Source organism: Jatropha curcas, chromosome 8 (genome assembly GCF_041381405.1).
Source record: "Jatropha curcas cultivar XTBG-Jc1 chromosome 8, XTBG_Jcur_1.0, whole genome shotgun sequence".
In the NCBI taxonomy this organism is placed as follows: Eukaryota; Viridiplantae; Streptophyta; class Magnoliopsida; order Malpighiales; family Euphorbiaceae; genus Jatropha; species Jatropha curcas.
The window spans coordinates 23,073,949-23,146,037 of NC_143158.1; the positions used below are offsets into that span (position 1 = coordinate 23,073,949).

Sequence of the window (72,089 nt, forward strand, 5' to 3'; positions counted from 1 at the left end):
AGACACATGAGTAGTTGCACCAGAATCTAACCACCAGGTATTATTAGGCACTTCAATAAGATTTGATTCAAAACATACTGAAACATAAAGTATACCTTTCTTTTCAAACCAAATCTTCCATTTAGGACAATCCTTCTTGAAGTGACCATTCTTCCTACAGAAGTAACACTTCAATTCCTTACGGATTTGGCCCTCATTAACCTTCATTAGGGCACTGTCCCTTTTCTTGCCTTTCTTCCCTGATTTGTTGTTGCTGCTACTAGCTCCATTATGAAATGTGAGATTGATGGAGTGTTCCTTCAATTTCTTTAATATCCCTTCCTCTTGTATCAACATGGCCTTGATTTCCTGAATGTTCCATTTTTCCTTAAGGGTGTTGTAATTCACCTGGAACTGACCAAACTCAAGAGGAAGTGAGTTAATAATAAATTGAACTAAAAAGGATTCACTCACATCCATTCCCATTGATTTCAGTTTGGCTGCCAAATTCTGCATGCCAGTCACATGATCATGAATGGATTGTGACCAATCAAACTTCTTGGTCGTTAGCTCACTCATCAAGGATCCTACGATGGACTTGTCAACTATGTCCGATTGGGAGTATTCCTTAATTTTCAGCATGTACTCTCTAGCATTGTCTGTTCTGGGCATTGATGGCTTAACATTTTCAGCCATTGTCATCCTCATTAAGTTCAAGCTCAGCCTGTTAGACCGCTCCCAAGCCTCATAATGAGACTTGTCAGCTTCAGTGCTGGTCTCTGTAATGGCTGCTGGCTTTTCAGAGACTAATGCCAAATCCAAGTCCAGAACTCCTAACTGATAATGGATTTATTCGGACCAATCAGCATAGTTCAATCCATTGAACTTAATCAACCCAGTGCCCATAGCAAACATGTTAAAAGAAGCTGCAACATTACACATATACTCATACGTTAATGCTTTGAGTAAACATAAAATGGATTCAAACTAATAACAACTTTAATTATGCATGTAGATTCACCTTTGGGTAATATTTAAATGCATAGCTTTAATCAATAATGATGCCAAGAAGAAAAATACTTTAATAGACTTTCATTGTGGAGCAACTTGCGAGCCTTTATGCAAGTCAGAGAAAAGCACGCCCGTGTTTCATTACAGCACGCCCGTGCTCCTTTCTGGAATCCAATTACTTTTTTTTTTTATTCCATTCAACTATTCAATAATGCTCCATACAATATGCATGTTATCTTTGGATATACATTCATATTAATTAGTACAATGATAAGTCTCTTTAATGCCATTGATTATAATTAATGGTCTACCTTTGGGTAACCTAACAAATTATAATCAACGAATTCAATTGTTCAATTTTAACTTTCATGTCATATAACGGCATCACACAAATATGAACAATTGAAAAACTGCATAATCAATGTCTAAAACAATCCAAACAAGGCCACTTTGGTGACTAACAAGTTTTCCATTCATTAAACATTGATTTATGCAAAACTTTTATGAGATTAAATTAAGATCTCAAAACTTTAACGACATAATCCAATAATATGTCATAACCATTCTCTATAAATAACAACAAAATAATTTATAAAGCATAAAGAAAATAAACAGTTTTCAAATTTCTATAATTTTGGCTTCGCTTATACCATATAAATCAATTTCACAATACGAAATTAATTTTCATTAATTAAGCCAAACAAAACGCTATCAAACAAATCTAGAACAGGTACAGGCTCTGATACCACATGTTAAATAATCTTTAATATAGTCCAGATTTATTGTTCATAGAATTTGTTTGACAAGAATATACAATAATCGGAAGCGTACCTTGATCCATAACGGCAGATCTATGTTATGGGTTACCTCGTTGAGGCAATTCGATTGTCACCATAACAGCATATCTACGTTTCTTCACTCTGGCCTTTTGTCCGTAAGTGCTCTCTTAATGGTCAGAGAATAATCAACAGCTGCGGGAGTTTCTTTTATGAGCTCTCTCAAACAAACTATCTCCGTATGTGTTTGAGGTAGCCGTCACACTCTCTTGTTTCTGTGTTAACCCTAATCTGTTGATTCCTTTATCTTTTATAAGGCAGAGGAAGGGTATTAAAACCCTAACTGGCTCTTATCCATTAAGCCCAATAATCATCATCTTGGGCCAACTTAATTAGAACCAGCCCTTTAATCACATGGGCTACATATAGATTATTAAATAATCTAACACTTCTCTCATAATATAGAGATCATTAGAATTTGAAAATTTTGGTAGTTTACGCACATACACATTATTATTAACATTAAATACCATCAATATTTGCATTTATAATAAATAATTATTTATAAAATATTAATTATTAAATGTTGATAATAATTATTTTCAAGCAAATTAAAGATTAGTATTATAAACTTATATAAAAGCTATCAATAATATTTTTAAAATCATGTTTATTTTTTTTTATTAGTCCAATCAATAAAAATAATAATATTTGATATCTTATTTAAACCCAAGAATAATATCTATGTAAATTTATTTTTTTATTTATTTTTTTTGTCTAAATCGACTCAAATTAAAATTTCAAAGATAAAAAAATAATAAAAATTAGTTTTAATTTAATTTATACAAATTGCCCATTTTCATTTGAGAAATATTATATATCTAATAGATTCACATTAAAAAAAATCTTATTTTGCAAATATTCACATTAAAAAACTTTATAAATGGATAAAATATTAAATTTTATTTAGTATAAATGTAACTTATTGTATATAGTATTTCATATATTTATTTTTCAACTAATCACAAATATAAATTACCTTTGGTGATTATTTAAATAATAAATTAATGATGAAATTAATTTCATTAATAATTTTATTAATTATTATTTTTATTTTTAAAAAAATATTTTAAAATTATTATAGGTTGACAATAAAATTGTATTGTTGAAAAATTTAAAATAAAGTTGTGTGAACTAAGACAAAAATGAACATATTTGAATTTTTAACCTTATTTGATTAAGATCTATGTATTTGTGTGATAACAAATATTTTGATAAAACTCTACTAGAAATAGCATTATTAAACTGCACATATACTATTATAGTTTATTACATAATTACATGTATATGCTAATGTCAATCTTGTATTTATATTGTTGTTTATAAGTTAAATTATTATGTATGAAGGCAACAAATATGAAGTATCATACATAAACTTTTATTATAAAATGTCAAATTTTATTATATCAAGATACAACTTTAAATTACATTTATAATTAACCGGCGTATCGCTCCAAGGTTATGTGCTCATTTGATCTAATCAAATATAATTAAAAAAATAATCAAACAAAATCATTTTTTCTTTTCATTTTGATAAATCAAAAATTATATTATAAATTTATTAAACAATTTTATAAATATTACATTCAATGCGGTCAGTAATCCAAGTCGTTGCATTATTGGATGTCAATTGTTGGGGGACTCTAACACGTTTCACGCATAAATTATACTCTCTCCGTCCTATTTTATTTACATGATTTGACAAAACACGCATATTAAGAATTTAGTCAATAAAAATTATTTTTCTCTTTTTTACCCTTAACTCATTAAGATATTAATAAAAGTCTTTCATTTAATGAAGGATCATAAAGGTTATCATGGAAAAAATAATTATTTACATATATAAATTTAAAAACCTTGCAAACATTTTGAAATATATAAAAAAAAAAGAATAACAAGCAAACAAAATGAGACTGATGGAATAATTTATCTATGTTCTAAGTCAAGCAATCACATTATTTGGTTTATGGACTTATTGTTGTAACAAAAGTGTACTTTTCTAACAAAAAAGAAGTCTTCCTTTCACATTAAGTCTGGCATTCACATTATTTCTATAGAAAACATGTAACACCCATCGCCCAGCCCCGAGAGACCCGACGGCCAATGCCACATTCGGTGCCGGAGACACCGTCCTAACATAACATATAAATCATAAAATCAGATTATGAATTAGAAGTGATTAAGTATTGACAAGTTTAGCGAGTAATTTTTTTTTATTTGTTATTCAAATATATATATATATATATATAACTTATGAAAACAATTTAGGAAAAATCCTACAGCAAAACTGCAAGAGTTTCCCTTTAAAAATCGAGCTCGCCAAACATGTGAATATAAAACACTCCCAATTTTAAACTCTAAACCCCCAGCAAACTCCAGTAATCATCATAGCAACACAACAACACTTCTATACCGTCATAACTATAGAAACCCTCAATAACATTTTAATGATCATCAATTAAATGCATTCATTATATATATATATATATATATATATATATATATATATATATATATATATATATATATATATATATATATCAAGTCCTTATGTTCTTAATCATACCAACTATCTTAAACATATTTTATATCCAAACATTAAATAAAATCTCATGCTTATCTCCAAATATTTACACCAAACTAATTTATCATTACATGTTTAAGTTATAATTCAAATAACATAATCTCCGAAAATGTAATAATTATACATGCCATGATTCTTAAGTACATCAAACTAATTCTACCACTACTAAAATAGTCTCTTCTGTTCTGAAGCTACTCTTTTGATCTTCAAGTAGCAACCACGGACTTCAACCCTGCGCGTGATAAAAATCGACGCGCTGAGTATAAAACTCAGTGGTGCTCATAAATGACAAACTTACCAATGTTGCACTGGCAACACACTTAAAATATAAATTTTCATCAAAAGAACATACATTTACATTTATAGCAAAAGAAATATCAAATAAACTTATAATTAATAACATAAATAATTTAATTCTTCCAAATCATAAATTCATTACTTGGACATTTATTATACCAATACACATATTATTTATTTTAAAACCATGTACCGAAATATCATGCTTTGAAAATTCATTTGATAACATAATCATATATTTCCAAACTAAGGTTTACTGAAATAGTATAATCTCATTCATTTAAGTGCCTTAAAAATATTTTCCAAGGGCTCGCATACACTTAGGAGAAAGAGAAGCAGATAGGTTTTCATAATGGCCTTAGGTCGCCAACCTTTTCATAACATATAGAGCGCGTCCGCCCTAACATAAGACACCCACGTGCCTAGCATATGATCATAGCTTCTTATCATATTGGCATCAAATGCCGAACATGCTCATCATACATAAAATCAAATCACGCATCAAATTCACACCAAGTATATTAGAGCCCAAAATCCTTGTTTTAATTCTTAATTCATAACACTTCTCATAAAACTTGTCTTATTCTTTAGTCTTCTTAAATTCATAATGTAAGCTTACTTTAGAATGTAAGTAACTCATGAAAAATTCATACATAAACATAATTACTTAACTTAGAAAATTTCTTATCATATGAAATCATACATGTAAGCTTACTTTTGGAACTTAAGTGACTTATGAAAACATGATTACTCAATATAGGAAGTTTCTCATAAATTCCTTTTCTTTTAAATTTTTTTTTTAAAGTCATAATGAAATTTATCATAAGTAATTTCTTATCATATAAAATCATACTTTCCTTATTCAAAATTAAAGCACGTACACCTTAAATATCCATTTTTTTTAAACTCTAAACATACGAAAGTTATCAAAATAATCATACTTATGTCATATATATATAGCATAACATAAAAAAAAAAAACAAATAAGTAAACCTTACTACCCTAAGGTGGTTCGACCTCTTAATGAAAACCAAGGGGAGGAATTTCCATCTCCAATCAAGTATGCTAACATAACTCTTATGCACCAAAGTATCCATGTAAACATATCCATAACAACACTTTTCAAACTTATGTCTTATTTTCATCAAATAAATCCTAAAATATACACATAATCAAGAGAACCTCGTCACACCTGATTCATACATACATTTATCCAAATAAACCTATGATTCAAGGCATAGGAGATTTCCAGCATTGAAATAGCCTTGACCTTTGCTGGGTTTTTAAGACATAACTTGTGAGTTATAGATCTCCAAATTGAATGAAATTAGATTTATTAGAAAGCTAAGACAACATGCTACAAATATTATGAAGGAATCATAGCCCAGATTAATCTATAAGATAGCAAACAAAAGCTAGGAACACAGACCAGCAGACCAGACTTGATTCAGCAGAACCAAGTCCAATGTTTATTGAATTCCTACTTAACCAAACACTCAAATTCAACCAATCTAGAACCAGGGAAGTCTCAAGACACAAGGCAACAACTTTCATGAAGAACTCAGAACCTAATCTTGTCATTATAGTGGTCAAAATGGGCACTCAATTCAGTGATGCATATGGCCCGACATAACAGAGTCAGTTTGGGTGTTTCAATCATAAGTTGAGCTATATATCTCCAATTGGACATAAGAGGATGGGTTGGAAAGCTGAGAAGTAGATCTACAACTTTTATGAAGGACTCAAACACAAATGAAAACTAGAAAGTATCGAAAAATGGTCCTTAATCTCACTCAATAACCTGTTTTTCCCAAATTCAGCTTTCTTCAACCATGAAAAGAACATGAAAGACATAGATTCAAGGTAGAGGTTCTACCACATACTAAATACTCATCAAACATCACCCAAGAGCATGTTATTGCAACCAAAGTTCAACAAATCAATCATTTCATACAAAATCCCAAAATATACACATAATAGCATAAATGCACAAAATCAAAAATTAGAGTAAGGTAAGTGTGTTTATGAACTCTAACCTTAAAAATAAGCTTTAGCAAGCTTAAATTAAAGCTTTCTAAGCTCTAACTTTGCCTTTACTCCATGGTAGAGGTTTCCCCAACCTTTGGCTCAAGTAGAGAATCTCCAAATTTCTTGAAATTAGTCACCAAAAACCACTTCTCAACCTTAATTCTCTAGGATTACTTACTTAAATCAAGTTTAATGATGTAAATTTGGTGGATTTAGTGAGTAGAAGTGAAGAAAAAATAAAGAACAGAAGAAGAGAGAAAGTTGGCGTTGGAAATGGAGGAGGAGAAGAAGAAGAAAAGAAAAAGTGTTGCTCAATAATTGGAGTTGACCTTATAAAGTGATCAAAGGGTATTTAGATCATTTTCCACATTTGGATGGCTAAGATTAAGTCAATAGTAATCTCATCTAATGGCTAAAAATATTCTCCAATTAAATTCCTTCAAAATATTATTTTTCTCCATAAAATTCTCAAATTTACTCTATAAAAATAATTCCTCAAATTTCCTTAATTAATATAACACCATAATTTACTATTCACTAATTATCTAAATTCTCCAAAAATATTCATTACTTACTTTCTACCCATAAAAATCATGTATGCATACTCCAAAAATATTAAATAAAATATGACACATAGATAGTAATTTTTCTAGACCAAAATAATACTGAGTCCCGGACCGGTGGTACTATTCACAGACCGGTAAAACTACTATTTCAGGCATAGAAAAATCAGGGCGTTACAAAACATGTAATACCTAATAATACCTAATGATACATTTATTTTGATTTTCCAGAAGCTGGTAGTAGCAAAAGTAAATACCTAATAATAGGTTTTAAATGAAAAGGAATATCAAGGCTATGGTTGTTTTTTGAAAGTAACTACTTAAAAAATATTTTTTAAATTTTTCGACATTTGGAGTGTTCAGGAAAATCAATCAATAGAAAATATTTTCCTGGTGAAAGAAAAACTATATAAATTTTTAAGAAAATGAAATTTTATTTTTAAGAGAGGAAAACATTTTCCGGATATTAGTAATGGCGGTATGTTTGGTGGTGGTAGTGTTTTGATTATATTACATTACATATTTACAAAAAAACATAAAAATGGAATGGTGATTACATTTCATAAATTTTCTCAATTTCATTACCAAACATAGTAACAGAATCTTAATTACATTACATTCCATTACATTTTTTATTGCATTACATCTTTGATTAAATTGCATTGCATTACATCCAACAAAACATAGCTCTAGAGTTTTTATTAATTATAAATTTGAGTCTCACTTGGAATAAATAGATGTATGATCTAATTAATTAACCATAGTCCACATTTAATCCATTTTTAAGGTCGCAATTACATTAATATACTTAATTGTACAAATGTCACATGTCCATAATTTAGATGGTAACATTTTTAATTAAATCCTTTATTTACATGATTAAATCCTTAACAGCCCATTAATTAGTCAAATTGTGCAATAATCCTCCAATTATAGGTAAAGTGTAATTTAATTCAATAATCCAAATTGTGCAATGTCCTTGGAAATGTTCTAGATAACCTACAAAGTCTTGTAAAATTTCATTTTACTCCTCATATGGTTGGCCGATTAGCATAAAACTAACATTTTAACCATCAAAATACAAATATAAATACACATATACAACAATTAAAAATAAAATCACAATAAATCTCCAAGTAGATAGTTTGGCTAACTCAAAAATTATATCATATATACTCCAAATTCACCAGACTTGAAACATAGTATAATCAACTCATGTATTCAAAGATTATAAGCTTAATAACTGAAAAATCAACATAAATGAAAGAGGGACAACAACTATGGTTTGACAAAATTAGCATAAAAATCATATAACTTCACAATAATGCAAAAATAAGTAAGCTTAAGCATGGATATACACATACATGGCATAAAAATAAGAACCTGAACCATATTTCACAGAAATCAAACAGTTATAACCTAAAAATCTCTAAAACGTTGAAAATGTACAAACCTTAACAAATCAACCCTCCAAAATTTCCTTTCCTTTACTTTTTGGAGGATTCACCTCTTATAATCAAGAAAAAAGGAGATTTTTACCAGCTAAATCATTAACATGAATTTTATTGTAAAATATAGTGAATGTGACATATTATGCATGATTTTAGCCTTAGATTTAAAAGAAAAATAAAAGAAAGAGGAAAGAGAAAGAGGTAGAGTGTTAAGTGAGGGTTTCACCTTGATTTACTTGGAATCTTGCAATAAAATATACATCAACTTAAAGATCTTCTGGAGGATAATAACAAATCCAAATTTCATGAGAAGATAACAAGTCTAGATGGGTGAAAATGGGAGAAAAATGGTTGGGCCAAGGTGTTTGTTTTGAGAGAAAGTTGAGAGAAAATAAGAGAGATGAGAGGAGAGAGGAGGTAGTGTTTGGGTACAAGTTTAATGGTGTGTAGAAATATTTTCTTAGGGTTTTTTCCCTCATCACATGCCAAGTTTTAGGAGATTTTACCATGTGATATTATTTTTCACATGCTTGGAGCATGTGTGTGCATGAGGTGTAATCCCATGCATTTAGGTGTAGAGTTGTAGTGTGCAACCTTTGATTCAGGATGCTTGTACATAGGATAAAGGGTGTTACACTTTTAGTAGTGTGAGATTACATAAGGATAAGGTGTGAGACTATATTTTTATTTTGTAGTGGCAAGTGACTTTTGTTCGTATTTTAACCTTTTTTTTTCTCATTAAAAAAGGTTGAGATTTAATTGGTCTTTTTCAATCTAAATGCTAGAATTTAACATTACACATATGCATGATATAATATATGACTGTCTAACATAAAATACACTGTATTACCAAAACACGGTCTAATAAGATGACAAATTATGAAAATGCCCCTATGGCATTATAATTCACCTAAATGATCATAAATCATCCATAATTTATAATAAATCATGCTAATGCGTAATTAAACTCTAAAAATACTGAAATACATGAAAATAACATGTTATGAAAATCAGAATGTTACAGGGGAGGTCGTCTCTATGTTGAGAATTGCACAATTGGTTTTAGGGAAGCCTCTTGCCCATACATGGAAATCAAAATATGTTTCCAAAGAAGATTTTTTTCAGATTTGAACCACCACCACCATTTGCCTAAAAGGGTTGTGTTCTTATTTTTGAACACCTGAATATCTAACCCATAATGCTTTTTCTCCCTAGTTACAACATCCACGCTATTCAGTTTAGAGGCTTTTCACCGTCAAGGCCTTTACGCATAAAAATCTTCTCTGAATAGATTCTAGTTTATGAGTATATTTTGTGAGGCTCTAAATTCATATGTAAAATGAAGAGGTAAAAAAGATAAAATAAATATAAATAAAGTTATTTTTCCACCCATCGAAAATGTCTAGCTTTTCAGTGGGAAAGTTTTGATTCAACCTTTTCAATTATAAGAAACCAAGTAGATAGGCTCTTTGGGTTGGCACCAATAGTTATGCCAAACAACCAAAGTTTCTGATTAGCCTTTTAAAGGCAATTTGGTTCAATTGCTATGTTTTAAGTTGAGTTTCGGTTCAATTCATAGAAGTCTCTAAACCATCGGTTATTTTTGTCTAATTTGATGAGAATTAAGGAGGTTTCTCTTGAATTTTCTATTATTTATTCTAATAAAATTTATAGTCATAGGAATAGTTTTTTTCATATAAACAACCAGTATTCAAACCCTATTACTAGGAATCGCCACGAAAACATTTGTAAGTTGACACGTCCAAAATTATAATTATTTTGCTTATATTTCAATAATGGAAGTGCAAGTACTGATCATTGTATATGTTATCATTACTTTCAGGAGGCTGTTGTATCTAGAGTTGAATTTGAATCTCAAGCTGAAGAGGGGACAAGTGAACCACGCCCAGTTGATGCTACTCAGATATATCTACAAGAAGTTGGTGGTATCAAGAAGTAGCAAGTGTATAGTCTCGGTTCGTAGGCATCACTTTTCTTTGGTCATTCCAGCACCTCTAGCTCTTCTGCTACATCTCGCCTTCAAGAACAAGCTGGTGAAAATATTGAAGCTCGAATTAAGGAGATATTAGAGTAATTGATAGCCTCGCAAAGCGGGCAAATTTTATTATGTTATTTTCATATAGTTTGCATGAATGCATGTTATTTTTATATATTTTACGTTTGCTCGTGTTGTTTTTGTTTCAAAGTAATTACAGGAACACAATTTGAGCAAAGGAATGAAAAAGCTTGCTTTATATAGAAAAAAGGACCAAAAAGTTGATAAAAATAGAAGAGAATTGCTCAGTCGACTTCGCGCCGCGAAGCAAGTCGCGTTGGAGAAGAAACAGGCCAGTCGCAAGCACCAGAAGACGTCGAGCAACCTACCTGCCAAAAGACCAAGCAGGCACCAAAACGAAAGTCGCGAGCGCGATATTTATATACTCGAGCGCAAGAAGCACTCCAGCAAGTCAGAAGGTTTGCAAGCGAAAGTCGCGAGCGCGACATCCATTTACGCGAGCGCAAGAAGCACTCCTGAGAGGCAGAGACATTTAAAGCAAAAGTCGCGATCGCGACCTTTAACCTCGCGAGCGCGAGTCGTGTTTTCCAGGAGACGTAATTACTGTCCTTTCATCAGAAATACATGTCTTCCCATGCAATGGTTGGGACTCTTCCCAAGAGAAGTCACCTCAAGCACCTTTTGGCCAACCAATCACCACCATAACCAACATCACTCTCCTCTTCTATAAATAGCAATCAAAGTGAAAGAAGAAGGCATTGATATTGAGATTCAGATTAATATTCTGAAGAATTAGATTGTATAAAAGAGAGAGGTGTGATAGTAGTACTTAGAGCAAGTTGACGAGAGTCACTTGTTATTGATTGTGCCAAGAACATCAGGAAGTTCCTCGAGGTGTGAGATCCTCCAGAGGCTTGAGTTTGATTACTTCTTTCTCTTGTTTTATAGACTTGTTGTATGTTGTTCTTCATAACCTTTCTATGCAAAGCAACAATTTAAATTGGTATCATTCAATAAAAGTTCCTTAAGTTATCTTTTGATCTTTGTTTAATCAAGGTTACTAAATTATATTCTCAGAAGGAAATAGTTTAGTAAAGATCAAAGAGATTTAATTCACTTAATTGAATTTACATATGCATATTTCACTTATTTCTGTCAAAGTTAAATCTGTCTTATTGAAATAATCAAAGAATAAGTACTAGGTTTAATATTTAACAAGATAAGGTATATATTATAAGTAGAAATACATATAATATATAAAATAATTCTATACTGAGAGGTTGAATTATATCTTACCACATGTAATTAAAGAATTATTTATTGTATGTACAAGCTTTAGCATAGAAGGAGAAAATCCTGTGTATGATTAATTATTTTAAGTATATTACTACACACCTATCTCTAGAATTAAATAATAATTAGTTTTAGTGTAACTAGAAATTGAATAAAATTATTCTCTATTCATATTTCTGTAAACATAGCATTAAGAGTAAAGTAGCAAATGGAGTTAACCCGTTCCTCGTGGGATCGATCTTTTTATTACTACGTTGCGATCTGTATACTTGCGGGAACTCAAAAGAGACGCAACAAGTTTTTGGCGCCGTTGCCGGGGAATGGTGTTCTGTCATTTAACGAAATATTCTTATATGTGATTTACAGTTTATTTTAATTAAGATACTTACTTATTTTTTATTCAAAATTTTGCAGGGACACATAATTTACATACCTCATATGCCAAGTACCAGATCTTCGAATAGTGAATTAGAAGATTATCAGCCTGAGATTGAACAGTTTCTTTCACAACAGAAGAAGAAAAAGAAAAGAAGAAATTCAAGAGTTATGGCTGATGGAAATCCGCCACAGAGATTGATGGACTATGTCACTCCAAGTTTAAATGGTTCACGAAAAGGAGTAGTACGTCCACCGGTAAATGCTAACCGATTTGAGATTAAACCTGCTTTATTACAAATGATCCAAAATAGTGTTCAATTTTATGGATTACCGAATGAGGATCCTAACTCTCACATAGCCAGTTTTCTTGAGATCTGTGATACATTCAAGATGAATTCAGTAACAGCAGATGCTATTAAGTTACGTCTATTTCCTTTCACATTGAAAGATAAGGCAAAAGCTTGGTTGAATTCATTACCACCAAATTCTATCACTACTTGGGAACAACTAGCCCAAGCTTTCTTGTCTAAATACTTCCCACTAGCAAAAACTGCTAAGCTTATCAAAGAAATAACCTCATTTACCCAACATGAAAATGAATCCCTATATGAGGCATGGGATCACTATAAAGAACTCCAACGAGTTTGCCCACACCATGGCCTTCCCCAAAATATATTGATTCAAACTTTCTACAATGGGGTTACTCCGTCTACAAGAGGAACTATAGATGCTATGGCAGGGGGATTATTAATGAAGAAGACTACTAATGATGCAATTGAGTTACTAGAAGAAATGGCCAACAATAATAGCATATGGCCAACCGAAAGGACTCAGGTAAGTCATTCTACTGTTAATAATGAGTCATCTTCTTCTTCTTCAAAGAATTCGGTAAAGAAAGTTCATGAATTAGACCCCTTAACTATGATGCAAGCACAGATTTTTGCCTTGTCATATAAAATTGATAACTTAAACATGAGTAGAACAACATCTCTTATTTGTGACAATTGTGGTCAAAATGAGCATGTGTCAAATGAATGTAATTATAAGCATCCGGTTATGGAGGAACAAGTGAATTATGTTCAAGGACAAGTTCGCGGTCCATACTCGAATACTTATAATGCTGAAAATCGTAATTATCATAATTCTTTTTGGAGAAACCATGATAACCAAGATAGGGGCAATCAGGTTAGTCAATCTCAAGATAGACTAGGACAATTGACTAGTAAAATTGATAAATTTTTGGAGGGAATTAACTAGAAAATGAGTAGTCAAGACGATAATTTTAAATGGTTAGAATCAAAGTTTGACAAGTTATTCAAAAACCATTCATCATCCATACATAACTTGGAGGTACAAGTAGGGCAGCTTGCAAATGCTATTTCCTCACGAGAAGTGGGAAATCTTCCTAGTAATACAGAAAAGAATCCTCAGGAAAATGCAAGTGCCATTGCTTTACGAAGTGGAAAAATTGTAGATAAAGTAGTTCCTTCGGGTATTGATGCTAATGTTTTGAATAATACAACTGTGGAGCCAGTTTGTGAACCGAGCATTGAAGTAAATAGTGCAGGAGCAAAAGAACAGGAAAAAGGAAAGGACAAGGGAGAGGATAATATTAAAACTTATCAATCCAAGCCACCTTTTCCACAAAGGCTAAAGAAGCAAGAGCAAGACAAGCAGTTCTTAAATGTTATTGATAAATTGAAAAATTTGCATATTAACATGTCACTCATGGAAGCTATTACGCAAATTCCAAACTACGGTAAGTTTCTTAAAGAGTTGATCTCAAGGAAACGTAGTTGGGAAGATGTGTCAACAGTCACTCTGACTGAGGATTGTAGTTCCATAATCTCAAGTAAGTTACCTACTAAACTCAAGGATCCAGGAAGCTTTACTATACCATGCAAATTAGGTAAAGTAGATTTCCCTAGATGCCTTTCTGATTTAGGAGCAAGTATTAATTTGATGCCATTATCTCTCTTTAAGAAATTGGGTTTAGAAGATGAAGTTAAAAGAACTATGTGGGTCCCGTTTATGTATGGCACAACCAAAGAGGGGGGGTGAATTGGGTTTTCTAAAAATTTAACTTTCAAAAATAAAAATCAGAATTCTATTGCAGCGGAATTAGAAAGCGTTTGTGAGAGTTAGTTATCAAGTTTAGAACTTCCTCACAAAGCTTATTGCAAGATTAGAAAGACTTTTTGAAGAACAATTATTGCATTTAGAATTGCTTCACAAAGCTTAAGCAATTTTAGAATAACTCTGTGAAGGATAGTTATTGCATTTAGAACTACTTCACAAAGCATAAACAAGTTTAGAAAGACTCTGTGAAGAACAGCTATTGCGATTAGAACAGCTTCACAAAGCTTAAGCAATTTTAGAAAGACTCTATGAAGAACAGCTATTGCGATTAGAACAGCTTCACAAAGTTTATTGCTATTTTAGAAAGACTCTGTGAAGAACAGCTATTGCGATTAGAACAGCTTCACAAAGTTTATTGCTATTTTAGAAAGCCTCTGTGAATAACAGTTATTGCATTTTAGAACTGGTTCACAAAGCTTTAAGCAAGATTAGAAAAACTGATTATAATTCATATTGTGGATTACACTAAATATAGAAGGACAGATTAGAACTTGGTATAATCACAATACAGAAATCCAGAGTTCTAATGTTCCACAGAGATAAAGCTTATTCACGATTAGAATCAGAAACTCATTAACAACTTTGCATTTCTAAACAGATTAACAGTTGCGTAAATAGAATATAATCAAGCAGAACTTCAAAAAGTAAAAGAAGATAAACACAGAGATTTATAGTGGTTCGGCACTAACTCGCCTACATCCTCTCCCCAAGACGCATCTTGAGATCCTGCACTATGTTATCTCTTTTCAAGGGTAAGAGACAAATCAACAATACAAGGAAATAGATCAACACCTAGATCTAACCTTTATCCCACTAGATTTTCCAAAGGTTCTAGTTAACCTCAACCCTTTCTGATTTTGCTGAGATTAGAAACTCAAATCAAGACATTAGAATCTCACACAAGGAGAAGGTCGCTTGATAACCTATAACACCATAGCTTTTCACCTAAGCTATTACACAAAAGTTTTTCAAATAAAGAGCCTGTCTACAACAGATTACAAAATCTATATAGACAGAGAGAAATGCAAATATAAGCACAGGAAGAACAGAAAACGAGTTTAGAACACAGATTTAAAGATCAGAACTGTTCTTCAGAAAATGTTGTTAATAAATTTTCTTTTCTCTTAAAAATTTTTCTTGAAGCAAAGAGACGAAAAGAAATAGGGGGATTGAAGAGAGAGCTTAGAGAGATTTAAACTTTGAACAATGGACTCATACTCTTTTTGCAAAAACCCCAACTTTTTGAAAGAGGAAATGGTTTTTATATGAAAAGATGATAGTCTCTTTGAAGTTGACGTTGAGATTTTTTGCTTTAATGAGCAATGAAGTTTCTGATGTTTTTAAACTAACGAGGCAATGCATGGGTTGCAATTAAAAGGGCTGTCAAACCACATTTAATATTTACACATGCAAGGTTTGGAGATGAAAAGGTTCAGTTTAGAAAATAGTGTAACATTTATATCAGAAACAGCAGCTGTATTAAATCAAAAACTGCTTTTTAGATCGGAAAATGCTTTTTGCAGAATTTCATTTAATAGCTACCAAGAATATTTACTCCAAAGATATTTTAAATGGAAAAACGTGAAGAGTAAAGATTTTGGCTATATCCTCTTAATAAATTTATTCAAAAACATTTCAAAACAATTTTGAGAGAGATAAAATAGATTTGTGCTTATAAAATTATTTACTCTCTATCCTACAATAATTTCCTAAGACTTATTATAATACTAACCAATAGAAAATATCTTCATTAATCTTCATGGTCTTCAAATAAAAATCTTGGGATGTAGGAACTTCATTTCTTCAATAAATTTAAACAATAATTTCTGCATAAAATAATATTAGCACATGCAAGAATATTAAATTTATTTGTTTTGTATAATCATCAAAATCTCAAGATAAAATTGACCCTTGAGCCAACAAACTAATATGGTTTTACAACTTGCTGACCAATCTATTAAAAGACCCTATGGTATCATTGAAGATGTACTTGTTAAGGTTGACAAGTTTATTTTTCCTACTGATTTTGTCATACTTGATTTTGTTTATGATGAAAATTGTCCTCTTATTTTAGGAAGACCATTTATGAACACAGGGAGGGCATTAATTGATGTTTCAGAAGGAAAGTTAATCCTTAGGATAGGTGATGATGTCATTGAGTTTCATATAGACAAAGCTATGAAATATCCTATGGATGAAGGTAATTGCATGAGAATTGATTTAGTTGATGCATGTGCACAGGAAATTTTTGCTTTGGAAAGTAATGATAAATATAAAGAAAATGCAAATAATGAAGGAGAGGATTTTATAAATTTAAGACCTGAAATGTTACTTAGAGAACACGAGCCTTTGCCTCCATCAATTGAAAGTCCACCAATAGTAGACCTTAAAGAGTTACCTAGTCATCTACAATATGGTTTCTTAGGTGAAAACCACACACTTCCTATAATTATTTCTAACAAATTAACTATAGATCAAGAAAATGACTTGCTAAAAATTGTTAGAAATAGGATTAAGAGTATAGGATGGCAAATTTCTGATCTTAAGGGGATAAGTCCAAATCGAGTCATGCATTACATCAATCTTGAAGATGGACATATACCTAAGGCAGAAAGACAAAGGAGACTTAATCCTAATATGAAAGAAGTAGTGAAGAAAGATATTATTAAGTTGTTAGATGCAGGAATAATATACCCAATTTCAGATAGCCAATGGGTTAGTCCAATTCAATGTGTGCCTAAAAAGGGAGGAATGACTGTAATAAAAAACGAAAATGGTGAACTAATCCCTGCTAGGACCACTACAGGTTGGAGGGTATGTATTGATCATAGGAAACTCAATTCAGCTACAAGAAAAGATCATTTTCCATTACCATTCATAGATCAAATGTTAGAAAGAATTGCTGGTCATGCTTTCTATTGTTTTCTCGATGGATATTTTGGATATTTTCAGATTTATATCTTTCCGAATGACCAAGAGAAAACCACATTTACTTGTCCATTTGGTACACTTGCATATAGACGCATGCCTTTTGGATTATGCAATGCACCTGCAACATTTCAACGTTGCATGACCGCAATTTTTAATGACTACATAGAGAAAATTATGGAGGTATTCATGGATGACTTTTCTGTTTATGGTGATTCATTTGAAAGTTGTTTGAAAAATTTAGATCTAGTATTGTCAAGATGTGAAAGTGCTAACTTAGTTTTAAATTGGGAGAAATGCCACTTTATGGTTGATGAGGGCATTGTTTTAGGGCACAAAATAAGTAAGGAAGGAATCCAAACAGATAGGGCAAAGATAGAAGCCATAGAAAAGTTACCTCCTCCTACTACTGTTAAGGGTATTAGATCTTTTCTAGGCCATGCAGGATTCTATAGAAGGTTTATCAAGAATTTATCTATCATTGCTAAACCTTTAACTAACTTACTTATTAAAGATGCATCTTTTGATTTTTCTCCAGATTGTTTGAAAGCCTTTAATACTTAAAGAATGCATTAGTAAGTGCACCTATTATGGCAAAACCCGATTGGGGATTACCATTTGAAATAATGTGTGATGCTAGTGATGTTGCTGTTGGTTGTGTTTTAGGACAAAGACATGATAAGAAATTGCATGTGATATACTATGCTAGCCATGTTCTAACTAGTACTCAAATGAATTATACAACTACTGAGAAAGAAATGTTGGCTGTGGTATATGCATGTGATAAATTTAGATCATATTTGTTAGGAGCCAAAGTCATAATCTATACTGATCATTCTGCATTGAAATACCTATTTGCTAAGAAAGATGCAAAACCACGTCTTATTAGATGGGTATTATTATTGCAAGAATTTGACATTGAAATCAGAGATAAAAAGGGTTCTGAAAATTTAGTTGCTGATCATTTATCACGTCTGGAAAATGAAGAAGGACCAATAGGAGAATCTACAGTTATAAATGAAAATTTTCCTGATGAAAATTTAATGTTAGTACAACATGTTTTCACACCTTGGTATGCTGACATTGCAAATTTTCTAGCTTCTAACATAATACCTCCAGATATGACTTATGCACAACGAAAGAAGTTCTATACAGATGCTAAAAATTTCTTATGGGATGAACCATTCTTGTTTAAGGTGTAAGCTTTATCTGGGTGATAAAATTGATGATCCACCACAAGTAACATTTTGAATCAACGCAATAGGTATGTATAATATCAATATCCACTTACATACTATGTTTATTATAAATTACTATTTTATTATTTAGTATTATTATTATAAAAAAAAAGAACTCATCAAAAGTCAAGTGTGCAGGAAAGTTTATTTTTGCAGGGAACAGATTCGCGAGCGCGACTGCAAAAGGCGCGAGCGCGATTGTTGTAAAAAAGAGACAGAAGGTTTTTAATCAACAATCGCGATCGCGAAAATATAAAGCGCGAGCGCGAGTTCTCCACCAAAGAAGTCAGAAACTTTGAGATCCCCTCTTGCGATCTCAAGAATGAAACTGCACGAACGCGAGTTCTCTGCTAAACAAGTCAGAAGCGTTGAGATCTAGTTTCGCGATCGCGACCATATCAAGCATGGGCGTGATTAGGGTACAACAGAAGTCAGAGAGAACGGAGACAACCATTCGCGAGGCGTGCACCTAAAACGCGATCGCGACTCCAGCAAATTACTGGCGCGACTTTCCAACGATCAGAACTCTCAACTGCCCTCTCACATTCAAATTCAATTCTTCTCCTTCCCAAGGTATTCAAACCTGCAAAAACTGTAAATACCTGTGAATACTCAAATTTTGAGGCTCAAAAAAAGCATGTTTTCCCAGACTGCAAACAGTCCGGCCGGACCGGAGGCCATTCGAAAAGTTCACCGAAAGTATGCCAATATGGTACTTGAAACGTCCGAAAAATTACGAGGATCGCAGAACTGGTCCTAGAATATTTTTTTGGAGGTACGAAACTCCCGAAAAAGCCTTTGGAACGAAAAACTAGCTAGTGGTGACAGCACCCGCCGTCCACGGCGGGAGCGCCCGCCCTCTATCGGCAGTTGTGACCGCCCTCCAGGGTGGTCAGAACTGCCCTCCGGCCTGTTTTTTCCTATAAATACAGCCCCGATTCGTCATTTTTAAGGACTCAGTCTGTGTTGACGGACGCTCTCTTCTCCCCTACACTCCTTGTGGTTCTGTTTACTGCTTTTCTGCATTTTAATTTAGCTTCTATTGCTTTTTTGCTTTGTTAATTGGTCACTTAAGTTAAATTAACTGTAATTAAATATCCTAACGAGGAGCTTAACCTGGAGCTAAGAAGTGGCCGACGACTGACTCAGGTAAATAAACGAAACTCTGCCCATTTTAATAATTTGCATAATTTCTCTTCTACTCCAATTCTGAATTAAACTGCTGCATAAATGCATTCACGTCATCAGTTTGGCAAACAAACTGCCTCAATTAAATATGATTAAGCTTAAATGCCCGGTTAATCAATAATCGTGGTATTAATGCTTAAACTCCGAACATATTGGCTAAAGTACCTAGTTAATTAATGACTATGGTATAATCACCTTTATTTCGAACAGTCCGGCTTAAGTCCAATTAATCAATAATTGTGGCTAAATAGCCTTAATTAACCACGTTTTTTGGCAATAAATTGCCTATATTTCAATTCAATTGATCACTTTTGGCAAACAAATTGCCTATAAATAAGATTAACCATTTTTAGCGACAAATCGCTTAAATCGAAGCTTTGGCAAAATGCCTTGAATTAATCAATCTTTTGGCTGAAAGCCTTAAATCAATTAATTTTGGCGACAATCGCCCAATCAACACTTTTGGCAAACAAATTGCCTAAATCAACCTATTTTGGCTAAAAGCCTTCAAATAATCCCTTTTGGCAAATAAATTGCCTAAATCACATCAACTTTTGGCAAACAAATCGCCTAAATCAATCTTTTGGGTTAAAAGCCTTAAACCAACACTTTTGGCAACAAACGCCTAATCAAATCAATCAATTCTTTGGCAAAATGCCTAAACAAAATGCACGAAGCATACACACACTCATGCATTAAGCATACCCATTCAAAGCCCTTTAAAAAAGGCCTATCGAACTACGTCGACTTTGATCTTCCATTTAAACGGAAGTACGTAGGCACGTTTGGGATCTAACCCCGAGCGGCAAATCGAAATCACTTAAACATTTCATTGGTCCAATTACATCATTTACCTTGCAAAGCATTCATTCATTGGTTAGTTCATCATCATGACATGGTCTCGGGATCCACCTTGGGTTCACAAACTATGCCTTAAACATTGGGATAATTAATCTAGTAATTAGGTTAATTAAAATTGGAGTCAACTTAGGGTTTTTTCCTAGTTTACCCTAAAATAATTAAACAAGGTGGCGACTCACACATGCACGTGCATTTCTGCCCTTAGTCATATTCTTTATATGCCTATTTTTGGGGAAGGGGTTCACAATACCCTTTCAAATCCAATCAAAACTCTTCCTTTTCAACTTCCCCATTAACTACTCAACCCTATCTTTCCCTAAAACCATCTATATAAGAATTTCCATTCCCCTGTTTACAAACCCCCAACTTTATCAAGTGCAATACAAATTTCCAGCAACCCACTTTTCTGTGTATCTTGAACGAAAAAAATCTCCATCCGAACACTCACAATGCCATTCAAACAAAAGGCCAAGAAAAACAAGGAAGGATCTTCTTCCTCTGCACCAGCAAGAAGGGATTTGGCTTCCAGGTATAAGGCTCCTTTCCCTATATATACTATAGAAGAAGGAGAACGTTTCACCCGCCTAGCAAAATGCAATTTCACGGGTATGTATCTTCTTGACCAAAACTTTTTGCAAAATACCGGCATTTTAGAGAAAGTTCAAGAATATTTGAAAACCCTGAACTTTGAAATATTTAGTCAATTGAAAATTCCTGAAAATGCTAAATTGAGTTTGGAGTTATTGAGTACCATTGACTGGGTAGATGACACGGAAATGGCGATCAAATTTAGAGTGGATGGCGAGGATTTAACTGTGGATTATGATAAAATGCACCAATGGTTAGGATTCCCCAGAAACGGATTCGCTTCTAAACCGAAAGGTTGGAATGCGACTTCCATTTGGGAAATTCTAACGGGTCAATCATCTTTTACTCCTCGAAATGCTGGAAACAAATGGATTAAGGATGAGAGTATTTTATACCTGCATAAATAGTTGTGTTATGCTTTGTTTGGACGAGTGGAAGCCTCCAAAGTCCAAACAAGGGATTTGTTTGTGTTGGATACTATTTTGCAGGGAAAACGAGTGGATATTGCAGGCATAGTGCTAGATAAAATATACAACGCCTCTCGTCATCAAGGCAAGGTTACTTTAGGGGTCGGTAGCATGGCATCTATCTTGACATATGCTGCTCGTATGCCTATTCCACCCTATCAGCCCCAGCCTACAGTCATTTTTCGGTATATGGATGGCGCATTCTTAAAGAAAACAGGTTTAGTTGAGGAAGTGAAAACAGGCACCACAGTAATGTATCGTTGGAAGCCATGGGAAAGAAGAGTCGGGCAAAGCGATCGAGATGAAGGAACCTCTGATGCCCAATTGCAAAGACAGCGGAAAGGCAAAGCACCAGTCACATCATCTTCTCACGCAGCAGAAGAAGAAGATGAAGTCGCTGGATGGAAGCAAGTGTTGAGTAAGGTGGAAGCATTACAGCAATCGCCGGAGACTTTGCAAGTCACAGTATTTGACATGGGACAACAACTGCACACAATCCAGAAAAACCACGAACGTATGGAACGGAAGTGGATGAAATATTTCCACAAACAAAACATCAAATTCACTCCGTCACCTCCAGGTTCTCCAGAGGCCCAAGGTTTTTCTGTCCCTCTTTAGTTTTTCTTTTTATTTTCAGTACTTTTGTGTGTTTATGCATGTGCAGTGTGAGTTATTTGCATGTACCCTCCCACAATGAGGATATTGTGTCTTTTAAGTGTGGGGGAGACCTAATTCTTCATTTCATTTAAAAAAAAAAACAATTGTAACAATTAAAAAAGTCAACTTCTTTGCCTTAGTTCAATGTTTTAGTCTCTACATATTGATTTGTTTATATTTTGCTTGTTGAAATAGAAGTCTTGATTAATATACCATGATTAAAGAGATTTAAATGCTTATATGAACTTAGGTATTAATATATTACATATGACATATTGAAATTTTCATTAGCAAATATTAATCTTTAGTTAACTATATAGACATTATCTTTTGCTTTAAAGAAGCTTGAATCCTAACTTGAATGAAGAATAGGAAGAAAAGGGAAACTAAATAATTGTATGTTTCAAGTCAATAAAGGATGAAGGTATTTCAAAGAGAGAAAAATATACGATAGAGGGAATAACGGAAAATTCGTTCTAAAGCAAAAGTGGTATGGAGCATAAAATGCAACCACTTACCATTTACATTCCCACATATTTTATAAAAATAAAAAAAAACGAAAAAAAGAAAGTGGTATGGAGCATAAAATGCAACCACAAAAGAAATATAAAAGTGGTATGGAGCATAAAATGCAACCACTTAGTGAGATAGAAAATAGATTACCTAAAATGCCTTGAGATAAGAAACAAATACATATGTGCTATCCTAAGTACTTCCTATTTTTCATTCTAAGGAAAGAGGATTACCTATCTCATATTTTAAAATGACTAGATTTTGTATACTTTAGATTTCTGTTTGCTATATTGAAATTTTACATGTCATATTCATTTATACTACTTAGTTCATAAATACATCAATCTCTTATCTTTGGTAGATTACTTAAGAAGTCTAAATCAACGAGTAAAAATAAACATGATCAACATGAAGTTCAAAAAGAAGGATGAATATTTTGCTTAGGGACAAGCAAAAAGCTAAGTGTGGGGGAATTGATAGCTCGCAAAGCGGGCAAATTTTATTATGTTATTTTCATATAGTTTGCATGAATGCGTGTTATTTTTATATATTTTACGTTTTCTCGTGTTGTTTTTGTTTCAAAGTAATTACAGGTACACAATTTGAGCAAAGGAATGAAAAAGCTTGCTTTATATAGAAAAAAGGACCAAAAGTTGATAAAAATAGAAGAGAATTGCTCAGTGGACTTCGCACCGCGAAGCAAGTCACGTTGGAGAAGAAACAGACCAGTTGCGAGCACCAGAAGACGTCGCGCATGCAACCTACCTGCCAGAAGACCAAGCAGGCACCAAAACGAAAGTCGCGAGCGTGACATTTATATACGCGAGCGCAAGAAGCACTCCAGCAAGTCAGAAGGTTTGCAAGCGAAAGTCGCGAGCGCGACATCCATTTGCGCGAGCGCGAGAAGCACTCCTGAGAGGCAGAGACATTTAAAGCAAAAGTCGCGATCGCGACCTTTAACCTCACGAGCGCGAGTCGTGTTTTCCAGGAGACGTAATTGCTGTCCTTTCATCAAAAATAAATGTCTTCCCATGCAATGGTCGGGACTCTTCCCAAGAGAAGTCACCTCAAGCACCTTTTGGCCAACCAATCACCACCATAACCAACATCACTCTCCTCTTCTATAAATAGCAATCAAAGTGAAGGAAGAAGGCATTGATATTGAGATTCAAATACAGATTCAGATTAATATTCTGAAGAATTAGATTGTATAAAAGAGAGAGGTGTGATAGTAGTACTTAGAGCAAGTTGACGAGAGTCACTTGTTATTGATTGTGCCAAGAACATCAGGAAGTTCCTCGAGGTATGACATCCTCCGGAGGCTTCAGTTTGATTACTTCTTTCTCTTGTTTTATAGACTTGTTGTATGTTGTTCTTCATAACCTTTCTATGCAAAGCAACAATTTAAATTGGTATCATTCAATAAAAGTTCCTTAAGTTATCTTTTGATCTTTGTTTAATCAAGGTTACTAAATTATATTCTCAGAAGGAAATAGTTTAGTAAAGATCAAAGAGATTTAATTCACTTAGTTGAATTTACATATGCATATTTCACTTATTTCTGTCAAAGTTAAATCTGTCTTATTGAAATAATCAAAGAATAAGTACTAGGTTTAATATTTAACAAGATAAGGTATATATTATAAGTAGAAATACATATAATATATAGAATAATTCTATACTGAGAGGTTGAATTATATCTTACCATATGTAATTAAAGAATTATTTATTGTATGTACAAGCTTTAGCTTAGAAGGAGAAAATCATGTGTATGATTAATTATTCTAAGTATATTACTACACACCTATCTCTAGAATTAAATAATAATTAGTTTTAGTGTAACTAGAAATTGAATAAAATTATTCTCTATTCATATTTCTGTAAACATAGCATTAAGAGTAAAGTAGCAAGTGGACTTAACTCGTTCCTCGTGGGATTGATCTTTTTATTACTACGTTGCGATCCGTATACTTGCAGGAACTCAAAAGAGACGCAACAATAATGAATGAAAGAGTTGGAGATGCGATATCAACAATATCTGAAGTTGGCCCAACAATACTGTTTCTTTCCTGTTCTCTATTTCTTTCCTGTTCTATGTTTCCTTCTTGTTCTGTAACTTGTGGGCTCTCTTCCTGAGGATCCAAATCCACCTGTGAGGCCACTAGTTTTAGAAGCCAGCTCAGTGTGTCCATATATTCCTTCTCCCCCTGACCACTGAGTTGGGTGGTATAAAAATATTCGGTTCCAAGGAAATCACAATTCATTGTGGTGAACATACGGCTGGTTTTAGGATTATAGCATCGGTACCATTTTTGATTAATCCCATACCCAACAAATACACATTTTTCGGCACATGGGTCAAATTTAGATCGTTCAATTTTTGGAATGTGAACAAAAACAGAACAACAAAAAATGCATGGTTGAAGGGTTAAGGTCGGAGGAATTTTGGTAAATTGGGCCAAGGTTTGAAGTGGAGTTTGAAGGTCAAGGATTTTGGTCGGGAGTCTATTTAAAAGATAGGTGGCAGTAGCTACAGCTTCAGGCCAAAAAATTTTAGGGACCCGAGACTCAATAAGAAGAGCTCGAGTCATTTCAAGGAGAATCCTGTTTTTTCGTTCGGCAACACCATTTTGTTCAGGAGTATGAGGACAAGTAGTTTGATGTACTAACCCTTTTTGTTGGAAAAATTGTTTAATAGCGGTGTTAACAAATTCCCCCCCGTTGTCGGATCTTAAAATTTGAATTGTCTCAGTAAATTGGGTTTGTATCATGGTATAAAACAAGATAAATTTATCAAAATTTCATTGGATTTAAAGAGTTTAGGGAATAAAAGATGTAAATAACCCGTGGATGGATGTCCTAATCTTCGGTGCCAAAGCCAAGCTTCCCGATCCGCAGTTCCATGTGCTAGCATTACAGTACCATGTTGGGCAACTTCATCCACGTAGTACAACCCTTGGTGCTCAGTGCCAAGTCCAATAATCATTCCTGTCCTGATGTCCTGCAGCATACAGAAAGTGGGTGTCATTAGCATGGTACAATTAAGTTCTTTTGTTACATGACTAATAGACAGCAATTTATGTGAAAGTGAAGGGACATAAAGACAATTTGATAGTTTTAGTGTGGGAGATATGTCAATAGACCCGGCCCCTTCTACAGGAACTATTTCCCCATTGGCTGCTCCGACATGTGTCTTTGTGGGTTTGGACTATTTTTTAATATCGTTGGCATCAAATGCATGGTATTAGAGCAGGTTCAGTGATCCTAGGATCAAATAATTTCAATTGCTCATTATTTACCAACTTACCGACAGAGATCCAGTCACCATGTCTGACGACGGTAACTCCTCGTCAGCCACCAGTGTACCGACCTAGAAGACTCCGGCCACCGTGTCAGAAGGCGGCAACTTGGAGAAATAGTCTGACATCAGCAACGATGACCTGACAATTCGATTAGCAAATCTTATCAGAAATGGCCTCAGTAACCAAAACCAAAAACAAACCCTTTCAGATAATTTAATCATCAGTGTTAAATTGAATAGCCAGAATTATGCGTTATGGGCACGCATGATTAAGGTTACAATTGGAGGAAAGTCCAAGGCCTTGTTAAGCCACCTTACTGGAATTCCAGTGCCACCACAGATCGGCGACGAGAAATATGAAAAATGGGAACAAGATGACCTCATTGTGTGCTCATGGCTAATCCAGAATATTGAACCCCAATTAGCAAGCAATCTGACCGAGTTTCCCACATCAAGAGCACTATGGAATGCCCTTGTTACAACATACAGCAGTGGCAGGGACAAGTTACAAACCTTTGATCTTCATTCAAAGGAAAACGGTATAAAGCACAATGGAGCTCCTTTAGAAGATTTCTGGATTACCATGCAAGGAGTATGGGGCGAGATCGACCGGCGGGAACCATATGTTGCGTCTCTTTTGCGTCTCTCTTGCATCTCTTTTGAGTTCCTACAAGCCATTACCTTGAGAAGTGGCAAACAGTTGGAGGACAAACCCAGGAAGGAAGAAGAGAGAAAGGCACCTGTCATTGATCTAGTGGAAAAGGAAGAAGTGAAACCATATGTTCCACCTGTCCCATTTCCACAAAGGCTGAAGAAGACACAAGACGACAAAAGTTTCCTGAAATTTCTTGACGTCTTCAAGAAGCTTCAAATAAACATTCCTTTTGCTGAAGCTCTTGCTCAAATGCCCAGCTATGCAAAATTCTTGAAGGAAATCTTGAGCAAGAAAAGAAAGATTGATGATCAGGGGGTGGTGATGCTAACAGAGGAATGCAGTGCAATCATTCAAAATAAATTGCCTCCTAAACTTAAGGATCCAGGGAGTTTTTCTATTCCTTGTAATATTGGCAATTTAAATTTTGAAAAGGCTTTAGCCGATCTAGGAGCTAGCATAAATCTTATATCTTATGAAGTTTTTAAAATGCTAGGTATGGGAGAGCTTAAGCCAACCAGGATGTCTCTACAATTGGCTGATCGATCGATCAAATACCCTAAAGGAATTGTAGAAGACGTACTTGTCAAGGTAGGAAAATTTATTTTTCCTATTGATTTCGTTATCCTTGACATTGATGAAGGAAGAGAAGGATCATTGATCCTTGGAAGACCATTTCTTGCAACTGCAAGAGCGCTAATAGATGTACATGATGGAAAACTAAATTTAAGAGTAGGCCAAGAAGAAGTTGTTTTTGATGTGTTAAAATCATGTAAATTTCCTATGGACTGTGATGATTGTTTTAGTATTGATGTAATTGATAAATGTGTAAAGAACACTCTATATAGCATAGATAATAATGACAATAATTCAGAAGAAAAAGAAAAAGAAAGCACACAACCAAAGCAAGAACTGAAGCAGCTTCCTCCTCATCTGAAGCATGCATTTTTAGGTGAGAACAACTATTTTCCTGTTATTATTTCTTCCCATCTAACATGTGATCAAGAAGGAAGGTTGTTGCAGGTTCTGTAGAAACATAGAAAGGCTTTAGGATGGACAATTTCTGACTTGCAGGGGATAAGTCCAAGCATATATATGCACAAGATCCTAATGGAAGATCCTAATTGAACATCAACGAAGATTGAATCCAAACATGAAGGAAGTAGTCAAAGCTGAAATCATTAAACTCTTGGATGCCGGCATCATCTACCCGATTTCTGATAGTAGTTGGGTAAGCCCTGTCCAAGTAGTTCCAAAGAAGGGAGGTATGACAGTCGTGACTAATGAAAATGATGAATTAATTCCTACAAGAACAGTCACAAGTTGGCGTGTATGCATCGATTATAGAAAATTGAAAAAGGCAACACGCAAGGATCATTTTCCCTTACCATTCATTGATCAAATGCTTGAGAGACTTGCAGGTTATCCATACTACTGTTTTTTAGATGGATACTCAGGGTATTTTCAGATACCTATTGCTCCGAAGGACCAAGAGAAAACTACTTTCACTTGTCCTTACGGTACCTTTGCATATAGAAGAATGCCCTTTGGTTTATGCAACGCTCCTGCAACTTTTCAAAGATGCATGATGTCCATTTTTTCTGACATGGTTGAAAAGTTCATAGAAATTTTTATGGATGATTTTTCTGTGTTTGGTCATTATTTTGAAGCATGCCTCTATAACCTTTCATTAGTAATGTAGAGATGTGAAGACACTAACCTCGTTCTGAACTGGGAAAAATGTCATTTTATGGTTAGTGAAGGAATTATTTTGGGCCACAAAGTCTCTCAACAGGGGATTGAAGTGGACAAGGCCAAGGTGGAAGTGATTGAGAAGCTTCCCTCCAAACTCAGTAAGGGGAGTGAGAAGCTTCCTTGGCCATGCTGGTTTTTATAGGACATTCATCAAAGATTTCTCCAAAATCACTAAACCTCTTTGTAATTTGCTTGTTAAGGATGCTCCTTTTGATTTTAACAAAGAGTGTTTAAATGCCTTTGACAGATTGAAAAAGGAGTTGACATCGGCACTAATCATTTCTACACCAGATTGGAGTCATCCCTTTGAGCTTATGTGTGATGCAAGTGATCATGCCGTAGGAGCTGTTCTCAGGCAAAGAAGAGAAAAGAAACTGCACATTATTTATTATGCCAGCCGCACACTAAATGACGCACAATTAAACTATGCCACTATAGAGAAAGAGCTCCTAGCTATTATTTTCGCTTTTGATAAATTTAGAGCATACTTAATTGGAGCTAAAACAATAGTTTACACTGATCACTCTGCTATTAAATATCTGTTAGAAAAGAAAGATGCTAAGCCAAGGCTAATCCGTTGGGTTCTTCTCTTGCAGGAATTTGATTTAGAAATTCGTGATAAGAAAGGAACTGAGAATCTGGTAGCAGATCATTTATCTAGGCTTGAGTTGGGGGAAGAAGAACAAGAAGAACTACAAATCAATGAAGATTTCCCCTACGAACATCTTTTTCTTTTGACTGAAAATCAAGCTCCTTGGTATGCTGATATCGTCAATTACCTAGCTTGCGAAATTCTTCCTCCCAATTTATCGTATCAACAAAAGAAAAAATTCTTTCATGATCTTAAATATTATTATTGGGAGGAACCCTTTTTGTTCGAGTATTGTAGTGATCAGCTCTTTCGACGATGCATACCTAAAGAAGAAATGGAAAGTGTTCTTCATTTCTGTCACTCAATGAAGTGTGGAGGACACTTTGGAGCCAGCAAGACGGCAGCTCGCATTTTGGAAAGTGGTTTATACTGGCCTAATTTATTTAAGGATGTCTTTGTGACAGATGTCAGAGGTTAGGCAACATCTCAAAGCGACATGAGATGCCCTTGAACAATATCCTCGAAGTGGAGATCTTTGATGTTTGGGGTTTAGATTTCATGGGACCTTTTCCCTCATCTTACTCCAACCAATACATCCTGGTAGTAGTGGACTACGTGTCAAAATGGGCTGAAGCTGTTGCCCTTCCAAACAATGAAGCCAAAAGTGTGGTAAACTTTATCAAGAAATATATTTTCACACGTCATGGCACTCCTAGAGCGATAATCACTGATGGAGGTAAGAATTTTTGCAACAAATACTTAGACTCCCTCCTTTCAAAATATGGTGTTACTCATCGTGTAGGAACCCCATATCATCCTCAAACAAGCGGACAAGTGGAAGTTACCAATAGAGAAATCAAAAAGATTCTGGAGACTACTGTCGGGCAATCTAGAAAAGACTGGTCCAAGAAACTTGATGATGTTCTATGGGCCTATAAAACTGCATTCAAGACGCCTATCGGTATGTCTCCATATCGCATGGTCTATGGTAAAGCTTGTCACCTTCCTGTTGAATTAGAACATAAAGCATTTTGGGGCATCCAATTCTTAAATTTCAACACTAAGGAGAGTGGTCAGAAACGGCTTCTTTAGCTCAATATGATGGATGAAATGCGCCTCCATGCGTATGAAAGTGCCAAAATATATAAAGACCGAACCAAACAATGGCATGATAAGCATATCATTTTGAGGAATCTAAAGGTAGCACAACAAGTGTTGCTCTATAACTCCAGACTCCGTCTTTTTCCTAGTAAGTTACGCTCTAGATGGTCTAGTCCATTTACAATCAAGGAAATCTTTTCACATGGGTTTGTTGAAATAATGTATGGTGACCGAAGTTTCAAGGTTAATGCTCAACACTTAAAAGTTTATCAAAATGACAACTTTGATCCAGTCAAAAACACCATCAATCTTATTTAGCCTAAACCGGGTTAAGTACGTCGAGCTTAACGACGTTAAATAAAAGCGCTTATGGGAGACAACCCATTTTCATTTCAATTTTATTGTTTGTTTGTTTGTTTTATTTAATTTTTCAAGAATAACAAAAAGTTCAAAAGGCAGCACGCCCTGGCCGTACCAATTAGCACAGCCGTGCTTCAAAGGAAAATTTGGAAATTGGGAGCCAGAGGCTAGAACGCCTCAAGCTGTTCTCATTAGCACGCCCAGCGTAGTGCCAATCCAGCACGCCCGTGCCCGTTGTCACCTGGACTTCCAGAGGCACGCATGCCCCATCCCGTAATAAGTCGCACGCCGTGCCAGGTAAGTCATGTTTTTCACCTGCAGGAAAGACGCGCGCACGCCCGTGCCTGTTGTCACTGGACTTCCAGAGGTGCGCATGCCCCGTCCCGTATCAACCGCACGCCCGTGCCCGCTATCACATAGAGAGACAGAAGCGCGCATGCCCCAGACCGTGCTAACCCGCACGGCCGTGCCCGACACCTTATTTAAATAGCACGCCCTAATCCTGTTTCATTCTAAAGCGCACGCCCTCGCCGCCACCCTCATTTTCTCTCATTTTCTCTCACAAAGAGGCATCAAAACCTTACCCTTTCCTCAAAATTTTTCATCATCATGCCTCCAAGGTACAAATGCAGCAGACTCGCTTCATCGGTAGCAGCCGGAAGACGCTCCACATCACATTCTTCCACTGCCTCTCCACCATCTGAAGGACCACCGCTTCCTCCATTTGATACGGGGTCTCCCGAGCAACTAGAAAGTTATCATAAACTCTCATCACGTCCTATTTTGCTAAATAAATTTATAGATGAGAATGCTTTGTCGCAAGTTGGGATTAGGGATGCTGTGATAGAACCACTTAGGCGTGTGGGGTGGGGAAATTTTATCGAGATGAGAGATCCTGTGTATGCTCCCTTAACTTTGGAATTTTTAAGTTCATATTCCTCAACTATTAAATTTCCAACTGGATGTTTTCCGGATAATATTCAATTTAGATTACTTGGGAGAGATTTTGAACTTTCAATAAATGAAGTTAGTCACATTTTTGGTTTTCCCACCGAAAATACGATTACACAAATCCCCGCAGATAATTCGGATTACAGTAGGTGGGACAAGTTGACGGGTGAACGTAATTATAATCCTAGGGTCTCTAAGGCATCCAAATTGAAAAGTCCTGCTTTGAGGTACATACATAAATTTCTAGTCAATACAATCTTTGGTAGAAATGATAGTGATGGAGTTTTGGGGCGAAATGAACTTTATTTTCTATGGGCCATTAACTAAGGAATCTTGCTAAATGTCGGTTATTGGTTGTGTCCAAAATGGGCTCGAGTGGCAAGGGCAAAAAAGGGGGCCATCATGATCGGTAGTTTTGTCACATGCATTGCTACCTATTTACGGGTGTGGAATCCTGCTAGGCCCATTTATGACAGTATTGGAGGAGGGAGAGGTACTAGGTTAGATATAGATCTAATGATTCACATGAAAATAGTTGAAAAGGTCGGAGATTTTTACCATTTGGTGGGCACTCGAGCAGACAGTTCTGATCATGAGGCGCCTCAGGACACCGGTGGCACTAACACAAAGGGGGATACTCCACCTCCTTTCCCTAGTTTTGGTGTTTCTTCTGGTGCAGGTACTTCCGGAGTTGGACCTTCATTTCAAGGAGCCTCCACCATGTCCAACGATGAGATGCTTGCCCGAATGTTATCCCGCATGGACGTGTTTGACACTCGGCTTACTGGAATGGAATCAATGATTGCTGACCGATTCCAGTCGATTGAGATCACGCAAGCCAGCCTCGACTCCCGTCTTGACACTGTGCAGGGTCAACTTCAGACTATACTTCAATTGCTGCAGCCTCCTCCACCTCCACCACCAGAAGCTTGATGGATTTCACATTATTTTGGTTATTCCTTCTTATTTTTGTGTGTGTTGAACCTTTGGTTCTTGTTTAAATACTTTGGATTTCAATTAGTTTCAGTTTACATACTTGAGATTTCAATTGTTTTTCAGTTTCAATATTTTGGATTTCTTTTTAGTATGTTTCTAACTCTATAGCTTGGATGAAATTCACCGCCCGACTTCCTTCTATTGTCTCACATCGATGATGGTATTTTTCTCCACTTCTTATTCTTTTATTAAAGTATCCATAATTTCATAAGTTTGGGAAAATGCATATAGCTCATTGAGGACAATGTGCTCAATTAAGTTGGGGGTGGATATTTTATCTAAACTAAGAATTCTCACGATTTTTGTTTTATTTTAGTAAATAAAATAAGGTTGGAATAATTGTGATCAAATTTAAAATTTATCTTCAATTCATTAGCCTTTGATTAAATTAATTGTTTCTCTAAAGTTAATTGCTTTTAGCTAAGGTTCAAATCTTCAACTTAAAATACTTCTTTGATTTAACCATTTGTTTCTAAGATTCTAAACATTAATTTTGTTAAAATTTTATGATAAATAGGTATGTTTTTCATAAAAACTTATTTAACCTTGGCACTCCTAGAACAAATTAGAATTCTCTTCAAGATAAATTTTTGAAGTGTTTACAATTAGAAAGAAATTATTTAGGCATTCTTTGTTAAAAACCTCATATTTAGCTTAAACCACCTAAGAAAGTATGACCCTTGCAACCAATTTGAAGCCTATATCAAACACTTTGTTGTTCACCTTCATTTAAACCAAGCCATTAAACCAAATTAATTCCACAACCTAAATGCAACAATGTATAATTGACGGGTTTGATTTCTATTAAAAACATAACAACAAAGGGAGAAACTCTATTAATACTAGCAAAAGAGGAAAAGAAAAATACCCCGCAAGAAAAAGAAATCGGTCAAAAGTTCAAGTTTGGGGAACTTTAGCAAGGGAGAAATTATCAAAATATTATAAAAAGACCTTGCCAAAATATTACCTCTAAAAATGAAAGCTAGCTCAATCTCCCTTTACAAATACAAATTGATTTTAATATAAATGCAAAATCCTAATATGAAGCATTTGTTGCATTTTTCTTTATCACATTGCCTTTTCATCTTTAGCCAAAATTTTACCCCTAAAACCCCATTACAACCTAAATAAAGACCTTTTGATCTTTCAAATTGTATGCATTTCAATTGTGGAGGAGGGATGACTAATGTTGCCTATGGGAGTGTTACGCTTATATTCTATTTAAAGGTTAAAATGATTTTTGTAAATTCATATTCTAATTATCATAAAATTAAATAAAGATTAATGATAAAAATCTTGTTAACTTATGTTTAACAAAAAAGGGAATATGTTCTATTGAAAATTAAAATTTTGGCTAGAAAATAATTGACATAGGAAGCACATAATTTATTCTTATGTTAATAATTTGGATACTTATTAAATTCGTGAATAATTACTCCAAAACCATTTTAAGCTAGCATTTTAGTTTTATTGCTTGAGGACAAGCAATAGTTTAAGTTTGGGGAATTTTGATAGTGTTAATTTTTATAGCATTTTTATTGTAATTTTTACTAAGATTTCTAGTATTCTTTTCTATTTAAATTAGTTTTTATGTAATATTGTTATGTTTTTACTTAAAAGCTTCCTTGGAACACAACTCACTTAATCTTAAGAAAATTTGTAGGGTTTTGCAAGAAAAGGATAAAAATAAGGCAAAAATTAAATTAGCACGCCCCAGCCCGTGCTAAGAGCAAGGCAAACCAAGCAAACAGCCAGAAGCGCGCACGCCCCAGCCCATGCTGAGCCGCATGCCCGTGCCGCAATCGCCCTGGACTTCTAGAGCCTAGCACGCCCTCAACCGTGCTAAGGCGCACGCCTGTGCCCGTATTGAAGATGCAATCCTAAGCCGTGCTGCGGAAGCACGCCCGTGCCACAATTGCGCTCAGACTTCCAGAGCCTAGCACGCCCCAGGCCGTGCTATAGTGCACGGCCGTGCCAAAAGACCCTCCTCAAGCGTGCTATACAGCACGGCCCGTGCTGAAACCTCCAGACTTCCAGAACCTGGCACACCCCAGACCGTGCCATTCAGCACGCCTGTGCGAAGCAAGGGATCCTGAATTGAGTCAAAAGTTGCCAACTAATTCCTACCATCTTCACAAGCTCACTTTGGATACTTTCTTAACATGCCAGTCAAGCTTCAAACATATGCACATGGAAAGCCATAATTGAGAGAAATTTATGGCTTGATTTAGAGCTTTTCCACCTAATAAAGTTGGACTTTATTCATCAAAGCATGTGGATTGCTCCCCCAAGAAGTCTATATAAAGAGGAGAAGAAGCACTACAACACACTACACTTCATTCCATATCTTTTCTCCCATCTCTCATATTATAGCTTTGTATATAGTTTTATTTTCTTTAGAAGTTAAGTATTCAAGAGTTGTGCAAAGGTTCAAGGAAGCCATTCAAGTCAATTGTGACTAGTTCTTATTTCTAACTCTTAATCTTGCTTATTCTTTTGATTATGGAATACTTATCAAGTATTATTGAGTTTTATTTAAGCACTATGTCTAAATAAACTCTTATACTAGGGGTTTGATGTAGCTTAATCTCTTTTCCAATTTATGCTATTAGATTTATTTTTCTTTATTCAAGTTATGATTTATTGATAAACTTAATGCTTCCAGGCAGAGGTTTCTCCCTTGGATTGATTCATTTCATTTATCACTATCGGAAGAAGGATTTTTGATAAGAAAAGGTTAATAAAACACATGAGAATAATAACTTGATGAGGAAGCTATATGGTTTGACTCATGGGGGGTTTTCATGATTTATCAACCTTAAATTATGAATTCTTAAACAACTACATAACTTAATGATTTAATTCATATTTGATTGCGCTATTGGAAGATAAGTAATTAAATGGAATTAAAATAGCTAGCAATACATCGGAAGAGCTTGTTAGTGAACTCAGAGTTGTTTTCCCTACTTGAATAATTAAATTGATTAATGAACTAATGAAATAAATTAGATAGAATTAAGTGAAATCAAAACCCCTAGTAGTTTCAATTCCTTGATTTCTTAAATCAATTTTTGTTTACTTGACTCTTGTTTATTTATTTTACAATTGTGAATCAAATCTCTCATTTATAGTCTAAATAATAACAAGATAACACAATTTTGGTACTTGGCACACAATCCTCGTGGGAACGATACTTTACTCATCATATACTACTTGTGGTGATTTCGTATACTTGCGAAAATAACTGTCAAAAAGTTCAATATCTCGAACCACCAAATAGTAATAATAACATCTATAATTATTAAAGAATTTATTACTTTGAAAAGAAAAGAAGAAACTTACATAAAAAAATAAAAAATAAAAACAACATCTCGAGCGTTTAGCATTTATTCCAGTAAAATGATATTGAATTAGGGACATTTAACATTTATTGAAATAGAATAAAATGCATAAAATTTTATTGATCAGTATTTTTGGTCAAAGGAAAATTGCAGGCAATGCAGGTAAATAATAAAAATAAAATAAAAAAGGCAGAGAGAAAGAAAACAAACAGTAAGCACTTGTAAAATTTACGGATGACCTGGAAAAATATGTGTAATTCGAATTAGTGAAAATGAAAAAGAAACCATTAAAAATTGTAGTGTCATATATACTATAATTTGTATTCAATTAAAAAAAACTAATTGAAGCTAGATTTTAGTTAGAATATATAATTTAATAACAACTGAAATATCGTATTTTTCGATAAACAACAACCTCATGTGAACTTGGTTTGGCATTATACTGCCATAAAATGCGCAAATTCCTAACATAATAAAGCGAAGGACAACAAAACTCGCCCAGGCTTCATGGTGCAACTGCACAAGGATTAATTCAAGCACCGTTAGATGGGTTTTAAAAATTATAAAGGAGATATAGCCTGCAAACATAGGATCTTTATAAGCATACCTGGGCAAATAGGAAAATGTTGAAGAAGATTCTATATGTTGAACAATCAAAAAGATCAGTGTAAGCCTGAGAAATAAAGCAACAGAAAGTATTAGAGAATTCAGCAATAATAATGAAAAAAAGAAAATATACGTATAGATATTTATATAAATAAAGAGAAAAATTAAAATTGTAATTATCTAAATGTAATTATCTTAAAGATAATAATTAAATAACATAAAAATAGTTTAAAATTTTCAAATTCATAACAATCTATACATAACTATTAAACTTTAAAAATATATTTAAAAAATCTATTATATATATTTTACGAAATGTTATATAGAAAATAAAATATTGTGTTAATTTAGAACACCTTCCAGTATAAAAACCTATAAATAAATTTAGAACAAAAAATAAATAAATAAATAAAAACCAAAGAAATAAAAAAAGAAAGTACCGTGCCATCAATTTGACTATACCATGTGTTTTGATTTAAGTTAAATTTTGATTTAAGCTAAATTTTAGGTAATTTATAATTTAAGCAATTTAAATAAAGTATTTTAGGATAGTTATATATAGATAATGTTCAGTAATTTAAATAATTTAATATAGATAATTTAAAATAAATTATTAATTAAAATATTTAAGTTGTCCAATTACAATAAAAAAACTACAATAAGATTTTAAAAATTCTTAAAAAAAATAAAAATAGTTGGCCAAAGAAAGAGTGTTGAATCTTTTGTTTATTTGAGCTTTTATATGTATATATTTGTTTTTAATTTTATCTATATTTATTAGGTGTAATTTATTTTTATCTTTATATATTTTTTTTTCTTTTTTATCATTACTTTAATTGTAGTTAAATTAAAATTTTGACTACACACATAACTAAAAGTTTTTCATCATATCAAGGTATGAAAAAGCGAAATGAAAGTACTACTCTAATGGTGATGTTTTAATATGGGGAAAATTATAATCTTGTCCCTATATTTTGTCAAAATTAATTATTTTTCTCTTTTTTTTTTAATACACTACTTTATCCCTATATTTTTTACCATTGTGCACTTCCTTCCATCAAAAATTTAACTTTTTCCGTTAAGTTTGCATTTTCTACCAAATTTAAATAAATTAAAATAACATGTAACTGGACACCTTCTCCGGTTAAAAGAAAATTTCGTGATTATAAAAAATAAAAGTTTTAAAACTATATTTAAAAATAAATCCAAACAGAATTTGCATTTATGCAACTCTCTTCCAATAAGCAACAATTGGTTCACTGGTTACAACATTTTACATGTACTCTATATTTCTTTGTTTACTCATTTTCCCATTTTAAATCAAATTGACATTATACATACAAAATGTAATAGCAAGTGATATGATTCCTCAAAGGGTCTTCCAACTCAATCAGAAGATTACAACAACACAGACCACAAAAAATTTAAAAGAGATTTTTTGGATTTTTATAATTTTCTGCCCATCAAGTGTTCGATTAAAATCCACCCTTAGAAAAGCAGAGAGAATTATGAGTGCTAAGAGGGTATTTGAATTATAAAATCATAAAAAAAAAAAAAAAAAAAAAAAAAAAAAAAAAAGTGAACAGGGAGAGAGAGAGAATGAACAGGAAGTGAAGGAAAGAGAAATGAACAATTGACAAAAAGATATTTTAGTCTTTTCATTTAAATTAAACAGAAAGAAATGAAAATATTGATGGAATGACGAAATAGTTGGACGAAATTAATATATGAGGACAAAATAGTGTATTTTAAAAAATAAGAGGACAAAGTAATTAATTTTGGCATAATATAAAGATAAGTTTATTAGTTTCCCTTTAATACGAGATAAAATTAGCATTGACTTTGTAGTAAAATTAAATGGAGACTTTTTCGCCCCTTACTGTGTAGTCTACAACATTATTTCGGTCCATTGAACCTCCTATGTATCCAAAAAAAGATGGAGAGTTTTAAATTTAAGAAGACAAATTTAGGTATTCTACTATGTATTTTTAGAAAATCAATGTGTTCTAATCATTTTCTTTAATTGTTTTGAAAAGATGAAATATTGCTATCATATTGGAATGAAGTGAGTATATAAAAGTGGAAATAAGAAGAGAAATATTGGGATTGATAAAAATATTTATAATAAATTTATGGATCGACAAAACTATCTTTAAAGCTTTTGATATCATTAGTTGAAAAAATAAAAGTAATTTAATTTGATTGGTTACACTAGTTTCTTATTTTAATAAATAAAATAAAGCGTACAAAATAATTATAAAATTAATAAAATAGAAAATTTAAATTTAAATTATGTCCTATTGTAGAAGTTTATATATATATATATATATATATATATATATATATATATATATATATATATATTAGTTAGGAAGTATAATCCTATTGTAGAAAATTTGTCCTAACTTAAATATGAATTATATATTGTATATTATTTCTTTATTTTCATTATTAAGGATTTCGGTATCAAGTGTACCCCGAACATTCATCGAATGATTTATTATTATCATCTAATTGTTAATATATTAATTTTATTTAACATTAATATTACTATATATTATCAATGTTATTTGTTATTAATTATTATATTAAATTATTTTTAAAAAAAATTAAAATAATAATGAACATAATTCTTGGTAAATAATAAAATTGTAAAAAAAATTATTAAATTAATAATGAGCACTTGCAAACATGCACCACACATTTTTAAATACTAGTCATATTTAAAATATAAGTTTTATTTTTGAAAAATCTATTTACCTCTCCAATCTTATGAAAAATACTAGTCATAGACAATGTAGAAAAATAATATACAATCTTATGAAACTCCAAACTCAAATAAGTAAGGAATATTGTCAACAAGAAAGTAATAACAATTGGTGGATATCAACTCTACATAGTAAAACCAAGCTTGTCGCCAATATGGATTTATATATAAAACTGCAATTATTCCCAACAAAACTATGATGTAAGATACCACAAAGCTCACATAGAAAATATCCATGTCGATGAAGCCACTATTGTCATCAATTGAATTTATGGGCATTGGTGATGAAGGTATTGTTGCAATCCACAGAGGAAAGGATTTCCCTCATAGCTACCTTCATCAAATGTTCCAAATTGTGCAACTCTTGTAGGTGTCTTACCAGATAAGTTATTGTGTGCTACACTGAAAACTTCTAAGAATATAATTGAGTAATTTGAGAAGGAATTTCCCCTTCCAAATTGTTGTAAGAAAGATCTAAGCTCTTGATTTGCCTCAAATTTGAAACTATTTGTGGAATTGATGCAGTCAAACTATTGTGTGATAGATTTAACATTTGAATTGTATCAAGATCTCCAATTTCAAATGGAATCTTTCCAGAAAAATTATTACAAGAAAGATCAATCCCCGAGAAATATTGGAGTGTGCTTGGTTGATAAGAATATAATCCATTCTTGTTTGTAAACTCCAAAGGTTGTGAGTAAGGACGAGGAAGAGCCACAAGGAGAAAGGGAGACCGCTCACTAGTAAGTCTCAGACAAGGGAGAATATGGCCAGAAAGATTATTATGAGAGAGATCAATCAAGCTTAAGTTATACAAGTTGCATAATTGAGTTGGAATTCCACCCTCCAAATGATTACTACTTAACTGAATGTACCTCAATTTAGAATTGTTGGCGATCCTCATTGGAATTTTTCCTATTAAGTTATTGTGGCTAAGATCTAACATAAATAATGAAGAGTCACCATTAAATACATCACTCAAAGATCCTTGCAAAGTGTTCTTTGAAAGTTTGAGTTCATATAATGAGATACAACCTATGGTCAATTGCTCAGGTATACTTCCTGACAATCTATTGTCAGATAAGTCCAAAGTTTCTAAAAAGCTCATATTTCCAAATGAAGGGGGAATATTCCCATTAAAACCATTTCCCCTCATGTTTAAATCCATTAATCTTGACAAATGTGTCCCAATTTTTTTTGGGATGGATCCATACAGACTATTGTCAGAAATATCCAAGAATGACAAATTCGGAGGAGAATGAATAGGTAATTGGAATGGCCCTAAAAGAGAATTGTTGGCCAAATTAAGTCCATTTAGTTTTGTGTTGTTGCCTAATAACTAGAATGGAAACTCTCCTCTTATTTTATTGTTTGATAGATCAACATATTGCAGATTATACTTATGATAGAGGAACTTGGGAATATCTACACTACCATATCCATGGCCAGACAAGTAGAGAGTCTCTAACTGAAACTTTGGAGTGAAATTATGAGCCTCTGTTATGGCATATATGGTGTTATGTCGACAATCCAAAAGATAGAGATTTGAATGGTTGAAAAATAGAGAGAGTGAGATTGGGATTTGGAAGAGATTATGAAAGAGATTTAGATATTCAAGGGATGTTAATCTCCTAAGAGGAGATGAAGCAATGTCTCCAATAAAGTTATTAAAAGAGAGAGATAATTTTTTGAGGGATGTCAAATTTGCTAGACACCATGGCAAACTACCATTGAGATAATTGTGACTTATATCTAGCTCTCGCAGAAACTTCAACTTGCAAAGACCTGAATATTTGAAATTTTGCAACAAAAAAGGAAAAAAAAAAAAACCTTTGGTTAGTTACAATTCTAATTTATTTGAAAGAGATGATACAAGGGAGAGCCAGAGATTGCTGAACATACCTTGATCAGTAGGTATGGGTCCAGTAAGTCCACAACCACGTAATAATAAAGTTTTGAGATGCCTCATCATTCCAATGTCTTGTAGACCAAAGCTATTGTTGATAGCAGAATAACTCATGTCCAAATACTCCAAATTTTTGAAATTAAGTAAACCTATAAAAATTCAAAAAGGAGTGTGTGAAAATATATTGGAATTTTTTGATAATTTTAAACGTCTTTTGTTTTCTTTTTCCTAGAAGTGTAGTTAATTTAATTACCTCCAGTAGTTACGGATCCATTCAGCCACCTTAAAGACAAAAGCTTAACAGAAGGCATTATTGCTCCAAGGCTTTGAAGGAAGTTTTCATCCACATTAAAAGAATATTTAATTAGTGAAATTAAATATTGATTCAAATGAGTGAAATTAGTGAAATTAGTGAAATTATAGGACCCTATTGATTCTGCTTAATAAGAAAGTAAAACTAATTACATAAATTTTAAATTAAATTACTTGAAATTAAATCATATAGAGTCTTAAGGAATAATAGAAAGAATTAAATCAAAACTGTTAGATATTAGTAAATAAGAAAACAAAAATATATTAGTAAGAATTGAAGCCTTTGATTTCATTGCCACCAATTCTATCAAATTATTTAATTCTGCACATCTCAACACACGTCAGTATACATATAAATTGTTAATAGTTTGAGACGAAAAGAAAAAAAATTAGTCCTTCAAATTAATAATTAAAGCCTTCGATTCTGTTGCCTCTTGTTAATAGTTTGACGCAAAATGGAAAAAAAAAAAAAAAAGAAGTGAAGTTATCACCTGGCATGTTAATTATTCCTTCCAATCTATTGTGAGATAGATATAAGTATTTCAAATATGAAAGACCACCCAGCGATGATTAGATACTATTGTTAAACCGATTATATCGCAAATCAAGAAGTTCCAAATTGGAAAGTGTTGACAACCTTTCAAAACCTGCACATATGAAACAACATTTTAAAAATGTACATAAATTTAATTATTTTGAATCATAATTAATGATAAATATACGGAGATAAAGGACTTTCATTCTTAACGCAGCCAGCTATACCCTTCACAGATAAATAAAGATACTTCAATTGTTGGAATGGAAGAAACAAAGAGGCATTTAAGTAAAAATCATTCTGTGGAACCAAATCCCTCTGCCATGAAAGGTCGAGTTTTGTAACTCGACTAGTAATTTCATCGCACTCAATGCCTGTCCAATTACAACAGGCAACACTATGTAGCCTCCAAGAGTAATGAAAAGTAGAAGAATTGAAGGAAGACTTTATTTGCAAGAGTGCAACTCTTTCTTCCTCTAAACAGCCATCACAACTCTCTTTTAAGAAGAATAAAATCACTAGTATCCAACAATAACTCTTAATTATATCCATTTTTAATACTTATCTTCAACTCGCTCTAGCTTGTTATATATAGAGAGGAGTAGCAAAATGGTCCATGACGTGCAAAGATTGTTGCAAAGTAAATGTATGTTGGAGAATCCTTTAGCGAAGTTTCCTCCATCCATCCAATTACATTTTTATATTTTAATTAAAAAAATTACAAAAAGTTAAATTAACCATTCTATAAAAACTCTTTTTCAATATTTTTGACTCCTGAAATTTAACCATTCTAATTTTTTTAGATACTTTATAAATTGAAAAAAAAAATTAAAATTTGAGAAATCAATGAGAAGCCTCCATTTCGAAATTCTATTCTCTCATTAGTTCTTGATTATTTTTTTTCGAAAAAAAAAAATATTTCCTCTCAAAATTCGAGCTAAGCCAATCCTTATATTGCAAAAACTTTTATATTAGAACCATAAAATTACATAATTTAACATTCATCATAAAGATAATCGTTTGTAGAAAAAGTCTTCCAAAATGTGATGTGTGATGTGTCACACCAATCCTTTACTATAAGTTCTGTTGTATTGTTTTTGAAAAACTTATATATTTGTTTGTTTGTGGTCTAGGTCAAGCAATCTTGTTATTTGGTTTATGGACTTATTGTTATAACAAAAGTACAAGATTTTAATTAAATGATTGAAGTTGTATTCGGCAAATTAATAAATGAAAATAAATCAAGAATGTTTAAATTCCACAATTTTAAAACCATTTTCAACTCTTAATTATAATATTTATATATGTATTAGATGCAGTGAAAGTTAAGACTCATGTTTAAGCAATAATTATTGAGCTGTGATCATTAAGCCTTTGAACTTTTATTTGTTGGCATTAAGCCCTTTAGCTTTTATTTATATAAAGATTAAGCCTTAAATTGATTTAGAGTAAATGGCGAATCAAATACGCTAATGTCAAAAATAGAATTTCATGGATTTAATACTTTGATTAAGTTTTCCCATCAACATGTATTTAACATATATGATTATTACTCTCTAACCTCTAGTTAATAAATATAAGAGCTTAATTTAAAAAAAATAAAATTTGAAGGAGTTTAATGTCAATAAACAAAAGTTCATGGACATAATAATAATAAAACCCGATAAGTTCAAAGATTTAAACATGTATTTCGCTAATGTCAAAAATTGAACTTCCTTTCTTTTTTATATATTGAGTTCACTTCTATATTTATAAGTTAAAATTCTAACTCATTATTCAAGTGTCTTTTTTTATCATTTTAAATGCAATAACTAATCAAACAATTATTCTTACCAAACATTTTTACTTTAAACAGCTACCAGCTAATATCTAACAACTATTAAAATAGCTAGAGTGTTGCCCAACAGGCACCTAGCCTTTAGCCATTCAAAATTATAAATCGAAATGCTAAAAGTTGATGTTTCTATACTAGAGATATATCGGTGTTTGATACGGGAATATAATAAGAGTATGTTAAACTTTTTAAAGTGTCCATAAAACCTATCTAGATAATAATATTTAATCCACCAATCACTAGTCATTAGCTGCCAATCTATGTTCTATGGAAACTTTCTTTGAATGTCGTTTCCAAGTTTTGAAAACGTTTCCTACATGGAAACGCTTGGAAACTCCTTGAAAACGTTTTGGGGATGTTTATGTAAATTGAGTAATTTCGAAATACAGTTCCTGTTAAAGTATTATTGTGGGTCCCTCCAACATGTGAGACCCACACGGTTTGAAAAAATAAAAAGGAAGAAGAAAATTTATTTTCGGTGGACGCGTTAGGATTCGGTGTACGCGTTACAGTTTCGGTGGACGCGTTAAACCTCTCCTATAAATAGGAGAGGATTTTCTTCATCTCAGCACAACACTAAGACAGAGAGAGTGAGAGCAATTGTGAGAGAGCAATTGTGAGAAAGAAAAATAGAGAGATTATTCAAGAAGAAAAATTAAGCTTAATTTTTCAGTATTCTTGAAAGAGTGTTGTGAGTGTATGCAAACACTATTTATTTTTCTCCTATAAAAGATCTGTGGCAGTTCGGAGACGTAGGCAAGATTGGCCGAACTCCATTATCAAATTGTGTGTTATTATTTTCTTTTGCTCCCTCGTAAAGGGGATTTTGCGTAATTTTTTTCCCAACAACTGGTATCAGAGCCGAAGGTTTCGGCAGGTCCAGCCGGTCAGATAGCGGTACCGGATCCGTGGATATACTCTGAAAACAAATATACCACGAAGACAAGAAAATTACGACGAGTCTATTGGTGTTGTCCGCTCGGAAAGTCGTTGCAGAATCGGCTTAGTGGTGAATAGTAAAACAGTAACTCAACGTTGGTGGTGAACAGTACTATTGGCGTACTGTTGCTAAGTCCGTCACTGTTAAGCCCAAGTACTATTCACACATAGTACTATTCACGCATACGGTCACTATTCACGTATACCGTTACTATTCACAGCTACTATTCACGTATACTAACAATTAAGGCGGAGTTAGACTCGAGTGGGAGCAATGGCTGCAGATGAAGGAAAGTCGAAAATTGAAAAATTCGACGGTGCAGATTTTGGCTTTTGGAAAATGCAGATAGAGGATTATCTGTATCAGAAAGGTCTTTTCCAACCTCTCTCCGGAACGAAGCCAGAGGCTATGAAGGAAGAAGATTGGAATCTCTTAGACAGACAAGCACTCGGGGTTATTCGTTTAACCCTCTCCCGCAATGTTGCCTTCAATATAGCAAAAGAAAAGACCACGGCGGGTCTTATGGCGGCTCTTTCCAATATGTATGAAAAGCCATCGGCCGCAAACAAAGTTCACTTGATGAGGCGGTTATTCAATCTACGAATGACGGAAAGCGCATCGGTGGCCCAACATCTCAATGAACTTAATACAGTGACAACCCAATTGAGTTCAGTTGAAATTGAATTTGATGAAGAGGTACGAGCATTGATACTTTTGTCTTCCCTACCAGAAAGCTGGAATGCTACTGTCACAGCTGTGAGTAGCTCGTCCGGAAGCAAAAAGTTAAAATTTGACGATGTTCGTGACCTGGTTCTCAGTGAAGAGATCCGACGAAGAGAGTCAGGTGAACCTTCAACTTCTTCAGTCTTGCATACAGAATCGAGAGGAAGAAATTCAACCAGAGGGAATGGACGCGGTAGATCGAACTACCGAGGCAAGTCAAAGGACAGGAGGTCCAAATCCAGGAATCCTAGCAATTTCAATATCACAAAGACCATTGCATGTTGGAATTGTGGAAAAAATGGTCACTACAGAAATCAGTGCAAGAATGCACCTAAGCACCAGGAGGGGAAGTTAGAAGCAAATGTTGCCTCCACCTCAGGAGAAGATGATGCGCTTATATGCTCTTTGGAGAACAAGCAAGAGTCTTGGGTTTTAGACTCCGGTGCGTCATTCCATGCAACTTCACAAAAAGAACTCCTTGAAAGGTATGCCCCCGGAAACTTTGGAAAAGTATACCTTGGTAATGACCAACCATGTAATATTGTTGGTAAAGGAGTTGTGAAGATTAAGTTGAACGGGTCTACATGGGAGTTGAAGGATGTCAGACATATTCCTGACCTGAGAAAGAACTTAATCTCAGTAGGTCAGTTGGCCAGTGACGGCTACACAATAACCTTCCACGGCGATAATTGGAAGATTACAAAGGGTGCAATGATGGTTGCTCGTGGAAGTAAGAGTGGTACTCTTTACAGCACAGGAGGAGCAACCTATTCCATTGCTGTTGCAGCAAATAGTGAAACTCCCAATATATGGCATCAGAGGCTTGGCCATATGAGTATGAAAGGAATGAAGATTCTACACTCACAGGGAAAACTACCAGGTCTTCAGTCAATTGAAATTGACATGTGTGAAGACTGCATATTTGGAAAGCAGAAAAGAGTCAGCTTTCAGACAAATAGAAGAACCCCAAAGAAGGAGAAACTTGAGCTTGTTCACTCCGATGTGTGGGGACCAACTACTGTCTCATCCATTGGTGGGAAACACTACTTTGTGACTTTTATTGATGATCACTCTCGGAAGGTATGGGTTTACTTTCTAAAATATAAGTCAGAAGTATTTGATGCTTTCAAAATTTGGAAAGCTATGGTTGAAAATGAGACAGGATTAAAGATCAAAAAGCTCAGAACCGACAATGGTGGTGAATATGAAGACACCAGGTTCAAGAAGTTCTGCTATGAGCATGGAATCAAGATGGAGAGAACCGTGCCAGGCACGCCTCAACACAATGGTGTAGCTGAGCGCATGAATCGAACGTTGACAGAAAGAGCCAGAAGCTTACGTGTACAATCAGGCTTACCAAAGCAGTTCTGGGCAGAAGCAGTCAACACAGCAGCTTACTTGATCAACCGAGGTCCATCGGTACCATTGGAGCACAAAATACCAGAAGAGGTATGGAGTGGAAAAGAAGTAAAACTCTCACACCTAAGAGTTTTCGGTTGTGTAGCATATGTGCATATAAGTGATCATGGCAGGAATAAGCTTGATCCCAAATCTAAGAAATGCATTTTCATCGGCTATGGCGGTGATGAGTTTGGATACCGCCTCTGGGATGAAGAAAACAAGAAAGTGATCCGCAGCAGAGATGTAGTCTTCAATGAAAGAATGATGTACAAGAACAGACATGACACAGTTGCCAGCGACTCAGAGCAGAGTGGGCCAGTGTTTGTAGAGGTGGACGACATCTCAGAAAGTCTGCCGAATGAGTTAGTTAAAGATCCTCAATCAGAGGAATCGATCGACACACCACAAACTTCTCCTCCACAAGCGTTAAGAAGGTCTGAACGTCCTCCAAAGCCTAACAGAAAATATATGAATTATTTGTTATTAACAGATGGAGGAGAACCTGAATGCTTTGAGGAAGCATGTCAAACGATAGATGCCAGCAAGTGGGAGCTTGCCATGAAAGACGAAATGAAGTCTTTAATCTCCAATCAGACATGGGAACTAGCTGAGTTACCCATAGGAAAGAAGGCACTTCATAACAAATGGGTGTATCGAGTGAAAGAGGAACATGATGGTTCCAAGAGATACAAAGCTCGACTAGTAGTCAAAGGGTTCCAGCAGAAGGAAGGAGTTGACTACACCGACATATTTGCACCAGTTGTAAAACTCAATACTATCAGGTCTGTGTTGAGTATTGTTGCTAGTGAAGGGCTCTACCTTGAGCAGTTGGACGTAAAGACAGCATTTCTTCATGGAGACTTAGATGAAGAGATATACATGTACCAGCCAAAAGGATTCTCAGAAAAAGGAAAAGAGAATATGGTGTGCAAACTCAAGAAAAGCTTGTATGGCTTGAAGCAAGCCCCAAGACAGTGGTACAGAAAATTTGACGGCTTCATGCACAGAGAAGGTTTCCAGAGGTGCAATGCCGACCATTGTTGCTACTTCAAAAGGTTTAAGACTAATTATATCATTCTGTTACTTTATGTCGATGATATGTTAGTAGCAGGACCAGATATAAACGAAATCAAAAACTTGAAGAAGCAATTGTCAAAAGAATTTGACATGAAGGACTTGGGTCCAGCGAAAAAGATTCTTGGAATGCAAATCACGAGAGATAAGCAAAAACAGGTGTTGCAGTTATCTCAGGCGGAGTACATCAATCGTGTATTGCAAAGATTCAACATGAACGAAGCTAAGCCGGTCAGCACACCCTTGGCTAGCCATTTTCGCCTATCCAAGGACCAGTCCCCTCAGACGGAAGAAGAGAGAAAAGACATGGCCAAAATTCCTTATGCTTCAGCCATAGGAAGTTTGATGTATGCGATGGTCTGTACGAGACTAGATATTGGCCATGCAGTGGGAGTTGTTAGCAGGTATATGTCAAATCCAGGGAAAGCTCATTGGGAAGCGGTAAAGTGGATTTTGAGGTATCTACGAGGCACTACTGAGAAGTGTTTGTACTTTGGTAAAGGAGAACTAAAAGTACAAGGTTATGTAGATGCAGATTATGGAGGCGACATTGATCACCGAAGAAGCACCACAGGTTATATTTTCATTGTTGGTACTACAGCTGTTTGTTGGATGTCACAAGTACAGAAGATTGTAGCTCTATCCACCACAGAAGCTAAATATGTCGCAGTGACAGAAGCCAGCAAAGAGATGATATGGCTTCAAGGTTTGTTAACAGAGTTGGGATTCATGCAGGAAAAGAATGTTTTGTACAGTGATAGTCAGAGTGCAATACATTTGGCAAAAAATTCAGCATTCCATTCTAGAACAAAACACATTGGTCTACGATATCATTTCATCAGGTCTCTGCTTGAGAATGATGTGCTAAAGTTAGAGAAGATTCAAGGAAACAAGAATCCAGCTGACATGTTAACAAAGGTGGTGACCATTGACAAACTGAAGTTATGCTCAACTTCAGTTGGGCTGCTAGAATAACAGACCAGAGAAGACTGCCGCATGATTGATGTGTGAAGACAGATTAAAATCAGTCTTCAAGTGGGAGATTGTTAAAGTATTATTGTGGGTCCCTCCAACATGTGAGACCCACACGGTTTGAAAAAATAAAAAGGAAGAAGAAAATTTGTTTTCGGTGGACGCGTTAGGATTCGGTGGACGCGTTAAACCTCTCCTATAAATAGGAGAGGATTTTCTTCATCTCAGCACAACACTAAGACAGAGAGAGTGAGAGCAATTGTGAGAGAGCAATTGTGAGAAAGAAAAATAGAGAGATTATTCAAGAAGAAAAATTAAGCTTAATTTTTCAGTATTCTTGAAAGAGTGTTGTGAGTGTATGCAAACACTATTTATTTTTCTCCTATAAAAGATTTGTGGCAGTCCGGAGACGTAGGCAAGATTGGCCGAACTCCGTTATCAAATTGTGTGTTATTATTTTCTTTTGCTCCCTCGTAAAGGGGATTTTGCGTAATTTTTTTCCCAACAGTTCCCCTCTCGTAGATACATTTCCATAAACTAGAAACTCTCAAAAACTCATTTCTTTTATTAAAATAAATATAAATTCACAAAGCATGGTTTTTTTATGAGTATGAAACTTGTAATTTTTTTGGATATGATTAAATGTTGATTGAACTTGACTTATTGTTGAATATATTTAATGATATATAATAATTTATCTTTTAGATTTTTAAATATAACCCTATATTTTTCATAGTTACGCATTTCTCTCATGTTTTCATTTCCTATATTTTTAATACTATTGTTTTCTGTGTCCATTTCCGCATTATTTATAAAAAAAAATAATGAGATGGTCTTTTGTCTGTTTCAAAGACATCTATACATGAAGCTATGATTTCAAATCTTGCATCTCTTAAAAATGTTAGAGTTACTATTGATTATTTTGGAGTTGCAATTGATTAGCAAATACCCATAAAAAGCTCTCTCAATCTCTTAAAACTATTATAAAAGCTATGTTAGATTTTTGACTTGATCAAAACGTTAAAAGTTAATTAAAAGTTGTTGCCGAACAGAACTTTAGTTTTCTGTAAGATCATGGCAAATTGTTGTATTGGCAATGGAACTATGTTGTTAAAATCAAAGTGTTCAAAGTTCGGTCCAATTGCTTTCAAAGAAGTTTCCTATACAAAATAGTTATGTAAATAAAAATTTTTATTTCTCTCATATTTTAATAATGTAATGTGTACGATGCATAAGTGACGACATATTTTATAAAGGGCTGAATAGAATGACTTGGCTCACTTTTAATTAAACGAAGTAAGAAAAAAAATCTAAAAATTAAAAAGCTCAATCTCTAAAAGAACTTAACTCTAGCAAAAGTATTGATGAATTTGTTGAAACTAAGGTGGTATTATGGTAAACTTAAACATTAATTAACTGTTAAAATCTATAAAATTGTTTAAAAACTCAATAAATTATTGTATTTCACGCAATATGAATTTTATTTATTTATTGATTTATTTAGATTTTCCAGGTGGTAATAATAAAAGTAAATATCTACTAGGTTTATTTCTCAAAAAAAAAAAAATCTACTAGGTTTTGAATGAAAAGGAATATTAAGCCTCCATTTACTTCTAGAAAATAACTTAACTTCATAAGCCTCCATTTATGTATTTATTCTGTTCAATTCTTCTATTCTTCTGTCTATATTTTTAGTATTACGTATCTTACGATAAATGTTTAGTTTTGTGGCTATTAGCAACAACTGCCGTCTTTAGACTGTCTCTTAAACCTTATATATGAAAATCTTAGGTCATAAATAAATAAATTATAATTATTTATTTAAACCTTTTAAATAAATAAATTATAACTAAAATATATATGTGCCTATTTATTTATTTAAACAATTTAAATAAATAGATCATAATACATATAGCAATACGATTTTCAATTTAATCAATTATATTTATTTATTTAACTATTTAAATAAATAAATTATAATTAAAATATTAGGTTTATTTAATCTAAAATTTATCTTAATAAATTTTAAATATAAATCAATTAAGTCGATACACTTTCTCATATCTATTCTTATGTGTGTGACCTTCTAGGTTCCAAATATGTTGGAAACAAATATAAATTAAATTGTTTAATTAATATTTGAAAGCTGAGTACATTGTCTAGCAACATGTCAAGACTACCCAAATATTTGGAAGGTCAAAGTGGTTTGACTTAACCTTTCACTGTATGATTTATCAGTGTAATTAATATCTCTTCATCATTAATGTTCTGATTTAGTAATAGGCATGGAGTGTGTCTACTTTACTAAATCATGTTAGTTCTCTTAATCTTAGTCATTGATCATTTGAATGAAATTTCAAATTTAATTTGCTAATTTCATTCTATCTTGCGCATGGATTTCTTAATCAATACTAGTAGAGAACAATTAGAACATTTTTCCTAATTTACCTAGAGTGATGAATCCTCTCTTAACTACACAAGTATCTCCATACGGTTCCTACTATGTCAAAAAAATCATTGCTTATTATTCATGAATGAATAATGTGAATGAAGAATCAAAACATAGTCATCCCCATACAGGATAACTTAGTAATTTCAAGTCAAATGATCACTTACACAACCATCACTTGAGTATTCCATAGGCACAGGTAACTCTCCATATGGAATCTCATGCAGGTCAATTCAGTGGACTTGTTTAAATAACAAGCACCTACATATTAGTTTTAGATATCACATATATCTCAACTTATGAGAACAGCTGCTTCCCTAAGAAAAGAACATATATGTACTAGTCTCAGCAGCTCTAATCATCGTCCAATAATGAGGAAAACATTGACCAAGAATATTTAGAGACATTACTTTAATGAAAATATAAAACTCATAATTATAACCACATTATAATTTATTTCGCAAAGCAGAATTGTCTCATGGACTTTAACTTTTACCAAGATTCAACTAATAGAATATAAAAGATAAATAAATGTCTTTTATAAATAATAAAATATTTATTACATGAAATATTATATCCAAAATATAACAAATTGAATTGGCTATAGGGCATATAATGAACAATTTTAGACTCTTTCTTTCTTGTGGCAAAGTTCTCTCTTTTCAATCTGATCCATCTCCATCAACTTTCCTTCACTTTTCAAAATTATTTTTATTCTTTTCCTTTTTAATTAGTAATTTTCTTAGTCTTTAATTAAAACCCAATCAAATTTTCTTCTTTTATTATTAACTATTACAATTGAAGTAAACTTAAATGGAAACCAGAAAAAAAAACATTGGAAGCAAATTAGGAAAATCAAAAGAAGAAAAGGAAATAAAATCAATGCAATTAAAAAAAAAGGAAACCTAGAAATAGAAGCCACACATCAAGTAAAGAGATTTGAATAGACGAAATAATTTTCTTTCATCTTCCATGCATTTCTCAATAACAAAACAACAAACAAAAAGAAATAAGATTATGACAAGCTTCATCTCTTTTAATCTCAAAACTCTAAGCTCTATTTGTGAAGTTTTAGAGAAAAGAAGAAACTGAATTTGGTTATGTGTATTGATTAACCAAAAATAATAATTACACTGATGTTTATTTACAGTTATATATCGCATAAATTATAAGCTACTGCTAACTAGTTGTACAATTGGTTGCAACAAACTAATTTCCTCTAACTAACTTTGGTGCCCTTTTTCCTTTTTGATTGTTGACTTGGTTCATCATCTAACACCACCACCCCCCCCCCCCCCCGGAAGCTGGAGAGTAGATATTAACTAGTCCCGGCTTAGAAATTAGAGTATTAAAGGGAAAAGCATGAAGAGGTTTGGTGCACACATCTGCAAGTTGATCTGCACATTTGAGAGGGAGCAATTTCAGAAAACCAGATTGCACCTTTTCTCTTACTATGTGACACTCAATTTCGATATGCTTAGTGCACTCATGGAATGTAGGATTTGTGCTATTTGAAGGGAAAATCTATTGTCACAATAAAGCAAGGCAGGAGAAGGGTGCAATAGCCTTGGAAATTTCTAGAACCCTATGGAGAATCATCTTCCTCTGCTTCATCATCTTCCCAGGAATTTCAATGTGAGTAATGTTGGTTAGCAACAGATGTAGGACCTTTGGCTCGTGATTGAGCTTTCATGGCAGCATCCATAGCTTCCATCTTAGAAGCAAGGTAAGCAAGTTGCTGTAGAACAGTTTCTATAGTGGAATCGAGTATGGGAATTTGTGGTTTGGGTGGAGGTGGAGGCAGTTGTGGTGGTGGATTATCCTTTGAGGTGGAGGTTCGGGCCGACACTACCATGATTGGCTCTGATACCAATGATAGCAGCAATAGAAAATAAAAAGAAAAGAAAGAAAATTTATTGAGAAAAGGGAAAGCTTTATTTGCTTAGTCCGTATGGAGAGGATCAAACTCCTTACAACTCTGATTAATGCTTCAATAATAATGAAATAAAGAATAAGAAAATGAAATATAAATACTGACAGGAAAGCAAATCAAATCCTAAGTAATTGGGAAAGAGGGTAATTGGATAAGTGAACTGCAGTAGAAAAACAGGCACGTGAAGCAGTTTCTATACTTTGAGAAATTCCAGCAACTGATTAATTCCATCCTCTCCAATAGTTTTGACTTCTTCCAAATGCTCTAAACCCATGTGCAAAGCACGTGAGGAGTCAAATTTCTTTCTTGAATAAGTTTTCAGAGGCGAGTTTGTATCAATTATCATCTTAATTAAGGTCAAATTATCATTAGGTCATTAGGCCATGTTTGGTTTGATGTAATCAACCATGTAATGGAATGGGGATTACATTACATGATTGATTACATTGTTTGGTTAAGCCTTTTTTGGACAATGTAATGTAATTGAGATTACATATGTAATCTTCATTACTTAAATTAATGTAATGAATATTACATCAAAAAATACATATATTGTCCATTACATCAAGCAAATGTAATACCAATTACATCAAGCTACCCTAATAAAAACTTTACTATTCAAGGCTATTTAACACTACCACCTCACCACCACTCCACCAACCTCACCATCACCTCAACCACCACCATCACCACCACCACTAATCCACCATCCTCACCACCACCATTAATCCTCCACCACCACCATCACCAACACCACCACCACCACTCTACCACCACCACCATCGCTCCACTACCTTAACCACCATTCACCACCGCTCCACCACGACCACTAATCCACTACCACCACCACCTCCACTGCTCCACCACCCTCACCACCACCACTAATCCACCATCACCACCACGACCACTCCACCACCACCCTCACCTTCACCTCAACCACCACCACAACTATCACCATCACCATCACCATCACCACCCACCTTAACCACTCCACCACCTATGTATTTAGATCTTACATTTCACGTATACATTTGAATATGTAAAAATAGTAAGTGGTATTAGTAAAATTCAATCCTAATAGTCGACTTATTTGACAATGTTCAACCTATTAATAATGAGACATTTTTCTCATTTATGAAATTTCTAATTACAAGAATTTTGGTTTTGGTTTTATGATTTACAAAAATTTACTGATAGTATTATATTTCCTAAAATGCCATAAGTAAGTTTAAAATGGTTTAATAAAACTCATTTGAATTTAATTAAAATAATCAAGTTTGATTTACTCTCTTTTTTAATGAACCAATAATAAGTTGAAAATTAAAATAATGAACTTTTTAATTGAATATTGGTATTGAGCTAATTACAAACAAAGCAGCACGAAAATAAAAAGATTTATACAATGGTATAAAATTTATTATTCAAATAATATTAATTATTGTTTCTAAATCAGCTTGAAAATTGAAATAAATTTCTATTGTTTTAAAAAGTAGACAGGCTATGCTTAGAGGTGAGCAATTTGGAATTCAGTTATTTATTAAACTTGTTGCTAGAAAATGAAATAAATTATTTATCAAACTTGTAGTAATTCACATCTTGTTGAGGTTAGTTTTATATAAAAATTTTACTTATACCGAATATATGATTCCACAAATAAATGATAAGTTATTATGTCAAATCAAATTCTATAATTTATTGTTTTCATATAAATAAAATAAAGTACGAACTGAATGATTTCAAAGATATATATATATATATATATATATATATATATATATATATATATATATATATATATATCTTTGATACGGTTGTTATTTATTATTTCCACTTGTCAAATATGAAAAAATTATTTGAGGTGATGATGGTAGTGGAGTGGTGTTTGAGGTGGTGGTGGTGGTGGTGATGGTGGTAGAGTGATGGTTGTGGTGGTGGAGTGGTAGCGATCTGTTTGGTGGTGGTAGTATTTTAATTGCATTACATTACATATTTACAAACAAACATAAAAATGGGATGGTGATTACATTCCATAAATTTTCTCAATTACATATCAAACATAGTAATGGAATCTTAATTACAATACATTCCATTATATTTTTCATTGCATTATATCTTTAATTACATTGCATTACATCCAACCAAACATAGCCTTAGAGTTTTTATTAATTATAAATTTGAGTCTCACTTGGAATAAATAGACGTATGATATAATTAATTAACCATAGTCCACATTTAATCCATTTTTAAGGTTCCAATTACATTAATATACTTAATTGTACTAATGTCACATGTCCATAATTTAGATGGTAACATTTTTAATTAAATCCTTTATTTACATGATTAAATCCTTAATAGCCCATTAATTAGTCAAATTGTGCAATAATCCTCCAATCATAGGTAAAGTGCCAACAAGTCTTTGGAAATGTTCTGGATGGCCCATAAAGTCTTGTAAAATTTCATTTTACTCCTCATATGGTTGGCCATAACAAGATTAGCATAAAACTAACTGTTTTAATTCAACAAAAGCCATGATAATCATCATTAACCATCAAAATACAAATACTAATACACACATGCTACAATTAAAAATAAAATCACAATAAATCACCAAGTAGATAGTTTGGCTAACTCAAAAATTATATCATATATGCTCCAAATCTCACCAAACTTGACACATAGCATAATCAACTCATGTATTCAAAGATTATAAGCTTAATAACTGAAAAATCAACATAAATGAAAGAGGGACAACAACTACCGTTTGACAAAAATAGCATAAAAATCATATAACTTCACAATAATGCAAAAATAAGGAAGCTTAAGCATGGATCTAAACATACACGGCATAAAAATAAGAACCTGAACCATATTTCACAAAAATCAAACATTTATAACCTAAAAATCTCTAAAACGTTGAAAATGCACAAACCTTTACAAATCAAGCCTCCAAAACTTCCTTTCCTTTACTTTTTGGAGGATTCACATCTTATAATCAAAAAAAAAAAAAAACAAGATATTTTTACCAACTAAAACATGAACATGAATTTTATTGTAAAACATAGTGAATATGACATATTATGCATGATTAGATTTAAAAAAAAAATAAAAGAAAGAGGAAAGAGAAAGAGGTAGAGAGTTAAGTGAGGGTTTCACCTTGACTCACTTGGAATCTTGCAACAAAATTTACATCGACTTAAAGATCTTCTTGAGGATAATAACAAATCCAAATTTCATGAGAAGATAACAAGTGTAGATGGGTGAAAATGGGAGAGAATGGTTGGGCCAAGATGTTTGTTTTGAGAGAAAGTTGAGAGAAAATAAGAGAGATGAGAGGAGAGAGGAGGTAGTGTTTGGGTACAAGTTTGATGGTGTGTAGAAATATTTTCTTAGGGCTTTTTGGCTTATCACATGCCAAGTTTTAGGAGATTTTACCATTTGATATTATTTTTCACATGCTTGGAGCATGTGTGTGCATGAGGTTTAATCCCATGCATTTAGGTGTAGAATTGTAGTGTGCAACCTTTGATTTAGGATGCTTGTACATAGGATAAAGGGTTGTTCACTTTTAGTAGTGTGAGATTACATAAGGATAAGGTGTGAAACTGTATTTTTGTCTTATAGTGGCATATGACTTTTGTTTGTCTTTTAACTTATTTTTTTTCTCATTAAAAAATGGTTGAGATTTAATTGGTCTTTTTCAATCTAAATGCTATAATTTAACATACACATGTGCATGATATAATATATCACTGTCTAACATAAAATACACTATATTACCAAAACACAGTCTAATAACATGACAAGTTATAAAAATGCCCCTACGGCATTATTATTTACCTAAATGATCATAAATCATCCATAATTTATAATAAATCATGCTAATGGGTAATTAGACTCTAAAAATACTGAAATGCATGAAAATAACATGTTATGAAAATCAGGATGTTACAGGGGAGGTTGTCTCCAAGCTGAGAATTGCACAATTGTTTTTAAGGAAGCCTCTTGCCCATACATGGAAATGAGAATATGTTTCCAAAGAAGATTTTTTTTTTTTCAGATTTGAACCACCACCACCATTTGCCTAAAAGGGTTGTGTTCTTATTTTTGAACACCTGAATATCTAACCCATAATGCTTTTTTTCCCTAGTTACAACATTCCATGCTGCTCAGTTTAGAGGCTTTTCACCATCAAGGTCTAGCTTATGAGTACATTTTGTGAGGATCTAAATACATACATAAAATGGAGAGGTAAAAAAGATAAAATAAATATAAATAAAGTTATTTTTCCACCCATCGAAAATGTCTAGCTTTTCAGTGGGAAAGTTTTGCTTTAACCTTTTCAATTATAAGAAACTAAGTAGATAGATTCTTTGGGTTGGCACCAATAGTTATGGCAAACAACCAAAGTGTCTAATTAGTCTTTTAAAGGCAATTTGGTTCAATTGCTATGTTTTAAGTTGAGTTTCGGTTCAATTCATAGAAGTCTCTAGACTATTGATTATTTTTGTCTGGTTTGATGAGAATTAAGGTGGTTTTTCATGGATTTTCTTTTATTTATTCGAATAAAATTTATAGTCACAGGAATAGTTTTTTTTATATATAAACCACCGATACTCGAACCATATTACTAGGGTTTGATAGTGTTATTTTTATAGTAATTTTTATTAAGATTTTCAGTTTTTTTGTTTATTTAAATTAATTTTTATTTAATTTTGCTATGTTTTTATTCAAAAGCTTCCTTGAAACACAACTCACTTGATCTCAAGAAAATTTGTAGGATTTGGCACAGAAAAGGACAAAATGAAGCAAAAATAGTCAGCCTTTAGCATGCCTAGGCCATGCACATCAGCACGCCCTTGCTAGGAACAAGAAAAATCAAGTGAAGAGTCAGACTCTAGCACGCCCTAGCCGTGCTAGACAACACGCCCCTGCTACAAACACCCTGGACTTCCAGAGCCTAGCACGCCCAGACCGTCCTAGGGAGCACGCCCGTGCCACAATGAAGATATCAACCAAGGGCGTGCTCGCTGAAGCACGCCCGTGCTGCAATTACATTGGGCTTCCAGAGCCTAGCACGCCCTGCCCGTAAGGGTGGCCATATTACGGTTTCGAGAACTGAAATCGTCGGTTCGAATTGGTCTCGAACCATAACTGGAACCGGTGAGAACCGGAACCGGAATCGGAGATTTCCGGTTCGGTTCCGGTTCCAGATTTCTGGAACCGAAACCGGCGGTTCCAGAAAACCGGTCGGAATCGGATTGGAATCGCCGATTCTCCGGCCGGTTAGAACCGCCGGTTCGAACCGGTTCTGTTGACGCGTGATTTTATGCCCCCACCTAACCCAGTGATGATATGAGGAAAAGGGGTAAGGTATCACGGTCAACCAGAAGTGTTTTAACCAAAACTTGAATCAAACCGGCCCAAAGGAACCTAACCCGCGTTAGGGTTGCGTCACGCAGCTATTACCTGCGTGACGGCACTCTTAGTTGCATCACGCAACTCTAACGAGGCTGACACCTCTGGCGCGCGCCTGTGCAACGGCCTGCACTGTTTATATGGATACGCGCAACTGTACGAAAAGTAAGCCGCGTCACGCAGCTTATGGTTGCGTTACGCGACTATAGCCTGCGTGACGCGACTATGTTCTGTTGCCCTACCCATATAAATAGAACATTTTGGCTTAAAAAGGAGACTTTTCTCTCATTTTCTCTGGACATCAACGTTTTAAGCAAAGTTTTTTTGATTTACGGCTAGGGTTTCTTCCCCAAGAACTCAAGTGAGTAACCTTGAGGAAGATCAAGCCATTAAATACATAGATTTACAATTAAAAACACAAAAAAAAGGAAACATAAGAAGAGAAAAAGAGAGAAAAGGAAAAACAAACGTTTATTTTGCAAAACTTGATAACAAACACCTCTGGGATAGTGAGACAGTGTCCCTGAATCAATCAAAGCATATGCAATCCTCGAATCTGAGGGTTAGGTAATCACTTAAACTTTCTCTTATCATTTTTAGTCTTTTATTTATTAAAAAAAATCTCATTTCTATAATATTTAGTTAGTTTGCTATTGGTTAAACGTCACTTTGCCCGTTTCTGAACATTTCTGAGTTGTGTTAAACTATTGCTAATAAAAAGAACACGTAAAAAGAGTAATTTGAAAGTTAGTTGCGGACCAGAGCAGTCGCGTCACGCAGCTACCACCTGCGTGACGCAACTGTTCATGTCCAAAAGACCTTGACTTTGCTTGGACTACCTGCGTGACGCATCTGTTCGTGACCAAGAAATTTACTTCGTTTATAATTTATCATTTAATGTTATGATTTAAATAAAATGATCAATGAATCCGTGAATTTTGATAAAATCATGAACACATGCGTCACGCGGCTAGAGGTTCCGTCACGCAACTGTTCTTCATAGAACAGCTGCGTGATGCAACTGTTCTAAGATTTTCCAGATTAATAAATGGGAGTTCCGCCACGCGACTGTTCATCATAGAACAGCTGCGTGACGCAACTGTCCCGGAAGTTCCAGAATATTTTTATTCTCTTATTTTATTTACTTGTCATTAAGTAAATGTTTAATATTAATTCGAAAAATGATCAATAATGGGCAAGTTGTGTTTTAATCAAATCAAATCAATTAATTTATTATAATTATGAGATTTTAGAATTTATCATTCTATTATTTATTATTGATTATATTATTAAATTTGGTTTGTGGCCCGCCTTTAACCATAAGGCAAGAGCGGGTCTTTTAATTATTTTTGCTATATGTGGTGGGTAAATGGTGGATGTGGTGATTAATTCATGAATGAACTTAATTGGGACGATTAATTAATTTTCCGCATAGGAACTCGGTTCGATTTATTCGGGTTGGGTTTAAATAATTTGGCTTTTCTAAAATAAAATCAATTAGAAATCGTAGGTTAAAAGATGCCGATTTTCCGGGCGTCGGCTTCCAACGGGCCGACGTACCTAATTCCCTTACCTAGAATCGTACTTGGTTCACCTGACCAGTTTTTTCTAAAATAATAGGCCTTGAATAAAATTGGGTTAAATGAAGTCACTTTTATAAAATAAAATTGGAAACGGTCCCATTGCCGAAATAATGGGTGGCGACTAAAAATAATTTATAAGACCGATTTATCGGCATCGCATATCCAAAAAAGATTTTTATCACCCTTTTTCAAAAACAAATTAAAAATGATGTTTTCGGGTCCTCCGGGGGGATTTCGACGAAAACAGATTGGCGACTTCACTGGGCACTTTGCAACCAAGAATCCCCGGTTATTTTAATAATCAAAAGGTTGCAATTAGGAATTGGCTCTAAGGCCTACATTTTCTAAATAAAATTGATTAGAAAGCCGTTGGAAAATTTTTTAATCGTCCGTATATGTTTAATTGCTTTCCTTTTCTTTCTAGGGTTTTTGCATTCATATCGCATTTCTCTCTTCTCACCTCATTCTACCCATACTACCCTCCGGCACTGGTGTTAACTTTGACGGTGGATCTAGCCTAAACCTCACGTTTTAGGTGCATCCATCCGAGAATTAACATTACTACCAACCGCAAGCCTAGTACCTTAAAGGTGCGTCAAAAGGAGTAGGCCCAACAAAGCCCGAATCCTGTTTGCGGAACCCAGACTTTGTTAAGCCCAATAAGACTAAAGCCAATGCATATAGTTCAAAGCCTTAGTTACTTTCCCTAAGGTGCACCCAATTCTGTTTGCTGTTGATATGCCGCATTCATTTCCGAGAGTTGATATCGTCAATCTCAAAACCTCCTGTTGGTTGTCGAGATTAGACTAATTCCTAGGAAACAGATGTCGGAATTTATACCAATGGAATCCGTGTGTGGGAGAAATAAGGTTGGAAGGCATGCATTTCCCAACTCCCGTTCCCCTGTATGTTATAAACTGTACATATGTTGTGACATTCATGCACCATGTAACATTTTTCTTTTCAGCCATGCATTAATAAGAGCTAATTTTCGGTATGGACGTTTGACCTTGATTTTGAGACTGGACCTCAAATTCATTTTGAATAATGTAATGCAATCACTTATAGTGAATCAATACCCAAAAGAAAAGGGAGATATAAGGGGGTTGCATTTCCTTTGTAGTTTCACATTTCTAGCATTATCTAAAAGAAAGCGTGAGATTATTAAAAATAAAAAAAAATAATAATGAAAATATAATCAATCAAGGTAAGATCCTGCTTGGGACCATCTATTCCAAGGTAAAAATTAAGGACACCAAAAAAATAATAAAAAATCCTGCTTGGAAATTCTTTCATTCCAAGGCAAAAGTTAGGGACTTGAAAGAAAATAGTCGACTGTAAATTCCAAAAAGGGACGGTCGACGACAGATAATGCCGAAAATATTTGAATACAAAATAAGTCATTGCCATGTTATTCACACCGAATTTTGGGTCCAGTCGTTGAAATCGAGATCTTATTTCCATACCGGTCATTAGCACATTAGAACTGCATTTCTCATTCTATGTGTTGCTATTTCTCATGCATACATGCAGGACCTACTTTAACTCAGGTGTTTATATCTATCAGTCAGAATTGATCCTTCCCGGGAAATCACCTCGAGAGCTTGGCACCGGCGCCCTGGTCAACGTTTGGTCAGAGTATCCCAATCGCTGAGCCTGCTCCGTTTAGTCCTGTGATTCATTCAAGTTCTTCGGATTCAGTTTCTGATTCATATTTGGTTGGGATGGCTGATAACACTGTGAATGAGACGGGTTTCTCTCCAACCCAGATAAGGACCATTTCTGAAATAATAGCTGCTGCCCTTGCTCAAGATAGAGCCCAGAACCAATTGCCACCTACTTCAAGAAATCAGCCTATAGTGGAGGGAAGAGAGGCTCCAAAACACACCTTGGGTCATCAAGCATCAGCTGATAATGCTAGTCCGACTGAGAATGAGCTGATTAAGCAAAGGGCAGAACTAAAGGACAAGGTGGAGAGGATATCTGTTTCGAAAGAAAAAGATCCAGTCATCAATTTTCATGTGACAGAGTATGTCTTGAAGCCCACAAATTCTACTTCTTCGAAGCATACCCTGTTCGCGGAGAATGATGACCCGAGGTCCCGTTTGTCGGAGTCCATCCGTGTTGCTCAGATGAACCAATACGGCGAAGAGGGTGTGTTGCGAGGATTTCCTCAGACATCGTACAAGAATTATAGGAAAAGATATGACGGTCTGGATCTTGGGATACGGAGGGTTGGATTGAATTTTGAAGAACTGTACAACAAAAAGAAAAAGACGAGCCGAGGGTTTGGTAACTACCGGTCTTCCAGCAATAATCATAACAGAAATGTTGGTCATGCAACTACAAACCAATTAGGGAGTAGCAATACAGTTAGAGCTGTTAAGGAGAAAAAGAAAAGGGAATTCACTGATTTGGGCATGCCTTTAAGCGCAGTCATGGGATCCTGCATTGAGAATGGCATATTGTCAAAGTTGCCAATTAATCCATCTAAGCCTATTCAGGGTAGGTTCGCTGATCAAGACTGTGAATATCATCAGTGTAAAGGTCATTCTACTGATAATTGTCTGAAGCTCCGACGTGATATCCAAGATTTGATAGATAGCGGGAAGATCACCAAGCCTCCTGAGCATAATAAGCCGGCGCCCGGAAACCATTAAAGTTAGCTGATGGGCGAATTGAACAAGCTCTTTAATCTTTCTGTTTGTTTTCTGAATATTGCTTTAAGAACAATTTGAATGAACTTCATTTACTATTTCAATCAATGGGAATGAATTTTGATTACTTATTTTCTTACTTCTCCTGATTGTTATGTTCATGGCATTGATTATACCACACGCATATTTAGCATAAATGCATTGCATCATTTTGCATTTAACCTAAGCACCGTCCAAAATCTCAAAAACAAAAATAATCGAAATCGGATCAGACTTTAAGCTTGAGCTCAAAAATGATTTCCAAGAATGTCTCAAGTTATGCTGATATACCGGGGTCAATAAGCCGATTACAGGGCATGTCGTCCCTACCGATTCAAATATCAAGCCAGTAAAGCGGAAAAGGAGACGGGTCAAACTAGAAGTGGCAAAACAAGATGAAGGCTGTGGTTCAGAAAGAGCTAGATGCAAGTTTCTGGGAAGGTAATACATTACCCTGAGTGGTCAGCGAACATAGTCCCTATGCTGAAGAAAGGGGGAGATTAACAACCTGTGTCGACTACAGCCTCGCCCAAAGATGACTTCCCTCTTCCACGTATGGATGTCCTGAGCAACAGCGCTGTAGGAATGGCATGTTATCAAAATAATAATAATAATAATAATAATAATGAAATGAATGAAAAATGATAAAAAAAAAAGAAGAGAATGATTGCTTGTTTCTACAGTAAGCGGGTACATCCAATGACTTTGAAAAATGGAGATTCAGTGCTGATCATACTGTTAGACCACGAATTCCAGAGTCACCCTAGAGGGAAATTCAGACCCAATTGGCATGGACCATTCAAAATCCAGAAGCTGTCGGATAAGGGTGCCGCTGAATTGGTCACTTTGGAAGGGAAGCCTATCAATCGGATTGTCAGTCAGGATCAAATGAAGAGATTTAATGTCTGAAATGATGATTTCGATAGAAGAAAGAAAAAAAGAAAAAAAAAAAGAAAGGGGGGCTAGGTTGAAAACCCGAAAGGGCGACCTAGGCAAGAAATGAGCTCGCTAGGTTGAAAACCCGTAAAGGGCAGCCTAGGCAAAAATTAGAGTTTTAAAAAATAATAATAATAATAATAAATAAATAAAATAAAAATAGAAAATAAAAATTTTGAGGTTAACGCATGGTGCTGAGTTTAAATGTGAAATCTATGCCATGCATTCGTGACATACTTGCGACCGGTTGCTCAATGCCACAACCTGACTGGAAGGAGAATAGGCGAATAAGTAGTTGGAATGAACGACCATTGTATTAAAATAATTTCTCTTTACTTCTGTGTGATGTTGAAAGAAGTAAGAGCAATAAAGAGCATGGTTCTCAAATTCTTCCTCCCTTTTGTTTCTGGGACATGGTCGTTGATTACAAGACCTTCCTCTTTGCCTATATGGTCAGCATATGCTTTTTGTCTTGAAGATGTTGGGCTATTGATCCTGCACGGGTATTGGATTCTCTTAGACAGCGATCAGAAGGTCAAATGCTATTTTCTCGGTGGTTTCTTTGGAAGGATCAATAAAGAAAAACCATGGATAAAACCTTAGCACTCAATAGGTTCATGCATACATAAAGGAGTTGCATATGTCGTTTTTGTTTGATCTATGCAGGCAATAAAATAGTCACCCCTTCTTGTTATTTCCAAATGTAAGCTTATGTCTTTAAATCCAATAATTCTTTTTATGAGTTTTCATTTATTAACCCAGGGGCAGGAGGCCCAAATAACTAACACAACAAATAATTTCGAAGGAAAAGATTTGTTATCTTTTGATTGTCCATATGTGCAGAAAGCAGGAATTAATAAAGACAAAACCACCGGAGTCATTAATCGAAAGAAGGAAGACACATTAACTAGGAGCTCATGGCCCGGGAATACAAGGAACTAAGAAAAAGAAGAAAAATCAACGACAACATTTATTCCAGTAGGGGGATATCATCAGATGCCAATTTTCGCAGAACCTAATATCATCATGGGGTGTAGAACCAGTTGACATAGGCAGGTGTCACAGTGTCCTGCGTTGTTCCCTCATCTAAATACCTGGTGTTTCGATTCCGCCAACGGACAGCCAAATTGGTCAACAGATGCGGTGTTATGAGACCACTTTCAAAGTTGTGGACTCGGGGAACACGCTGTATCATCCCATACTGACGACTAATCCTATCTGGGAAATAGGCCATGGAACGGTCTAGACTGGCGTACAACACGTAATTGAGATTCATGCTTCCAGTGGTGACCAGTCCGATCCTCTACCAAGGACAAGTCCACCGGATGGTCGGGTTATCCCCAAAGTCGAAATGACCTCGAGTCCGAGACCGAAAGTTGGCAGGGCCATAGGTTGGAATCAAACGAGCTGGGACCAGAAGAATCAAGCTTAATTTGTCTAAAGCCCAGGCTTGTAACAACATTGGACAACCACGATGATGAACATTGAAGTTGGTGATGTGAAGGGCAATATCCCTAACCCAACACATTGTCTCTCCCTTGATCATCATGAAGACAGTATGATGATACAATTGCATGTTGCGAACAACTGTCAGAAGTCGGAAGTCTCCAACTCCGGGTTGACGGTTCTTCATGGCATACACATTCAACAGCAAGAAACAACAAGCTCGAATCCAAGAGGGATCTAGATCCATGGATAGAACCTTGCTTAGAAAAGGCTCTAAAGGAAGACCTTGATCCGTGGTTACGCCATCAGGATGGTAAACTAGACACAGGGCCGCAATCTCGGCTAGATCATACCTAGGGCCTGGGGGCAAAGCTGGAGTTTCATCTTGTTCAGGATGATGATCCATCACGGCACACATTTCCTCATAGGTCGGAGTTATTTCAGAGTCTTCAAACCGGAAAACCATGGTGTTAGGGTTGAAATGCGCAACGAGCCAAGACAAGAAGCCATGGTTGGGTTTTAGGTCTTTGAAATATTTCAGCCAGGCAAGTTGGTCCAGTGGGGGAACCCGCCATAGGTCGTCAGGAATGGATTGAACGAAGGATGAAACTTGGTTTCTGAAAGCCATGGAAAAGGATTATCTAAGAAATGGATTTGTTTTGACTGTGGGAAATGAAGAGGACGCAGAGGAAAGCCTCCATTTATAGAAGTATAAGGGGTCTAGCGAATAAGGCACCATCATTACTCGACCTGATATCTACTGTCAATGGTGGTTGGGTGAGCACTTATGCATAGATTGCTCCGGTAGTTGAACATTTAAGCCTGCATTAATAAAAGGGACAGCTTGTACAATAGGGTGGTTGAGCCTTTATGTCCGCATTAATCAAGTGGACCGCCCTATCAGGTAAGTATTACGATCCATTTACTATTGCGGGTCGATTCTTATCTTATCTTGTTTTCTTATTTTTATTTTATTTTATTTCATTTCCGTATTTACAATAAATTGGTTGGTTGATCACTAACGAGGTAGACCACTCTTGTGAATAAGTGGGACCCTGCTATTTTGTGTTTTTGTGTTTATATTTTGTTTTTGCAGGAATAAAATCTCACAAGTTGTAAGAAATACACGTATAAATGATACTGTAATAAAAGCAAATATACTGTAAAAATGAAAAATAATGTCATAAAATTAATAAAACTGTACATATAGTCCTACAAACTACAAAAATGTTTCAAAAATGGTCAAAAAATAGGAGCCTGGCTAGCGACGCCTCCGGCTCGGACCAGCAGCTGCCTGAGGGGGTGGAGATGGCGGTGCGTCATCGGATGAGGAACCATCATCATCCTCTCCGGAGAAGTCTAGCGGAATCCCCTCCACCTCTAACCTCATCCGAAGTCGATCCACCTCCAGCTGGAGTTGGGTAACGGCGCTGGATTGACGAGACTGGTGCCTCCGCAACCTCCCAATCTCCAAATCCTGTAAGAGCAGAAATATGTAAGAAGGGTATGCAGACAAAAGAAGAAGAAAGTAACGCATTTGAGACACATACCCTCTCGTCGGGGTCAGCGTAGAGTCGGGCGATGTAAGACCGGGCGAAGCCGAACTGCTGGCACACCTCCTGATACCTCTGAGCAGGCACCTGCAAGCACAGAAAAGAACATTTGGTACAATTGCTAAATGAAATGGTTAGAAGAAACTTACTTATAAGTAAGCATTGGGCCCAAGCCCACCTCTCTAAGCCCAAAAGAAGGAGGGGCCCATCACACTCGTTAAGCCCACAAGGCCCAAATGGTCCGTTTAAAGCCCATAGTGACCTGTTCAAGCAATTTGACGTCGATATGCGGTTCGTACACTTCAGCGATTTTGTCTACTCACCGCACAGGGGGGAGGAGCATCAAATTGCCCAAATTACCCTCAGGTAAGTTTTCTCTCAAACACTGCATCAGGAAGGGTATACCTGAAAATTCAGGCTTAAAATTCTTCTGGCCTAAAATTTTTACTAAATTTTTGCAAACCTTTCAAACCAAATTTTGACAATAAACATTGAAGGTCTACCTAAGAAGATGATACTTTTGGTCCTAAGTCGGAATTCCGGACTGGGGGCAAAAGTATAATCTTTTGCCCTGATGCAAACTTTTGAAATTTATAATTAATGCATGGGGGCATATGATGTCCCAACATTCTTCTAACAAAAAGGCAAGGTCTGTTTGTACACAGATATTGCTCTTTTTCTGTTGAACAATTTTTCAGGCCAACCGGTGATGGTTTTTCGAAGTCGATAGGTCCCGCGAAGTGGATCGAATCAATCCTCTTCCTGGTTAATGATGATGTATTGCGAAGTTGATCAGGACAATCCCCAAGCAGTGATGGTGTATTACGAAGCTGTTTGGATCCTTTTCTCGATTCGTGATGATGTATTGCGAAGCGGATCGAGTCAATCCTCTTCCTGGTTAATGATGATGTATTGCGAAGTTGATCAGGCCAATTTCAATGAGGTTCTACCGAATAGTGATGGTGTATTTCGAAGCTGTTCGGATCATTTTTCTCGAGTCAATGATGGTGTATTTCGAAGTTGACTCAAATCCTGATTAGTGATGGTGTATTGCGAAGCCGATTAGGACAATCTCAAATCCCACCAAGCCGTGATGGTGTATTGCGAAGCTGCTTGGACCTTTTCTTGATTAGTGATGGTGTGTTGCGAAGCTGATCAAGATAATCTCTATTCAAATCCTCTAAAGCCGATCAAACTGAGCTTTGGAATCCTTAATCGAGTCAATGATGGTGTATTTCGAAGTTGACTCAAATCCTGATTAGTGATGGTGTATTGCGAAGCTGATCAGGACAATCTCAAATCCCACCAAGCCGTGATGGTGTATTGCGAAGCTGCTTGGACCTTTTCGTGATTAGTGATGGTGTGTTGCGAAGCTGATCAAGACAATCTCTATTCAAATCCTCTAAAGCCGATCAAACTGAGCTGAGGAGGTGGACAACAAAGCCGATCAAACTGAGATTTGGAATCCTTGATCGAGTCAATGATGGTGTATTTCGAAGTTGACTCAAATCCTGATTAGTGATGGTGTATTGCGAAGCCGATCAGGACAATCTCAAATCCCACCAAGCCGTGATGGTGTATTGCAAAGCTGCTTGGACATTTTTCTTGATTAGTGATGGTGTGTTGCGAAGCTGATCAAGACAATCTCTATTCAAATCCTTCAGGCCGATCAAACCGAGCCTCGGAGGTGTCTTCAAAGCCAATCAAACCGAGCTTTGGAGTCATTCACATATTCAACGGAAGCCGACAAAGCAGATCAAACTGAGCTGAGGAGGTGACCAGATGATCAAATCCAAAATTCTTCAGGCCGATCAAACTGAGCCTCGGAGGTGTCTTCAGAGCCAATCAAACCAAGCTTTTGAGTTATTCACATATTCGACGGGAGCCGACAAAGCCGATCAAACTGAGCTAAGGAGGTGACCAGAGAATCCGTTCAAATCCTTCAGGCCGATCAAACCGAGCCTTGGAGGTGTCTTCAAAACCAATCAAATTGAGTTTTGGAGTCGTGCACATACCCGACTGGAGCCAACAAAGCCGATCTAACCGAGCTGAGTAGGTGGCCAGATGATCAAATCAGCCCAACATCTTTCCAAGCCGATCAAACTGAGCTTCAAAGATGAGTGCCAGATGGAAAACGCGTCAATGGACCACTTTAACATTAATTGTTTATACAATTAATGATAAAGTGGGGGGGGGGGCAAACTGTTGACGCGTGATTTTATGCCCCCACCTAACCCAGTGATGATATGAGGAAAAGGGGTAAGGTATCACGGTCAACCAGAAGTGTTTTAACCAAAACTTGAATCAAACCGGCCCAAAGGAACCTGACCCGTGTTAGGGTTGCGTCACGCAGCTATTACCTGCGTGACGGCACTCTTAGTTGCGTCACGCAACTCTAACGAGGCTGACACCTCTGGCGCGTGCCCGTGCAACGGCCTGCACTGTTTATATGGATACGCGGCAACTGTACGAAAAGTAAGCCGCGTCACGCAGCTTACGGTTGCGTTACGCGACTATAACCTGCGTGACGCGACTATGTTCTGTTGCCCTACTGTTGACGCGTGTTTTTTATGCCCCGCCTGATCCGATGAGGACAAGAGGATAAATGGATTAATGTTATCTAGAAGCATTCTGACCCAAGGATTTAAAATAACAATAATGATAAATAAATAAATAAAAATAATAAAATAAAATAAAAAAAAAAAAAGAAGAAGAAGAAGAAGAAGAAGAAGGAAGCAGTGCACGGCGTGCTACAGTGCATGTAGCACGCGTGCTATAAAAAAAAAAAAAAATAATAATAATAATAAAATATATATACATATATATATATATATATATAATTATAAAAAAAAAAAAAAAAAAAAAAAAAAAAAAAAAAAAGAGGAAGCACGCGTGCTACAGTGCACGATGTGCTACAGTAGCACGCGTGCTACTACCAAAAAAAAAAAATATATATATATATATATATATATATATATTAAAAAAAAAAAAAAAAAAAAAGGCACGCGTGCTACAGTGCACGATGTGCTACAGTAGCACGCATGCTACTACTAAAAAAAAAAAAAGGAAGCACGCGTGCTACAGTGCACGATGTGCTACAGTAGCACGCATGCTACTTATATATATATATATATAATAATAAATAAATAATAATAATAAAAAAAAAACCTATAAATACCCCTTTTCTACACGCACAGGGGTTTTTTTTTTGTTTTTTGGGACTCTCTTCTTCAACCTCTACACACACACACGACTTCTTCTGCAACCTCTACACACACTGTAGCTATATTTTTCTCCAAATACTCTCGTGAGTTAATTTGAAGGAAAATTGCTATTAGATATTAATTTTAGGCGAATTAAAAGATAAAAATATATATATATAAAGAAAACACTTAAATCCTTGGAAACAAAGCTTTTGGCATCTATTTATAATCCCCAATCTGAGGATCAGGTAATTTCCTTAACATTTTTGCATCTTTTGCATATTTTTTATATTTTTATGTATTCTTGTGATCTTAATAATTTAAGTTTCTTTAAATTATATTCTGTTTATATTTGGTTATTTTATATGTCGTTAAATTATATTTGAACAAGAAATTATGTAACAAAAATCATTCGAAAATAAATTCTGGACAAAAAAAAAAAATATGCAGTGTTATGCATTTTCAAAAAAAAATCCACTATTCACACACTATTCACACACTATTCACGCACTGTTTACACACTATTCACCCGATTTTCCAGAAATAAAAAATATAAAAATAATAAATTTTGCACGAAAATAAAGTTTAATTTCTTCAATAAATCAACTATGAACAGATTATAATTTAATTGAGCTTAAAATATTAAAAATGTGATTATATACATTTATTTGTGTGAATTTTATTATTTTTGGTTGAATGCAAAAATGAAATTAAACTAAAAACAAAAAAAATTAAAATGTGATTTAGACATTAAATAACAATTATGTGTGGTTTTATTTTTATTAGGTTATGGATTTAGTTTTTTTTTGATTCAATTTATGTATATTTTTGGATCCGATTTGTTACCCGCCTTTAACTATAAGGCAAGAGCGGGTCTTTCATTTATTTGATTTATTCTTCGGTTTGTTGCCCGCCTTTAACCATAAGGCAAGAGCGGGTCTTTTATTTATTCCATTTAATATTTTTGATTCGGTTTGTCGCCCGCCTTGAACCATAAGGCAAGAGCGGGTCTTTTTATTTATTTGGTTTAATTGCTTTGATTTAATTGCTTTAATTTGAATAATTGTTATGTGATAATTAGATTTATTTGGGACGATTAAATAATTTTCCAAATAGGAACTCGGTCCTGTTCATTTGGGTTGGGTTTAATTAAATAAATGATTTGGCTTTTCTAACTAAAATAAATCAGAAATCATAGGTTAATAATAGAGGCCGGTTTTTCCGGGCGTCGGCTTCCAACGGGCCGACGTACCTAATTCCCTTACCCAGAATCACATTGGTGCGCCTGACCAGTCTTTTTAAAATAATTTGGCCTTAAAACAAAATTGGGTTTAAAATGAAGTCATTTTTATAAAAACGGTCCCATTGCCCTAACAATGGGTGGCGACTCAAAATTGTTTATAAGACCGATTTATCGGCACCGCATCCAAAAATAAAAACATTTTATCCAAAAATCACAAAAAATGATGTTTTCGGGTCCTTCGGGGGGATTTTGGGCGAAAACAGATTGGCGACTTCACTGGGGAATGCAACCACTAATCCCCAATTATTTTTTTTATTAGATGGTTGTGATTAGGAATTAACTCTAAAAAAAAAAAAAACTATGTTTTCTAAAAAACAAAATTGGTTAGAAAGCCATTGGAAAATTTTTTAATCGTCCGTATATGTTTAATTGCTTTCCTTTTCTTTTATAGGATTTTTGCATTCATTCGCATCTCTCTCTTCTCACCTCATTCTACC

General features: G+C 34.5%; 1 non-coding gene and 2 pseudogenes across 1 annotated transcript; 1 reads left to right on the forward strand and 2 right to left on the reverse strand.

Annotated features, from left to right (window-relative positions):
• Positions 1-12,497: 12,497 nt before the first annotated feature.
• On the forward strand, positions 12,498-18,068 carry LOC149494362 (uncharacterized; annotated as a pseudogene).
• LOC149494363 (small nucleolar RNA R71) lies at positions 12,993-13,099 on the reverse strand. The gene has a single exon (XR_016322336.1). It is a non-coding gene; the product is annotated as a small nucleolar RNA R71 (small nucleolar RNA).
• A 21,421-nt stretch (positions 18,069-39,489) lies between the features above and the next one.
• Positions 39,490-42,743, reverse strand: LOC149494364 (cuscuta receptor 1-like; annotated as a pseudogene).
• Positions 42,744-72,089: the final 29,346 nt, after the last annotated feature.